General features: G+C 33.1%; 1 protein-coding gene across 1 annotated transcript; it reads left to right on the top strand.

Moving 5' to 3' along the window:
* The first annotated feature begins 26,135 nt into the window (after window positions 1-26,135).
* Window positions 26,136-64,795, top strand: LOC127714497 (ankyrin-1-like). Its single transcript, XM_052220569.1, has 9 exons — window positions 26,136-26,202; window positions 29,576-29,762; window positions 35,917-36,231; window positions 36,545-36,611; window positions 39,201-39,262; window positions 57,055-57,126; window positions 59,547-59,594; window positions 60,633-60,815; window positions 61,625-64,795. The coding sequence occupies exon 9, from the start codon at window positions 61,962-61,964 to the stop codon at window positions 64,314-64,316; it is 2,355 nt and encodes a 784-aa protein (XP_052076529.1). The 5' UTR covers window positions 26,136-26,202; window positions 29,576-29,762; window positions 35,917-36,231; window positions 36,545-36,611; window positions 39,201-39,262; window positions 57,055-57,126; window positions 59,547-59,594; window positions 60,633-60,815; window positions 61,625-61,961; the 3' UTR covers window positions 64,317-64,795.
* The last annotated feature ends 7,294 nt before the right edge of the window (window positions 64,796-72,089 follow it).

Here is a 72,089-nt window from a genome sequence, read left to right as displayed (position 1 = left end):
TATCCTCTTTGTTACATCCTAAACGGAGTTTTAAAACTGTGATTGTCCCCAACCTGTCAACTCAGACAACTGTTCAGGTCAAAAGTTGAAAACCATTCTCATTGAATATTTCTGTTTATTTCTGCAATATTAAACCATTTATTTGAATTACCTATATTATTTCCTCGAGTAGTTATGCGTTCATAGCTCCTTGAAACAAGCGGCTATCGGCGTCTTTAAGTTGCGTCATTGCTCTGAATCTTTCAAGCGTTTTTAAAACCGACTCCGCACGCGAGGTTCCCGGATATCATCACGATGAATACTTTATCCATGTGAAAATAGGGACATGCTGGTTTCCCCATTGAATTCAATAGATCATCTAATGTTTCTTAGCATAATCAGCTTTCCGACTGTACTGACTCAATTCAGTTTTAAAAATGATATTTGCTGCTTATAAAGTCCGGACTAAGTAAGACATGTAAATGAACAAATAACAAGTTCTTTTGTTTATGATAAAATTGAGAATGGAAATGGGGAATGTGTCAAAGAGACAACAACCCGACCATAGAACAGACAACAGCAGAAGGTCACCAACAGCTCTTCAATGCAGCGAGAAATTCCCGCACTCGGAGGCGTCCTTCAGGTGACCCCTAAACAAATATATATACTAGTTCAGTGATAATGAACGCCATACTAAACTCCAAATTGTACACAAGAAACTAAAATTAAAAGTAATACAAGACTAACAAAGGCTAGAGGCTCCTGACTTGGGACAGGCGCAAAAATGCGGCGGGGTTAAACATGTTTATGAGATCTCAACCCTCCCCCTATACCTCTAGCCAATGTAGAAAAAGTAAACGCATAACAATACGCACACTAAAATTCAGTTCAAGAGAATTCCGAGTCTGATGTCAGAGGATGTAACCAAAGAAAATAAACAAAATGACAATAATACATAAATAACAACACACTACTAGCAGTTAACTGACATGCCAGCTCCAGACTTCAATTAAACTGATTGAAAGATTATGTCTTCATCATATGAATATCAGGCACAATCCTTCCCGTTAGGGGTTTAGTATCATACTAATATACAATATTAACGCCAAAATATGCAATCTGTAATGACCTGACAACAGTATCGTAACTATATCCCTTCTTCATAAGTCTATTTAAAGGTTTTGTTAGCTTCAGAGGTGAATACTGACATTTTTGTGCTTTATAAAGAATATTTTCATAAAAAATTGGATGTGAAATACCTGAACGTATAAAAAGTCTGCATGTTGAGCTATATTTACGAATGATGTCCTTATACCGATGATAAAATTTAGTAAATGTTTTGACTAGTTTGTGATATCGAAAACCCTGGTGTAATAATTTTTCAGTAATACATAAATTTCTCTCGTTAAAATCTAAAACATTGTTACATACACGAGCGAATCGTACAAGTTGAGATATATAAACACCGTAAGATGGTGACAAGGGAACGTCACCATCTAAAAATGGAAAATTAACGATAGGAAATGAAAAATCATCTCTTTTATCATATATTTTAGTATTAAGCTTTCCGTTAATGATATAGATATCAAGATCGAGGAAAGGGCAGTGGTCATTGTTAGTATTAGCTTTATTTAAAGTAAGTTCAACAGGATATATTTCTTTAGTATACATACTGAAGTCGTCATTATTGAGAGCCAAAATATCATCCAAATATCTAAAAGTATTATTAAATTTGTGTATCAGATGTTGTTTCGATGGGTCTTTGCTGATTTTTGTCATAAATTGTAACTCATAGCAATACAAAAAAAGGTCCGCAATAAGTGGTGCACAGTTAGTTCCCATTGGAATTCCGATAACCTGACGATATACGGAATCTCCAAAGCAAAAAAAATGTTATCTAGTAAAAATTCAAGAGCATATATAGTATCAAAGCATGTCCAATTGACATAGTTTTTTAGTTTATTGTTACTAAAAAATGACCTAAAAGAGTTTGAACATATATATTCACATTCTGACTTTTTAAATGCCCATTTAATTAGGTGTGTGAATTTTTTCTTAATGAGAATGTGAGGCAATGTGGTATATAGGGTAGAAAAATCAAAACTTTGAACAGATTCAAAATCACCAATATATGCATGTAATTTATCAAGTACTTCCAACGAGTTCTTGACACCCCAAAAGTAATTAATTCCACTATTTTCGAAGGCCTTATTTGAACAATTTATTATCAGGTTTTTGATTGTACCAAGTGTACTGGTAAGAAGAATAGACAATTTAGTAGTGGAACAATGGCTTGAAGACGAAATGAATCTATATTTGTAAGGTGTTTTGTGTAGCTTCGGAAGCCAATACATAGTTGGGACTTTCATTGTATTTGGTTCTGCATGTAAAGCGGTAGCTAAAAGTTTATGTTTGTTACAGATGTCGTTTTCTGAAAATGGAGTCAGTTGGAATGTTGGTGAATTGGTGATTTCTTTTTTCAGAACCTCAATGTAAAATTTACGTCAAACAATAATAATATTATTAGCAGCTATATCGGCTAGTTCTTTTAGTTTATGTTTGATACGAGAAATAGGTTTATTGTTAAGAGTAAAATGTTCTTTAAAATATTGAATACGTATATCAACTATGTTCATTACTGAATTAAAAAAAGAGTCCAAAGATTTTTTGTCAGCTTTTTCCCGTTTTATCCATTTCAAACAGTAAGTATAGAGTGAGTCGTGGATGATATTACGACACTCATTCCAATTAATAATTGACGGGGGACGATATTTAGGTCCTTTACTGAGGAATGATTTTAACTCTCGGTCTTGAACGATGTTAAGATCTCCTGTTATAACATGGGAAATAGGTCCATAAATGTATTCTGAATTACTGCAATTACATGAAGTAGGTGTATTTTCACTGATCCTTTACATAGGAGCACCTCCAAGTGGAGCTTAAAGTTTAACCCTTAAAACTATTTGATATATTTAAATTGTAAATTGATTAATTTCAATGATGTGATTTCATTTAGTTCATCTAGATTGCGCATGCTTGGACAACACAGCTGATCTCTCCGACGGCTCCTAAAAATTATCAGAAATTCATCATCTACGACCATTCTAGAGCATATCTATATATATGCAGGGTGTAAAATACAACATTACACATATAAAACAAATTTCCAGATAAAAAATCATCCAATAATGATTTCATGATTTTGACAACCGGCGGGAACATATTTCTTTGTGACAGTCCAACTTCCGGTTAATCATCTCTATGTAAACAATCAACGATAGAGTGAACACATGAGTAGAAAACTTGAAAAATATATCGTAAAGCAACCTGAATATCCGGATGGGTTCCAGTTTGAAACCCCAATCCTAGTCTCTGACAGTAAAGGTTTTACACTACGAAACGCCTGCATAGAAAAGGAGTTCCCACTTGAAACCTTGTGCAAATCAGGGGCCACAACCGAAATACTAGAAGATCTTATCAGAAGTAGAATTGGAAAAGACATCAAAAGACATCAAAACGTTATAATTTACCTCTGGTCCGGTACATGCGACCTCACCAAAAAAGAAGGGAGATATATCAAACTCAAATCTCACAGCAAAAAGTCAATTCATACTTTAGAAGATCAATACAATGGAGCAATTAATATTGTAAGCAAGTACCAAAATGCAGAAATAAAATTCTTTAATTGCCCATTACTCTCAATATCCAACTGGAACAAGTACAAAGGTCACAAAAATTCAGAGACATATAAAGTTGAAGACTTCCTAGTTACTAAGCAAATACAGGAATTGAATTACAAAATCTATCAAATCAACAGTAAACTCAACAAAACATCAGTAAAAGTCAGTAAGTACTTTTTTAGAGGACGAAAGAAAAGGAAAGGTCAAATACGGAAATCAGTAAACCTTTCAATTAATAAAAAATGACGGTATACATCCGGGACGCTTGCTAAGTCTAGCTATCACCAAAACCATTCTACTAGACACATACATTGAATGTTTCCACATAGACCAGAACTCTTAATTATTACAAATTAGAGTGGAACAAGAAGAACTGAACACACTTTTCTAATCAACACCTTCATCAGCTTTAGAGAACAGAGTTGCCAGTGAACAGACAAGACAAGGAGTAAAATTCTAGGTGAGTTTATCTTATCAGGTTTTACTGCTTACCTTTTGTATTGGATCACTACCAAGCATCAACACTCAAACTCATGTTTTCTCTTTCAGAAGTGGATAATAGCTGATTAATCAGGAATACGAAGATTCAGTCTGGAGCTTCCTTAATCTAGTAAGTACCAGTAGTATAAAATCTCATAACAACAAAATGTTCTACTATACTATCTTTATACTTATACTTATTATCTGGACAAGACAGGCTTTCATGGTACATCAGATAAAACTAAATCCTAGCCATGAATACCAACACACTCATCAGGACTCTATTTACTCACATAACACCATTGAAGGAGTAAATATATACTTAACGGAAAGTCTAAGTAACCCGATTACAGCAACAGCTCAAACTTACTATTGGTTAAAGACCAGTAAAAAACACATTCAATTGACTCAGTCAAAATACTCGATCACCAGAGATAGGAGTTCACAAAGACTCGTTCTACTCTTGCTAAGTGGCATATAAACAAACCCAGGCCGAAGACGACCAAGATTGTTATGCACAATTTGTCAAAAAGCATGCAAATTATAATCTATAGTCTGTGACGACTGTGACAAATGGACACACAGAAATTGCATTGGAATGTCTACAACAGAATTCAGCAATCTAGGCAAGAGCGAAGACACATGGACATGCCCATCATGCTCAAAACCCAACAACTCTTCGACAAAAGTATACTTTATACCAAGTGGAGCTGACAGCAAACATGCCTCCCTTAATATATCTACCAATCCATTATTGCTAGACAGTATATCTGATTCATCCATACCATCAACATCAGGATCAAGTATCAACTCACCATCTTTCAACACAACATTATTCAGTGCAGATATACCGATCATGACATCATCACCTAAACCAGCTAAGTAACGAAGCCAGCCCCTAAGAAACAACTAAGACTGATGAACATCAACTTCCAGTGTCAAAGAAAAAAGGGTATACTTCTTGAGGCAATTATAGAGTCAACTGATCCAGACATAATAATAGGCACTGAAACATGGCTAGATCCAAACATAAAATCAAGGGAAATTTTTCCTGATTACTTAGAATATGACATCGAACGAAGAGACCGTCCCAAAGACCCACATGGGGGAGTAATGATAGCAGCCAAACAATCATTACAATTAGGGAGTATAACAAGAAGCACAGAGATAGAACTATTAACTGGTACAATCACCTTAGAAGGAAAAAAGAAAATGCTTATTGGTGCATTTTATCGCCCTGCAGATAAAACAGATGACATCTACCTAAATAAAGTTAAGGACGAAATAAGTACCATCAAAGCAAAACATTAAAAAAAACATCTCCTTAATTGGAGGCGACTTCAACCTACCAGATATTAATTGGCAAGAACAGACCATCACACATATACAGTACACCACAAGAACAAGTAAGCTTTTTCAGACACTGTAGCTGATAATGGATTAGAACAAATTGTAGACTTCCCAACACGCAAAGAAAACACCTTAGATTTAATACTTACCTCCCATCCATCATTCAAACTAAGATGTAAACCTTTACTATCAATAGGAAACAGCGACCACGAAATCGTCCTACTTGATATGGCATGTAAACCTTTAAAACCAAAACCAGTATGAAGGAAGATTTACTTATGGAAAAACGCAGAAATATATAAGATAAAGGAAGACCTCGAAACCTTCAAGACGTCTTTTAAAAACATCAGCGACAGAACTGTAGAATCTATGTGGCAAAGCCTCAAATCAGAAATTCAAAAAACCATTGAAAAGCGAGTACCAACAAAAATGACTCAAGTTGGATACACTCAACCATGGATGAACACAACAATAAGACGCAAGATCAACAAAAAACAAAAAGCACACAAGAAAGCTAGGAAAACCAAAAAGAAAAGAGACCAAGACAGATACAAGAGACTAAGACAAGAAGTACAATGGGAAGTCAGACAAGCCAATAAGAAATACATGGAAGAAATCAGTTCCAATTACAAGGACAACTCTAAGAAATTCTGGTCCTATATTAAAAGCAAAGGACAAGAATGGACAGGAGTAGCACCAGTTAAGAACAAATGGGATTCATCCAAAGCGATAGCAAGAGCAAAGCTAACATCCTTAACGACCAATACCAGCCCGTATTTACAAAAGAAAACCTTAATAACTTCCCAAAATAAAGGGAAAAGTCTATATACCACCATGGCGGATATACAAATCAATGTAAAAGGAGTTCACAAATTATTAAAGAACCTAAAACAACATAAGGCAACTGGACCAGATGCTATACCATCCTGTATACTGAAGACAGCAGCAGACCAACTTGCTCCAATTCTTACAGAACTGTACCAAGCATCCCTCAACACCGGAGAAGTCCCTCCAGATTGGAAAGATGCAAGTGTTGTCCCACTCTTCAAAAAGGATGAAAGACATTTAGTATCAAACTACAGACCTGTATCACTTACATGCAAAGTCCTGGAACACATTGTACACAGCAGTGTAATGGACCACTTCGACAAATACAATTCTTACAAACGCATAACATGGATTCCGCAAAAGACGATCATGCGAATCCCAACTAATCATTACCATTCATGACACTGCATCGAAATTAAAAAGTAACAGCCAAGTAGATGTCATCCTACTAGATTTTCCAAAAGCGTTTGATAAAGTGCCGCACCATCGCCTACTACATAAACTTGAGTATTACGGTGTAAACCCTAAAACCAACAAGTGGTTAAGATCCTTCCTACAAAACAGAATGCAAAGCGTTATCCTAGAAGGAGCTGTCTCTGAATAAGTACCAGTACTCTCTGGTGTACCTCAAGGCACAGTTCTTGGACCTCTACTGTTCCTGGCCTACATAAACGACATGCCAGAAACAGCAACATCATCAGAGACCAAACTATTAGCAGACGACAGCCTCCTATATAGAACCAAAAGCAATCAAGCAGAAAGTGACCTACTGCAGAAAGATCTAAAATCTTTACAGGACTGGGAAAATAAATGGCAAATGAGCTTCAATGCGAAAAAATGCATTATAATCCGAATACAATCTAAGAACTGCATGGACACACACTAGACACCATTGAAGGTAGCAAAAAACTAGGAGTAACAATCAGCGATAACCTAACCTGGGACAGACATATTGACAATATAGTGGGTAAAGGCAATAAAACACTATGCTTTATAAGACGTAACCCAAAAGATTGCACTAAACCGGTTAAAGCAGCAGCATATTCAACAATAGTAAGACCTTCAGTTGAATATGCATATAGATATAAGAAGATGTGGCATGAGTGCCAATGAGACAACTCTCCATCCAAGTCAAAATTTATAAAAGTAAACCAGTATAGGTCAAAGTACGGTCTTCAACACGGAGCCTTGGCTCACACCGAACAGCAATCCATAAAGGGCCCCAAAAATTACTAGTGTAAAACCATTCACGGTATGGGACCCAACAAAACAGACTAAAATAAATGCAATCGAACAAGTGCAGAAAAGAGCAGCCAGACTTGTAAACAACAACTATACAGACCGCACACCTGGCTGTGTAACTAACATGGTAAAATCTTTAAAATGGGAAAGCCTTGAAGACCGCAGGAAACAAAATAGGTTATGCATGCTGTTTAAAATACATCATGATCTAATAGACATAGATCGGCACCAATATCTGACGCCAAACGATAGCCGGACCAGAGGTAAAAACCGCTTCTACAAAGAAAGGGCTACAACAGACATTAAACTTTTAATTGTTCAAATCAGAAGAAGATTTTATGGGGAAGGGGGATGATTCACCACATCCCCTACCCCCTTTATATATATATATATATATATATATATATATATATATATGAGTCTAAAAGATTGTGTAACAATACCGATAAATAGATGGAAAACAAAACACTAAAAAGTGTTGAATATCATCGCACAAAGATGGAAAACCTGAACAGATGATATAAATTATACAATAATTGCAAATATTTCGGCTCAACAAATGGCCTTCCTCAGTGTTAAAAGTTTTAACAATACTGATATATAATGTATAAGGTGTAAACATAGATCAATAATAATACAGGTAAGTTTTGGTCGATTGATTTTAATCCAAAATCCTGAATATCATAATATAAACATTAGACTGTAAATTTAATTATTTCTTTCTATTGATTCCATCTGGATGGAGGACACCCAGTGTTTTTTATCCAAAACTTCTCCCGATTCTCTCTTTGACTATTTTGCAATGTACAATCCTGTTCGATCACAAGGATCTTCATGTGATCAAAATCTTTCAGATTGTGATCTGGTAACCTGAAGTGTTGGCTGACAGGAATATACGGTTTTTTTGTGAGGTCACTCCTGTGGCCATTAAGGCGTTTGTGAAATGGCTGCATAGATTCACCAACATATTGGAGACCACATATAGGACACTCAAGAACGTAAATCACGTTTGAGCTTTTGCAGTTGACATTGCAGAAGATCTTGTATGTCTTTTCGGTGGTCTTACTGTGAAATGTTGATGAATGCTGCAATTGGTTGCAACATTTGCAGCGCTTATCCCCACAAGGCTGGCAATTACGTACAGTATGGTTAGGTTTGGAAAGATCAGCACGGACATATATATATATAATCCTAAAGGGGGAAGGGGATGTGGTGAATCATCCCCCTTCCCCCATATATATATATATATATAGAGAGAGAGAGAGAGAGAGAGAGAGAGAGAGAGAGAGAGAGACTTTTTACAAGTCTTCTTACTCTTTTTCATGATCCTGGACCCATATCTGACAATTATTGCAACTTTATTTACTTTGCCTTTTTTTCCTGCGATTATTTTCCTACGTTGATTGGATAAAATACCAATTATTATGGTGACAATCAAAATTTTACTTTAACCTATTTCATAGTTAAGAACAATCCTAGATAAACTACTTAAAAAATACTTAATACTAAAATTATAAATTTTTAGATAAAGATATAGCTATTTAGTTTAAATTTTCCCCATTGATTGACAAACCCTGACAACTCATCAACCCAAAAGGAAAAATTGTGAAATCTTGTACATTATAAAAAGCATTATGAAATATTTTAAAGTGTACCAACAAATAAAGTGCTATCCAGTTGATACACATGCAATCCCTGAGAGAAGATATTTTCGCTTTTCTTCCTGTTTTTAGGATGAGGGAGTTGTTAACATTTACGGTAACCACTTTTGTAATGCATGCTAAATCAAACATTTTTCATATTTCTGAAAGCATAGCAGTTTTATACTGCACTTCCAATATACTTTGACAAAATTTGGCTCAGTATAAAATTCTTTTCTGCATACTTATTTATTTTTTTTTTCATATGTCCTAATGTTAAACTTATGTGTGATTCAAAGCTCACAATTTTACTTGACTTTTAAGTTTGAGGAAAAGTTTAATGCACAGCAAAAAAGGGAGATAACTCAGGTTTAGAAGTAAAGAATATTCATTATCCATTTTTTTCTTTGCAATTATGGAAAGTAGTTAAGGATCTATTACGGTAACAGTAATCTATTTCATAAGCTGGAGTTACCTCCCATATTTTATAAGAGTACAAAAATAAAGAAAACATAAAATGTGTGAAAGTAATTAAATTTACTAATTAATAATAAGAGTAAATAATAGAAATATTACTGATAAATCAATACTAGTCCATCAACATAATCTAGGTATCTAGGCATTTGAAATCAAAGATACACACATATATATATACATATATATCAAATGCGTTTTGTTAAAATATACTTTTTCACTCATTTGGTCTTTTGGAAAATGTTGTTTGTGCTGTATTTAGACCCCTCTACCAAGAAATTTGTTTTGCATGCACACGTATAAAAATTGCGGTTTTTATCCAACGCAATCATAGGTGTGAACGTTGTTTTCAATTTAGACTTGTTTATATTTTTTCGTTTGGGCTTGTATTATATTTGCCTTCGGGTTTATATGATCCGTTCATCCTATTTTGACTCTTTCAAAATTCAAGAGTCTATCCTAAATTGAATTAAATTATATGGCCTTCCAAATACCGTTTCGATTCCTAACATCACTGAAGAGACATTAATTGTCGAAATCCGGATATGGTGTACAAATTTTTGCACCTCATGTTTGCTGTATACCATCTTTTCCGCAAGTTTATTGTTTTCTGTTTGGTAATAATTTAGTAATAAGATCTGTTTTGTTACATCTTGTGATCCGTTTATTTGGCAATCGCCAATGGCAGTCAGCAGGGTTTAAGAACATCAGTTGTTCGACCTGCTAGTCAAATGCGTTTTGTTAAAATATACTTTTTCACTCATTTGGTCTTTTGAAAAATGTTAAATTTCTCTTTGTTAAATTCCATGTTTAATTCAGATAAAATTAAATATATAAATTTTTCACATGAACTTTGATTCATGTCATTTTTAGATGGTGACGTTTCCTTGTCGCCATCTTATGGTGTTTATGTATCTCAACTTGTTCGATTCGCTCGTGTATGTAACAACGTATTTGATTTCAACGAAAGAAATCTCTGTATTACTGAAAAATTATTACACCAGGGTTTTCGATATCACAAACTTGCCAAAACATTTCCTAAATTTTATCATCGGTACAAGGACATCATTCGTAAATATAAATCAACATGCAGACATCTTATACGTTCAGGTATTTCACATCCAATATTTTATGGTAATATTCTTTACAAAGCACAAAAATGCCAGCATTCACCTCAAAAGCTAACCAAACCTTTAAACAGACTTATTCGGAAAGGATATAGTTACGATACTGTTGTCAAGTCATTAAGGATTGCATATTTTGGTATTAATATTGATTCACTCATAGGGTCTTTGCATCGGAAATAAACACATTTATTCTAAAACCAGTTGTTGGCATGATACGGGTTATGTTCTTCGCATACATTTTATGATGGTATAATACTAAACCCCTAACGGGAGGGATAGTACTTGATTTTCATATGATGAAGACATAATCTTTCAATCAGTTTAATTGAGGTTTGGAGCTGGTATGTCAGTAACTGCTAGTAGTCCTTTGTTCATTTATGTATCATTGTCATTTTGCTTAGTTTCTTTTGTTACCTATTCTGACATCGGACTCGGACTTCTTTTAAACTGAGTTTTACTGTGCGTATTGCTATGTGTTTCTTTTTTCTACATTGACTAGAGGTATAGGGGGAGGGTTGAGATCTCACAAAACATGTTTAACCGCGCAGCATTTTTTCGCCTGTCCCAAGGCAGGAGCCTCTGGCCTTTGTTAGTCTTGTAATTTTTTAATTTTAGTTCATTTATATGTTTTGGAGTTTAGTGTGACGTCCATTTTCACTGAACTAGCACACAGTTTTATTTAGGGGCCAGCTGAGGACCACCTCCGGGTGTGGGATTTTCTCGCTCCATTGAAGACCCATTGGTGGCCTTCGGCTGTTGTCTGCTCTTTGGTCGGGTTGTTGTCTCTTTGACATATTCCCCATTTCCATTCTCAATTTTATTTTATAATTTAATGTGAAATTGTTAACGTGAATTTAACATGATTTTTTTAATGCGAATTTAACATGAACATTTTCACGTGAATTTAACATGAAATATTCACGTGAATTTTACGTGAAAATAGATTTTTTTTTAAAGTAAATTAAGGTTTTCAATGGAATATATGATACATGTAATATAAGGTATTAGCCGTTAACACAATTTTTAAGTTTTGGTTAATTTTTTTCAAATTGGACACAATTAATATTTTTTTCACGTGAAATAAATTCACGTGAAAAATTTAACGTGAATTTCACGTGAAATTCACGTGAACAAAATTTGCCTGTGAAACATTCGTTTTACTATACATGCGTTTTACTATACGTGTACGTGTAATACGTGTGTCACATGCGTTTTCCAACACATGCGTGACACATGTGTTTTTCTGACACATGCGATTCACATGTGTGTGTTGCGCATGTGAACGCATGTGTACCACGCATGATTCCCATGCGTGGCAAGAAGCATGAGTATTACGCATGTGACACACCTGTGACACATGCGTGGCATTTTTGCCCTAGTACTCAATGTGTTATATTTTTGACACAATTCTCCACCAAAGGCTAATTGACATAGAAGCTAAAAACTATAGGTCATCATAGGACCTTCACCAATGAGCAAAACCCATACCGAATATATATATATATATAGTCAGCTATAAACATGATAAAAGGCTCCGAAATGACAAATTTAAAACACTTCAAATGAGAAAATTAACGGCCTTATTTATGTACAAAACAATGAACGAAAAACAAAATGATAAACAGCAGTAATATGCTTTCGTCGACTTCCGACGCTTAGATATCGCCAAACAAAGTGAACAATACAAATACCAGCTTTTTTTTCTGCTGTTTCAAATATCAAAATATATAAATTAAAAATCAGATACAACATTTTCCGTCTTGTAACCATGTCCGATAAATAGCCGTTATACATTGTGATGAACTCTTGTCCGTACTCTTTCGCGAACTGTTTATCAGCGTAACATGTACCGGTATAATATGTAACCATTGTATGAGGCGCATGGTGTACAGTCTTTTATATTGGTGTATATAAGGCTTTAGTAACATTATAACATCTATGCTGATATGCCGTTTAATTATATTTGACAGTGGTGCTGGTACTGATCTTCGCATGCGCAATAGTGTTTATAGTTTAAATATGATTATGTTACGTGTTTTCATGTGAAATTTTGTGGTTGGTTCACTGGGTGATGTTTGTAATCCACCTACCATTACCTTAAACAATGGAATCATAACCCGGTATAATACTGGTCTTTGCACCTTTATGTTTATTGTGATTTCCTCTACACACCAACTTTAGTTGCTTACAGGGAAGTTGCTACAAATGTAATCTATACTTCACTACAGAAGTAGTTGTACTCCACACAATGAGGAAAAAGAATATAAAGAAGTAGAAGAAAAAGAAGGAGTTAAATACCGATGCTTACGATTGTATTGAATGTACATGACAAATTAAAATCAAAGAAATGTCCAGTAACGATCATGTCGTACTTTATTTGGCTTTTGACACACGTCTGGCGTACAAAATTTTAAGCCTGGTATCTTTATTTCCCATCAAATTCAAATACATTAATTCATGTGATAAATTTCAGCGGCTGTATCAATACATTGACTTGCGGAGCATTTACTTCGAAGTTTGAGTCGTCAAAATCGTAAAATGCTCGTTCGAATTGACATAAAAAAGCAGCCTGGGGAATATTTTTAAACATATGACTGTGTCATGTCGTTTAAAATAAACAATCTATTTTCGGGTCGTTTTTATTCTTCAATAATATTATTAAAAGAGGAAGATTATTCTAGAACAATTGGTATAAAAGTAGTCTACATACTTAACGTAACATTACCCAAATTGCACCCATTTAGAAAAAAATAGCAGCGGAAATCTTACAAGTTTTCTTAGAGACATCACAATTTGTATGTTTATGATTTGACAATATGCACGTCTTTTAACATATATTTAAATATACAAAAACGGTCACACTATGTTCAACAGTTGAAGTATTCAGTGAAAAAAAGTAAAATCCACAAAAAGTCTAAAGTAAAATGAAAAAAAAAAATTAGTAAGCATGGACTTTTGTCAAATTGCTCTTATTATTTGGGAAAGTAAAACAAAACATTAGTTATTCGTTTTTTACGGATGTGAATATAGACATGGATGCAATTTGGGTACTCCTCATTACGGTATCATGGGTCGTTTAGAGGTCGGTTCAAATCCATATTTCTATGATTCAATATATGAATTAAAAATTAAATTGGTGGAAATGTATAGTGAATAAGGATACATCTACAAAATAAACACAGAATGGAAACTTTTGCCTGGATCATAAATAAATGTAGGTGAAAAAAATGTCGAAATATGTGAAATTTGGGTACCCTCACGTTACAGAAGTCACAAAGTTATAAAATTAATTGCCTTGTGGAATTACATTTAAAGTTATAAGGGTCCATGTATATTTGCGTTCATTCGTTTTTTGTTTTGAGAAATAAAAAACGAAGAAAAAAAACGAATCGTTTTTTATTTTTGATTTCTCAAAAACCAAAAAGAAAAACAAGACTTTAGTTAGTGTTTTCGTTTTTAGATTTTGATATCACAAAACAAAAACGAATGACATTTGATTCAACTTCTATGTCATTTTTTTGTTTCATAGTCATTGAAAATAAAATAGGTCCTTTTATTCACAATTGAAATTACTATATCACATTAACAAGGCAGGTTACTATTGAAAAGACAACTAGCCCGGCCGTTAAATGAAAAAAGATTTAAACAGTCTTAACAATTAGGGCGAATGGTGTTGAAAGATTGGTAATTGAAGATGATTAAAATTGATCGCTAAGGTTCATTAGCCAATAGTACACAAACATTCATGACGACAATATGTTATACGTTACTTAGATAAAATAAAAAAATTAAATCACACTTCGAGCTTTAGCAGAGTTATGCGGTTCAAAAGTATGAAGAATAACTTTGAAAATCAATCTAAATCCAGAAAAGCGCTATACAGACGCAACAAATTTATAACTAAGAGAAATTTTCGTGTCTTTTTAAAACCAAATAGGATCTGACCAACTTGGAGGAGTCAGAATCAATATGATAAAAAAAAACTAGCTGTATGTAACGTGGTATTGTCGACAGAAGTTTAGAATTAACGTAGGAATAACCATTAACTGCAGTGGCGTAGCGACCACTGGGAAAAACTGTAAGCAGGGGGTCTAGGGGCTACTCACCCAGAAGCTGAACAATTATAGTAAAATTCTTATTAAAACAAAATTGTGTTATTTAATTATTTGTAAGCACATGCTTAAAATGCTACACTGATGCTACGCCACTGCCTAAAACCAGTATAATCAATATAGAAACAATGTCATTTTTTAACCAGACTCAAGCTAGCAGCCACTTGCTAGCAGCCACTATGCTAGCAGCCAGTATTTGGATATGTCTATGAACCCAAAAGTTGCATGAGATTCAAACGTACTCAAAATGTTTTTTTGATATATTACCACTATAGTATCAGTTTTTAATATCTAATTAAGCAGTCGAATACACATTAATAACTATAATTTTTTTAAAATGCTGTCAACATTGCTTCATGGAATTAAATTTGACATCAGAAATTATTTTGTGATATTGTGTCAAACTGCTTTCCATATTCTCGGCATCCGTCAAATAGTTCCCGAAAAATAAAAATTGTTCTGCATTACAAAAATAGACAGTTGCACTCGTGCTGTAATATCATGGCTTTTCAAATCAAACAAAGCTATTTAACGAAACATTCTATTTCTAACCGAATGGATTTCGCTTACTTTTGATTAGACGAAAGGTTTATGTTTTGTGCACAAGTTATGGTGGGTAAGGAAATTATTTTTACCTATTTAAAAAAAATCCGTATTGTACCCCGATTTGGAATTTTGGTCAAGCAGTCCGTAGATCACAAGCTTTCGTATCAACCATAGTTTCGAAAAAAGTATTGCCGTATGGAATTTTTTATTAACTGATCCGTATGGGTTGGGTAGGGTGTCCGACCCCAACTTTGGACCTGATTTGAAAAAAAAGTAAGCCTAACCACACCCTGGATTTTTTCTCAAATAAACCCCAGCTACAAAGCTTCACTTTGCACCTAGTGGCGAAAAAAGTATTGCCGTATGGAATTTTTTATTAACTGATCCGTATGGGTTGGGTAGGGTGTCCGACCCCAACCCAGGGTGTTGTTCGGCTTATTTTTTTTTTAAACTAGGTCCAAAGTTGGGGTCGGACACCCTACCCCACCCTTACCGAAAAGTTAATAAAAAATGTTCTACGGCAATACTTTTGTCCGCACTAGGTGCAAAGGGAAGCTGGGTAGCTGAGGTCTACTTGAGACAAAATCCAGGGTGTTATTCGGCTTAGTTTGTTTTTAAAGTATTCCAAAGTTGGGGTCGGACACCCTACCCCACCCTTACCGAAAAGTTAATAAAAAATGTTCTACGGCAATGCTTTTGTCCGCACTAGGTGGAAAGGGAAGCTGGGTAGCTGAGGTCTACTTGAGAAAAAATCCAGGTTGTTGTTCGGCTTAGTTTTTTTTTTAAAGTATTCCAAAGTTGGGGTCGGACAACCTACCCCACCCTTACCGAAAAGTTAATATAAAATTTTCTACGGCAATACTTTTGTCCGCTCTAGGTGCAAAGGGAAGCTGGGTAGCTAAGGTCTACTTGAGAAAAAATCCAGGGTGTTGTTCGGCTTAATTTTTTTTTTAAATAGGTCCAAAGTTGGGGTCGGACACCCTACCCCACCCTTACCGAAATGTTAATAAAAAATGTTCTACGGCAATACTTTTGTCCGCACTAGGTGCAAACGGAAGCTATGGACATAGGGCTTGCTTGATCAAAATTCTGAGTTTGGGTATAGCACGGATATTTTTTTTATATAGCTAACAAATAATTTCCTTGCCCACCATACTTTGAGTACAAAAAATAATTCTTTCGTCCAATCAAAAGTAAGCGAAATCTACTGGTTCATAAGTAGAATGTTTCGTCAAAACAGATTTGTCTTTGAAAAAAATGTTAAAGCACGAGCGCAACTTTCTATTCTTGTAATGCAGAACAATTGTTGCTTTTCAGGAACTATTTGACAGGATGTCGAAAATATGAAAAGCTATTTCACACAATATCGCAAATTTGCCAGCATTTAAATTATTTCATAATTATTTACGATTCTATATACACTCAAAAGTGTTGACTATTAAAAATTTAAAACGTGCAGCACGCTGTTTGGTATATTGAAAGCGAATACTATTGTCTTTAAATTAATGAACAGGAAATAAAATTTTAAAATTCATAGAACAGTGTTTTCGACTTATTTATATATCAAAAACAGATAAGTTAGTGGTTATGCATTAATAAAAACATTTTAAGTACGTTTGAATCTTATGCAACTTTTGGGTTTATAGACATATATGAAAACTGGCTGCTAGCGAAGTGGCTGCTAGCGAGTGGCTGCTAGCTTGAGTCTGGTCATTTTTTATGATAATTTTCACATGTTTCAATAGACAGAAACCATTTTTCTTTCCGTCTCGAACATTGCGAAGAAAATTTATTATAAGTAAACAGGCACAACGCCAGTTCTGCCAACTTTTAATAATGCAAATGCGTGAGATTTGGCCAAAATCATAAAGATCAAAGAGAAAAAAAACAATAGATCAAAGGAAAATGCCGCCAAATAAGCATGAACATGCGCGAGTCTCACGCTGCATGAGACTTGACAGCCCTGCAACACAACCCACCCACAAAAGATAAAAACAAACAAATTGAACGATCGGTGTATCTGTACATCTATATACACAATATTGTCAACACACAAACATTTAAAGTGTGTATGCTGTAGGTTGGATCAATAACATCCAGACTACACAGGTAAACGCCACCATATTTGTTATTGCGTAAACAAATTAATCTTTATTATTCTTGTGGATCGACCACTGTTTAATAAATACATTCTCATACAGAAACAGATCGGGAACGTTTTTAATCCAACTACTTTCGCTTTGAATGGATTTTATAAATTATAATGCGTACATGTAAGTTAGATTTTTTGTACAGTTTAACATAAAGTGTAACATTACAAATTATAATCATAACCATGCACCTATTAATCCACATGTTTAAAAAGCCTTACTTTTTTGTGCATTTGTGTTTACTTTTTCATGATAATTAAAAAATAAGAAACGCAAGGCATGTATAAGGCTTTATAAGGGATACGACAAATCTGTCTTTGCAATGATATGTCTGAAACATATCAATGCGTTTATACTGGGACTATAGTTAGTATAATAGTCCCAGGTTTATATAAGTAAAGATTTGTTCTGACTGTCTGTACAGCGAAACTGTACAAAAAATCTAACTTACATGTACGCATTATAATTTATAAAATCCATTCAAAGCGAAAGTAGTTGGATTAAAAACCTTCCCCGATCTGTTTCTGTATGAGAAACGTATTTATTAAACAGTGGTCGATCCACTAGAATAATGATATTTTTTTTACGCAACTATAGATTATTTTTTTTACGCAATGATAAAATGTGATTAAAGTTTTTGCAGTTTCTTTTTATACTTTGTTTCTTCATAGTATTAACAATATTAAGTGGCGAGTTAATCAAATTAGAGCTTAAAAAAGATTGGTTTTCTAAGTATTTAATTTGTTTAACTTATACGAGGTTTGATTGGGTGATATTTTAAACATGGAAACTCTTTGCACTAAATAAGATATATCGTGTCGAGTTGGGATGTTGTTTTGTTTTTCGTTTGAATGGGTGCAATATTTTCGAGTGTGGACCGGTTTTTTGGAGTGAAATAACTTATGATGAAATTGATTTCTCCTTATATCGTAAGAATATCAGTTTTATTCAAAAATTGCCGAACTTATTTTTAATGAGGTTCATGTCTTGAACACTAACTACGTATAGTTGTCTTACTTCATATAAGATCAAGCTTCTTTTGAGTACTTCAGTCATATTGTCCCGTTTTTTTGTCAAATTTGGTCAGGATTTTTTTAAAGAAAAATATGATGATGAAACAAGGCACTCGGAACCTTTGAATCCTTTTTTTTTTTTTCTTTTTCATTATTGTTATCTAATTAAAGAAGGACAATTATACATATCAAATTTAAGGCCCTCAAAATATATATCTATACTGTTCATCAGTTTTATCCTTTTATAAAATTATTTTTCTAATCCCTTTTTTTAATTAAAAGCTAACTTTCTGTAAGTTCATTTAACCCTAACTTTTGGAACCAATACGGTCATACAACCAACGACAAGACACTCATACTTCTTTCATGCTTGCTTTGTTATAAGTTTGTAATTAATAATTATTTATGTTTCTTATAAATTATTTTGTCGCACACTTCAAGTATAATTACATCAAATTGCTACTAGCTTGGTTCTAGCATAACTGAAATAAAAAGACAAAATACACAATACAACAAATAACTTAAAAGCTTTAATGAAATCCATAAAAAAAAAATAAACAATAAGATTTTGTGAGAAAATTAAGACTTTATAAATTGTGAAAAGCAATTAAGACACCAAGGGGACAACACAAAGCATAAGCCTTATAACAAAACAACAACAAGATCAAATCGACAATCTTCAAAAGGACAAACAATAATAACAAAACACACAGAACACTAAATACTTAGCAAAACAAAAACTTAATAAAACTTGGGGTACAACCATGTCCTCCTGGGGAGTCAGCAGTTCCTTCTTCACTTGTAAAACCAGCCATGATGAATTAATTGATGTAACTATAACCGGGGGTTTTCCGGCTATAGTAATTCAAAGACGGAATACCAATACTTTAAACTTTATTAGCAAGGTCCGCACAGTACCAGACCTAAGACCAAAACTGACTTCAAAATATCATACAAAAGCATATATAAAAAACAGTATCTATAGAAAAGGATTAATGTCCAACGGATTAACTTGTCATCGTCAAAGTGATTTCCATTACGACAAATATATATTTAACAATACAATTAATTAAACACAAAGAAATATAAAAGGTTAGATAGACGGATTAACTAATTGTCACTTTAGCACTTAAAATGTATTGTCTGAACTTGATTTATGTCGAAGTCCCAGATGTCCAAATCTTCCTGGTTATATAACTGTCAAAACTGCATAGATGTGTAATTATTATTATAGGTCTTTGATTGTTTCTGTTAAAATAATTCGTACGTTTTTATACCCCACGCAAATTTTTAGCGAAGGGTATAATGTTTTTGACCCGTCCGTCCGTCCGTCCGTCCGTCAGTCCGTCAGTCCTGTTTCTTGTCATCGCAACTCCTCTCAAACCACACAACAGAATTTCATGAAACGTTTTCAGATAATAAGGACATACTATGTAGATGTGCATATCGACAGGAATTTACGAATCAATTTCTTTCCCAGGAGTAACGCCCATTTGAACTTATTTGCCCAATATACTACTGCAACCTTTTGTCATCGCAACTCCTCTGAAACCACACCACAGAATTTCATGAAACTTTGTAGATAATAAGGACATACTATGTAGATGTGCATATCGACAGGAAATTACGATTCAATTTTTTTTCTAGGAGTTACGCTCCTTTGAAATTGTTTGCTTCAATGTACTACTGCAACAGTTTGTCATCGCAACTCCTCTGAAACCACACAACATAATTTCATGAAACCTTTTTAGATAATAAGGACATACTATGTAGATGTGCATATCGACAGGAAATTACGATTCAATTTTTTTTTCTAGGAGTTGCGCCCCTTTGAACTTATTTGCTTTAATGTACTACTGCAACTGTTTGTCATCGCAACTCCTCTGAAACCACACAACATACTTTCATGAAACCTTTTTAGATAATAAGGACATACTATGTAGATGTGCATATCGACAGGAAAATACGATTCAATTTTTATACGAACGCAAAAAAATTTTGCGGTCGTATATTGGTATGTTGTCGTCGTCGTCGTCGTCGTCGTCGTCCGAAGACACATTGGTTTTCGCACTCTAACTTTAGTTTTAGTGAATGGATCTCTATGAAATTTTACCATCAGGTTTAGTACCACAAAAGGGAGGTTGGGATTGTGCATATCGACAGGAAATTACGATTCAATTTTTTTTCTAGGAGTTACGCCCCTTTGAACTTATTTGCTTCAATGTACTTCTGCAACAGTTTGTAATCGCAACTCCTCTGAAACCACACAACAGAATTTCATGAAACTTTGTAGATAATAAGGACATACTATGTAGATGTGCATATTGACAGGAAATTATGATTCAATTTTTTTTTCTTACACTTATTTTATTTCTCCAATGACAATGTGGGGACGTGGGGTATGTGAGCGCGCTCACTAAGGTTTTATAATTTGGACCTGGGACGATTTAGAGCAGAATGTATTATATACACACGTGGATATTGGCGAAGACTGATCGTTGCCTCTAAGATGCATCTATAGATTATTGTTTCGTTGCGTAGGGTTGCTGCCTTATTGACGTTTATCACCTTCTCCTTTCATTCATAGACACATCATAAAACATTTATACTCGTAAAAAAAACGTTACAGTTATTCAATTCTAATATGTTGCCTTCGCATTAACGGTTGGTCGACGCTGGATATGGAAGCATATGGAAATCTAAAACTCCAGTGATATTTTTTGTCATAAACATGCATGACTTTGTTAGATAAATAAATAAATTAGTTCAGTAAGCTGGTGTGTTGTCACTGCAAGACCTAGTATTGCATCGGATTTATCTTCACAATAAAATCGTCTTTACAGTATTTCCTTTTCCATTCCAAGATAGATAAAACATCTTTAAATAATTAACAACTATACAAATTGTGATTGAAAACAATTTGTCTATATATATCATGTGTATACATAAAAGTACACAAATACAGTAGACTAATTTAAAGTAGATTTTTTTCTGATATTGAGCTAATATTGTATATAGTTACTTTTTTTCTCAAATGTGGAAGAAATGCGCTACATGAACTGCAATCATAAGTCCAATCGAACACAGGCAACACAATGGCCAAAAATAAAAATAAAAATAAAAATATTAAAAGATAAACAACAATTACAAAACACTATACAGAACACAAAAGATTGAAAAACTAGATTCATCATTAAAACTACGGCGCCAAATTACATTGATTTATTGATTTTGATGAAATGACCAATGAACATAAATGCACTTCAGTGCATTTTTTTTGTAATGTATTTATTTGCAAAAATACATGTATCAATATTATATATTATAATTACGGTAATTAGTCCATAGTCGAATCCGCAAAATAAAAAAAAACCAAATGCACATAGTTGTTTCTTTGAATCAGTTGACAAACTCATGAACAAACAATAATGGTAAAAAACCCAGACAACTCTCCACCAGAGACCAAATGACATACGACCTTCAACAATGAGCAAAACCCATGCATACCGCATAGTCAGCTATAAAAGTCCCTGAAATAACAAAAATAAAACAATTCAAACGAAAAAACTAACGACCTGATTTATTTACAAAACAATGAACAAAAAACAAATATGATAATCAGCAACAAACGACAACCACTGAATTCAAGGCACCTGACTTGGGACAGACACACTACTGTTTTAGGTTAGGGTGAAGGTTGGCGCCTGTTAAAACGTTTAAACCCGCTGCATTTATATGCACCTGTCCTAAGCCAAGAGCCGTTTGTTCAGTGGTTTTTGTTTGTTGGTGTGGTTCATAGGTGTTTCATTTTGGGGTCCTTTATATCTTGCTGTTCGGTGTGAGCCAAGGCTCCGTGTTGAAGGCCGTACTTTGACCTATAAGTGTTAACTTTTTATACGACCGCAAAAATATTTTTGCGTCGTATAATGCTATGATGTCGTCGTCGTCCAAAGACACATTTGGTTTCCGGACAATAACTTTAGTTTAAGTAAATGGAACTCTATGAATTTTTATACGACCGCAAAAAAATTTTGCGGTCGTATATTGGTATGACGTTGGCGTCGTCGTCATCGTCGTCGTCCGGCGTCGTCGTCGTCGTCCGAAGACACATTGGTTTTTTCACTCTAACTTTAGTTTAAGTGAATGGATCTCTTTGAAATTTTACCATAAGGTTCGATACCACAAAAGGAAGGTTGGGATTGATTTTTGGGGTTATGGTACAAACAGTTAAGGAATTAGGGGCCAAAAAGGGGCCAAAAATAAGCATTTTTGTAACTTCCAGACATAACTTGTGTGTTAGTGTATGGATCTCTCTGACATTGTACCACAAGGTTTCATATCACAAAGGGAATGCTGGGATTGATTTTGGGGGTAATTGCCTCCAAATTTTAGGAATTAGGGGCCAAAAAAGGGGAAAAAACAAGCATTTTTCTAGTTTCATGACAATAACTTGTGTGTAAGTGTATGGATCTTTTTGAAATTGTACTACAAGGTTCCATATCACAAAGGGAAAGCTGGAATTGAGTTTTGGGGTAATTGCCCAAAACGTTTAGGAATAAGGGGCCAAAAAGGGGCCAAAAATAAGCATTTTTCTAGTTTCCAGACAATAACTTGTGTCTCTCTGAAATTGTACTGCAGGGTACCATACCACAAAGGGAATGCTGGGATTGATTTTGGGGGTAATTGCCTCAAAATTGTAGGAATTAGGGGCCAAAAAGGGGCAAAAAAACAAGCATTTTCTAGTTTCAGGACAATAACTTGTGTGTAAGTGTATGGATCTTTATGAAACTGTACTGCAAGGTTCCATATCACAAAGGGAAAGCTGGGTTTGAGGGTAATTGCCCTTAACGTTTAGGAATTTGGGGCCAAAAAGGGCCAAAAACAAGCATTTTTCTAGTTTCCAGACAAAAACTTGTGTTCAAGTGTATGGATCTCTCTGAAATTGTACTGCACGGTACCATATCACAAAGGGAAGGCTGGGATTGAGTTTTTTGGGGTGATGAATCATAAGGGGGTTAAAAAAAAATTTTGGGGGGGGGGATTTTTTTTCCTTTTTTTTTCTTTAAAATTTTCCATTTTTAATTGGTTATTTCTGATTTATATATAAAAGAAAATAATAATGATATGGTTTGAATAGGTAAATTAAATTTTTTTAAGTTCTTAGACCACATTCATTCTGTGTCAGTAACCTATGCTGTGTCAAATATTTAATTACAATCCAAATTCAGTGCTGTATCAAGCTTGAATGTTGTGTCCATACTTGCCACAACTGTTCAGGGTTCGACCTCTGCGGTCGTATCAAGCTGCGCCCAGCGGAACATTTTATTACCAGAAGGTTCAATACCACAGAAGGAAGTTAGCGGCAAAAAAGGGGCCAAAAACAAGCATTTTTCTAGTATCCAGACAATAACTTGTGTTTAAGTGTATGGATCTCTCTAAAATTGTACTATATCCATACCATAAAGCGGAGGCTGGGATTGAGTTTGGTGATAATTACTCCAAAGGGGGGGGGGGGGGGGGGGGTGTTCAAAAAGTTGGGGGATTTTTTTCCATTTTTTTTAGGGGGGGGGTCATTTTTTTTCTTCAAAATTTTTGAAATTTCAAATTTTCGCAATCTTCAATTGCACAGTATTGTGCAATAGCACAGTATTTTTCAATAGCACAGTATTTGGCAAAAGCAAGAAATCTTCAATTGCACAGTATTGCGCGATAGCACAGTATTGCACAATAGCACGGTATTGTGCAATAGCAAGAAATCTTCAATTGCACAGTATTGCGCAATAGCACAGTATTGTGTAATATCACAGTATTGCGCAATAGCAAGAAATCTTCAATTGTACAATATTGCACAAAAGCACAGTATTGCGCAATAGCAAGAAATCTTCAACTGCACAGTATTGCGCAATAGCAAGAAATCTTAAATTGCACAGTATTGCGCAATAGCAAAAAATCTTCAATTGCACAGTATTGTGCAATAGCAAGAAATCTTCAATTGCACAGTATTTGGAAATAGCACAGTATTGCACAATAGCAAGAAATCTTCAATTGCACAGTATTGCGCAATAGCAAGACATCTTCAATTGAAAACAAATACAAATGTTTTAACCAATTTCGATGGGATTAATTTAGTCTTTAATTTTTTGGGGTTCTAACCTTGTATAATTTTTTTAGATATTGGGTCCCATTTTTAAATTGGTCTGCATTGAGGTCAAAATGATCCAAAATTAAACTTTGTTTGATTTCATCAAAAACTGAATTATTGCGTCTGTATGATTTGCTGAATCTTATTGTGCATTTAGATTTTTATTTTGGGCCCTGTTTTCAAATTAGTTCATATTAAGGTTTGAAGGGTCCAAAATTAAACTTTGTTTGATTTCAACTAAAATTAAATATTGGTGTTTTTTTATATTTTGAATCTAACCATGTTGTTAGATTTTGGATATCAGACCATTGTAGGTAAATTTAATGTCCCATTTCAAATTTTTAAGATCTTTGACCACATTTATTTTGTGTCAGAAACCTATATTATGTCAAAAATTTTATCACAATCCAAATTCAGACAGTATCAAGCTTGAATATTGTGTCCAAACTTTACCCCAACTGTTCATGGTTCGACCTCTGCGGTCGTATCAGGCTGCGCTCAGCGAAGCACTTTATTATACATTGTGACTTGGATGGAGAGTTGTCTCATAGGCACTCATACCACATCTTCTTATTTATACATACATATTTAGAATGTGGCGGGGTTATCAAGTGTACTGGTGTTAATTATTCTATTAGTTGGAGCCATGGTTTCCACCAGAAGTACGCTCTTTACAATGCTTTATGTTTATAAAATATGATTTTTTTCAATTAATAATTTTTTCTTTAAGATAATTTTTTAAAGCTACAATATTTACTTGTCCGCTTTGCATTTATGTTTTGTATATATACAATATTTAGTTAACAATATTATGAGGCTTCTAATGTAGTTTTTTCAGTCTTGTCTAATATCCCAAATAAAACTGTTGTTTAATAAGGCGGTAGTTCAATTTGGACTTTTGTATATATCCATCTATTAAGTTCTCCCCATATGTCAACTACTTTTGGATAAGTCGAGAATAAGTGTTCTATGGTTTCTATTAAGCCCATACAGAAAGTGTATCAATTGTTTTGTATGAGTTTAATTTTACAGAGAAATTCGGTGTTCCCCCTTACTCTGTGAGTGATCCTGTATTGGAGCCACTGTAATGTTGAATGTTTATTTATGTAAAGTGGCATTCTATACACTTTATTCCAGATAATATTATGTCTTTTTATTTTACATAATTTGGTTTACTTCAGTGCAGTTTATAAATTACCCCCTGATTATTTGTACAATATCATTTTATCGTTGTTTGTTGTAAAGTTGCAAAAAAATGTAAATAAGATCATGCCTCATTCATTTCATTGTGTCTCCAAAAAAATACACTGTAGTGATGCTAATGCTTACAATGGAGACATGAGATTGTATTTAAGATGGTAATATATTTAGTTCCCTTATCTATCATGATATTTCTTTTATTTTCAGCATTCAGGATGTTTTTCTGTTGTTTTTGCCTGGTATGTTTGTTTTATATTTTTGTAAGACTTAAGTATAAACCGAAAACTATGATATACATTAAAATAAGTTATTTAAATAATTCAACACTGATTTAACGTATGGCGGCATATGTATAATTGATACACCTAATGAACACAAATGTATTCTCATCCAGACCAATTGTTACAACGTACAGTTTATCTACAACGTGATAGAACTGAAAATCGTTTTTACAGTGACAAACAGGCGACCAGGCTATACAAACCATTAGGGGACGACTATTTGATATTCTGGGGGAGGGGGTGGGGGGCAGGAGGATTTGTTTTGGATCGGTTATTTATTTTTGTAAACTAAGAGGACAGATTATTTATTTTCTGCACTGTTGAAGCAAGATTTTTCATTTTCATTAGAACAAGGGACTTATATTTATTTTCATAACTATATTGATAATATTTGAAAACATAAAATTTTTAAATTCATTTTTTATTATAAATAATACATGTACAGTCAAGTCATCAATGTACCATTTAATCAGAATTAATCATCATCCTCTGCGGAAATGAATCTTATGAATTCCAAACTGCATATACATGTATTGCATACATACACGGTATTAGAGTTGGGCTGTGACTAGCCTCTTTTAAAAGTATTGCCAAATATATTTACGACGAGCGGAGCGAGGCAAAAAAAATTTGAAGGGTTTTGAAGCCGCTGAAGGCCCAAAGAAACTATAGAACAAATGATGCAAAATCGTGCTTTCTGAGCGTTCCCAGACCCTTTCTTATTCTGAAAACGCAAGTTCTGTTTTAATAATTTTTTGACAATATTTTGGTCTCAAAGCAAAATGTATAGATTCAGCGTAAGACTTAAGTTTTTATGGACAACATCAAAAGACCAATATGAAGAATTAAGTAAAAATGTAATTCACATAGTTAAGTATGTGGCTGCTGTTTTTTTTTTTTTTTTTTGTTTTTTTTTTGTTTGTTGTCGTTTCGGCATGCAGAATTTAAATCTTTTATACCTGTAAATTATATGGGGTTTTATTCAAATTAAGTTAAGAGGGGGCTGATTATCAGTGATATAACTATGTCAAGTAATTTTTAATAACACATTTCAATTACAACTTGATGTAGCTCTTAACTGGGATACAATTTAAAGTAATTAAGTTGTAAAATTAGCTAAAAAGTCTTAAATAAAATAAAACTCATGATCAAGTTGAAAACAAAATTACTAAATCACAAAAGGAATGTAACACTAAGAGAATACAGAAGGGCAATCAATGAACAAAAGACAAATTTAAAGAAACATTGATCCCGAAAAAACAGGTGCTACGTCCAAGGGAGAACAGAACTTGCTTCTTGCAAACACTCGCTGTGAAAACAATTTGATATGAAGACAAGCTTTTGGTTTTAAAATTTCCTACATAAAGGCATTTGCCTCAATGTAGTTACAGCCCTGTAATTAAAGTGAGGTAAGTGTTCCTGAGCCAATATACCTCAAGTTAAATGAAACCCATTTTCAGACATTTCAAGTATATTTGAATAATATTTATACCTTTATTATTAAAAGATTTGGGAAGTGTTTCCCGAATTTTTTTTTGAAAAAAAGATGAATTTTATGAAGAATTTGGTGCCACTTCAAACCTTCGAATAGCATTTATAAAATGGCTTAAAGACCTGCCGAGTTATTCATTTTCAATACATTGTAAGTCAGGTTATCTATTTTCGAACTACCACAGAACAAACCATTAATTTTTGTGATTATCAAGGCTGAGTTATTTATTTTCAAAATACTCCTGCCCCCCTTCCCCCAGAATATCAAATGGTCGTCCCCTTAGCAAAATGTGGTAATTCAAGCTTAAACTTTATGTCTTATGGTTTTCCCACTGATTATGAGTAACCTCTGTCCAAGTATGTCATAGGAGGTGTTGTTAAATGTGCACATCACCCAATCTTTTGACATGTCTAATAAAGGCAAAATAATGTGTTCGACAGTGTGCTATGTTGTTGTTTTTGTTGTTTTGATTTGTTTTATTTATCGTTTACTTTTTGTTTGTTTTTCTGTTGTTAATTTTTAGATGGGGTTTCTATTTACGAAAAATGGTGTTAAGGTAGATCGGCTGTTTTCTTCCATCATTGATTGTAAAAAATTGCAAGAAACAGTTGGTCTAGATCTTTAATGAAATGTGCAAATGTCGAGAGAAGAAAGTAATTCATTGTAAAATGTTTCAAGGGCATGGAAAATTGTGTGGTTCCTCATATTTCGACGAATGTCTCTGTTTTTTTTTTATACAAAAATAGAATATTTTTTGTTTGAATCAATTTCTTCAACTTTGCCATATGCATATATATTGGAGATAACTAAGATAATGTTACTTTTATAAAGGAATCTGTCATGAGTTTACCTATTCTGTTTTGTAGCAAAAAAAACGAGTCGCGTGACCCAATTTTTTCTTTTTCTCTTTTCTGAAATAAAATTGAGAATGGAAATGGGGAATGTGTCAAAGAGACAACAACCCGACCATATAGCAGACAACAACCGAAGGCCACCAATGGGTCTTCAATGCAGCGAGAAACTCCCGCAACCGGAGGCGTTCTTCAGCTGGCCCCTAAACAAATATGTATACTTGTTCAGTGATAATGGACGTCATACTAAACTCCAAATTATACACAAGAAACTAAAATTAAAAATGATACAAGACTAACAAAGGCCAGAGGCTCCTGACTTGGGACAGGCGCAAAAATGCGGCGGGGTTAAACATGTTTTTTTAGATCTCAACCCTCCCCCTATACCTCTAGCCAATGTAGAAAAAACAAACGTACAACAGTACGCACAGTAAAACTCAGTTTAAGAGAAGTCCGAGTCCGATGTCAGAATAGGAAACAATAGAAAATAAACAAAATGACAATAATACATAAATAACAACAGACTACTAGCAGTTACTGACATGCCAGCTCCAGACCTCAATTAAACTGATTGAAAGATTATGTCTTCATCATATGAATATCAGGCACAATCCCTCCTTTTAGGGGTTTAGTATTATACCATCATAAAATATATGAGAAGAACATAACCCGTGTCATGCCAACAACTGGTTTTAGAATAAATATGTTTAATTCCGATGCAAAGACCCTATAAGTGAATCAATATTAAAGCCAAAATATGCAATCTTTAATGACCTGACAACAGTATCGTACATCATACGAGCTATCTTCTCATATTTTATCTTTTAAGATTTTATTGTTTAGTTTTCTTTTTATCACAAAAAAATGGATTTTCCATGCATGATCTATACAATTTCGTTTGGTGTCTTACTGACCAAAACCTATTTTTAATTATAACATACACAAACTTATGTCAACTAAGTAAATGCTTTCTTAACTTTTGTTTCAGTTAATGTCATTATGGAAGATATCTGAGGCCGTTTTTAACTTTCAGTGTCCTGTTCAATCCCACTGGAAACATAGAGCAGAAGCGCGCTGTGGTCCTGTCGATAGCTATTTTTGCTTGTTTGATCAATATCGGAAGGATCAGAACTTTACTGAATTTTGTAGGAGAAAATTTGATTTTGAAGCACCAGGTAATACGCTTTCTTACGTAATACTTAGTTCATATGTAAACGTATCTGTATCGTGTATTTAAAAATAAAAGGATCAAGTATTCAAAAGTGCCTTAATCACTTAGGTATTGAGTTGGAGAAAAAAAATCTGTATTTCAAAGGAATATACTCGTTTTATCAGATCATGGTTCTAATCCTACATATAAATTTTGAACCCAAAAAATACGCGAAATCGTAGCTTATTTGTTTTGGCTGAGATATATCGTGAGTGTGAAAATCCCTTTAATTGTTAATGTTAAGAATTTTTATGTAGAACATGCGAAGACAAAAGTCGCGGAAGCAAGATATTGTGATGATATATTCAGTAGTTGTAGCAGTCGTCAGTGTCGTAAAAATGTAGGTTTAGTTTGTGATTCAAGACTTTTTTCAAAAACCCTAATGGCATTTTATGAAACTGTATTAACAATGGTATCCAGAGTAACATTTTGATTTCGACTAAAAGGGTCAGGTGAGCGTTTCTTGTCATCGTCCGTTATCATCATTGGGGTATCTGGTTCTAAATAAATGTGTTGCCAACTAACATGGCTAAAAATGGAACATACATTGTGTAGGAATAAAAAGCAATTTTTGTTTATTTATCGTGAAAACCGTCATAGATGGAGAAAATCTATCACGACAGACATGTTCAAAATGTTGAGATTTACCTATACTGTACGGTTACATCAAAACTGTAAGACTGCTTCTTATAGGAGATATTGCCCTTAAATGGCGAATTTTTATATTTTTTTATTTTTTTACCATTATCTTGAAAACTGTAATAATCCAAAGATAGAATCTTTAAAATGATCTTCAAGACAAGATCTGCAAATTGTCAGTTGCCTTCTTATAGGCTTCAAATATGAGCAGTCAAAGCAAAATTATCTGGTTATTTAGTGTATAAAATGTTGAGTTACTTAAAATAATATGTAATTTTATATACAAACATCTTCCTTAGTGAAGATTAGTTAAAGGAAATCTATGTGTGTATATACATTTGATTGGACATAGAAAATTATATTCATCTGAATATCACAAACATACTAGCCGATTAAGAAAAAAAAAATAATTGTTAAGATATATTATTTATTCAAATGTTCTCTTATATCCTTGAGGCATCGTCCCCTGGTATCAACTGCATTCAAGTTACCTATGATGCTTCCTTGTTTGCTTTTGATATAGTCTTAGATTAGATGTCAACATCAATAGCTTTGTCAAACCTTTATAGATTTTTATACTTTTGTTTTCAGAAACTTCTTTATCATGTTTATGATCTGAAGCAACATTTCAAATCTGTTTTTGTTTTTCATTTTTATACGACCGCAAAAAATTTTGCGGTCGTATATTGGTATGACGTTGGCGTCGTCGTCGTTGTCCGGCGTCGTCCGAAGACACATTGGTTTTCGCACTCTAACTTTAGTTTAAGTGAATGGATCTCTATGAAATTTTACCATAAGGTTCAATACCACAAAAGGAAGGTTGGGATTGATTTTGGGGGTAATTGCCTCAACAGTTAAGGAATTAGGGGCCAAAAAGGGGCCAAAAATAAGCATTTTTGTAACTTCCAGACATAACTTGTGTGTTAGTGTATGGATCTCTCTGACATTGTACCACAAGGTTCCATATCACACAGGGAATTCTGGATTAATTTTGGGGGTAATTGCCTCAAAATATTAGGATATAGGGGCCAAAAAAGGGACAAAAAACAAGCATTTTTCTAGTTTCATGACAATAACTTGTGTGTAAGTGTATGGATCTTTCTGAAATTATACTACAAGGTTCCATATGACAAAGGGAAAGCTGGAATTGAGTTTTGGGGTAATTGCCCAAAACGTTTAGGAATAAGGGGCCAAAAAGGGGCAAAAAATAAGCATTTTTCTAGTTTCCAGACAATAACTTGTGTTCAAGTGTATGGATCTCTCTGAAATTGTACCACAAGGTTCCATATCACACAGGGAATGCTGGGATTGATATTGGGAGTAATTGCCTCAAAATATTAGGAATTAGGGGTCAAAAAAAGGGGGCAAAAAAACAAGCATTTTTCTAGTTTCATGATAATAACTTGTGTGTAAGTGTATGGATCTTTCTGAAATTGTACTACAAGGTTCCATATCACAAAGGGAAAGCAGGAATTGAGTTTGGGGGTAATTGCCCAAAACGTTTAGGAATAAGGGGCCAAAAAGGGGCCAAAAATAAGCATTTTTCTAGTTTCCAGACAATAACTTGTGTTCAAGTGGATGGATCTCTCTGAAATTGTACTGCAAGGTACCATACCACAAAGGGAAGGCTGGGATTGATTTTGGGGGTGATGAATCATAAGGGGGTTCAAAAAATTTGGGGGGGGGGATTTTTTTTTTTTCATTTTTTTTCTTTTTTTTCCCCTTTTTTTTTTCTTTTAAAATTTTCCATTTTAAGTTGGTTATTTCTGTTTTATATTTAAAAGCAAATAATAATGATATGGTAGGAGATACACATCAAACAGGATGTGTAAATTATTATATAATAAGTATTGTGCAATAGCAAGAAATTTTCAATTGCACAGTATTGCACAATAGCAAGAAATCTTCAATTGCACAGTATTGCGCAATAGCAAGAAATCTTCAATTGCACAGTATTGTGCAATAGCAAGAAATATCCAATAGCACAATATTGCGCAATAGCAAGAAATTGTCAATTGTACAGTATTGCGCAATAGCAAGAAATATTCAATTGCACAGTATAAATTGCTTATTTCTTGACCAATTTCAATGGGGTTTTATTCTTGAATTCTTGGGGTTCTTTAATATGCTGATTCTAACCGTGTATTAAGTTTTTGGATTTTGGGACCCGTTTTTAAATTGGTCCACATTGAGGTCCAAAGGGTCCAAAATTAAACTTAGTTTGATTTTGACAAAAATTGAATTCTTAGGGTTCTTTGATATGCTGAATCTAAACATGTATTTAGATTTTTGATTATGGGCCCAGTTTTCAAGTTGGTCCAAATCGGGGTCCAAAATTAAAATTTGTTTGATTTCAACAAAAATTGAATATATGGGGTTCTTTGATATGCTGAATCTAACCATGTATTTAGATTTTTGAGTTTTGGGCCCCATTATCAACTTTGTCCACATTGAGGTCAAAAGGGTCCAAAATTAAACTTTGTTTGATTTCATCAAAAATTGAATTCTTGGGGTTCTTTGATATGCTGAATCTAACCATGTATTTAGATTTTGGATATTGGACCATAATAGGTGAATGTCCAATTTAAAAGTTTTAAGTTCTTAGACCACATTCATTCTGTGTCAGAAACCTATGCTGTGTCAAATATTTAATCACAATCCAGATTCAGAGCTGTATCATGCTTGAATGTTGTGTCCATACTTGCCCGAACTGTTCAGGGTTCGACCTCTGCGGTCGTATCAAGCTGCGCCCTGCATTTTATTCACTTTTGTATTTACAAATGGATTTAGAGTTTTTTCATTTATCATTTAAGAAAGTTTTGCAGTTAACAAAGGAGATGATTTAAGCCACGGTTTCAATTGGTGAAGTCAACGTCATCCTTTCGAAAATTTAACAGACTCCATCAAGAGTTTTTGACCGTTTTAAAATATCAGTTTCACAAAAAACGACGGATATGTTCCGTTGTCTTTGTCCACGTATGAGACGTCACCTAGTTAGATTTATCACCTAGTTTGTACAAGTTTACATGAGCACATATTGGTGGTACATGTGGAACAGGATCTCTTTACCATTTACGTTTTTTGATGGGGCTCGTGTAGCTCAGTCTCTTTGTAGTGTTGTGTTTTGTAAACATATTCGTTTTTGTATTTTTATGCCCCCGCCGTAGCGGTGGGGGCATTACATTTTACCCTTGTCCGTCTGTACGTACGAACGTACGTACGTACGTCCCAAAATTGGTTTCCGTTCTCTAACTTGAGTTTGCCTCAACCAAATGTTATGAAACTTATACAAAATCCTTATTACCACAAAACACAGATCAAGTTTGAATTTTGGTGGCGTCACTTTAACCGTTCTAGAGTTATGCCCCTTTATAAATGGAAAATTCCAAAATTTTAGTTTCCGTTCTCTAACTTAAGTTTGCCTCAACCAAATGTTATGAAACTTATACACAATGCTTATTACCACAAAACACAGATTAAGTTTGAATTTTGGAGGCGTCACTTTAACCGTTCTAGAGTTATGCCCCTTTATAAATGGAAAATTCCAAAATTTTTAGTTTCCGTTCTCTAACTTAAGTTTGCCTCAACCAAATATTATGAAACTTATACACAATGCTTATTACCACAAAACACAGATTTAGTTTGAATTTTGGAGGCTTCACTTTAACCGTTCTAGAGTTATGCCCCTTTATAAATGGAAAAATTGCAAAATTTTTAGTTTCCGTTCTCTAACTTAAGTTTGCCTCAACCAAATGTTATGAATCTTATACACAACGCTTATTACCACAAAACACAGATCAAGTTTGAATTTTGATGGCGTCACTTTAAACTTTCTAGAGATATGCCCCTTTATAAATAGAAAAATTGCAAAATTTTTATTTTCTTCTAAATATCAAGTTATTTTTACACACCTATACACAATATTCATTACCACAAAACTAAGATCAAGTACAAATTTTTTGTTTCCGTTTTCTAACTTTAATTTGCCTCAACCAAATGTTATGAAACTTATACACAATGCTTATTACTACAAAATACAGATTAAGTACAAAAAAAATAAATTTGGTAGCGACACTTTTACCATTCTTGAGTTATGTCCCTTTATAAACATAAAAATTGCTGAATTTTTCGTTTCCGTTCTCTAACTTTAGTTTGTCTCAACGAAATGTTATAAAACTTATACACAACCGTTCTACAGTTATGCGTGTATACAAATAGAAAATTGCTGATTTTTTAGTTTCTGTTCTCTACTTAAGTTAGCCTCAACCAAATGTTATGAGACTTACACACAATGCTTATTACCACAAAACTCAGATCAAGTTCAAATTTGAGTAGTGTCACTTTTACCGTTCTTCAGTTATGTCCCTTTATAACTATATGATATGCAAGAGGGGGCATCATCTGTGTCCACATGTGGACACTATCCACATTTATTTTACATTTAACTAGCACATGTTTTGGTAGTCAACATACAAATTTTACATTGACAGCAGCATTCATAGGAAGGACAGAGTGTTCCTCGTTCTCAATTTCAAGTTATTTACCTTCACAAATTACTTGTAATCTCTTTGAAAAACTTATAAAAGACAGGATTTCATTCGTATATAACACAACTCTCAAATTACTGACCATGATTATAGTCGTTGAAGTGTTAGTGAGAAAACATATTTCTTTTAACTGTATGTTTTTTTTCAAATTGTCTGACAATAAAAGAAAACTAATTGTTTCATTAATCTTTTTTACGTACTGTCCTTGAAATTAAACGAATTTCTAGGTCAAATCCTGGAAAATATTCTGGAATTACATGTTATTATTATTCTGCTTTTGCCATGGCGTTTTCAGTTGGTCATCGACTTATGAGTTTGAATATCCATTTAGTATCTACCGCTCCTCTTTCATAATGGTAACTAGAATTCGCGATTTTTTTTATCTGCAAGAATGCGAAGTTTTGCCTTCATCAATCTGAAGTGATATTCGTTTGAAATACGCTTCTTCTGCATTTTTTAGAACTGTAAAAGACATCTTGCAAATAATTTGATATGTTTGTAACTTGGACAGTTAACCGAGCTTTATAGGTTAATTGTTATTATAATATTGTAATAAACCAGATTTTTTTGGTGTGCAAGCATTTATTCCTGCAAGGATATTAAATGTTGTTAGTTGATAACAGCGTGTCAAAAGGATAGTTATAGTATCATTAAGTGTTGATCGATTGCAGCAAGCCACTAGATTATTTATAAACTATAAATCTGGTTCAAATGTCCAAACAACTACCAACCGTCGTTGTTCTCTGGTGAATGCTGTGTGTTCTATATATATATATACTGGGATGAACCTCCGTTTTGTCTGTTCGTTCAATCACCAGAGATGTTTTTTTTCAATTACTTGTTCAAAATTATTGTCATTAATGGTCATTATTTGACAAATATATTAATAAAATTATCTTATTTGTAAAATTACATATTTTCTTATACTTTTAGGGCATAAACTTATAGTTGCTGGGTCATTTAACGGGACACTGCAAGGAGCTCATTGTGAAAATGATTTCTATCAACCTTTTAAATTCCTGTCTTCTGGGAACAGTCGCTGCGTTTATAAAAAATCTTACTGCAATGAGGAAGGACAAGTGGTTTATAGCAATGGAACTGAGAAAAATGACAAACTGTGCCGCTGTGATTATACGAAAGGTTATGATTTTATAATCAGACCAAAAAATCGATGCTATTGTGAACCATCTGAAGAAGATTGTTCCTGTTATCCCAAGATTTGTTCAGCTAATCACATTTTATCACCAGGTACAATGTATGTCAGAAAGACTGTGTAATGGCAAATCAAATAAGTAGACTGTTCGGCAAGAATCTTAAGGGATTAAGTATTTTTTAAAGAGGTTATATATGAGGTACAGTAAATCGGCTATGTTACAGATTTTTGTTAAATTTTGCATACATTCCATATATAACACCCATTTATATTTCAATATACAGAAATATTAGATAAACTCAGGCTTATTTCAAATCGGGTTGAAACATTACAACACGTATTCTAAGAATAATCAGTTTGATATTAAAATACTCCTTATATGTACTAACATATAATTTATTCTTGCAGATCATGAATGTCTTAATGAGAATGAGTGGAAAACTAGTTTTAACTGCCAACCAATTGAGACTGTCATGTAAGTGTAACCTTTGCATAAAAGTGTATTATGTGGCACCTTTTTCAACTTTATAGCGTACTACACAATAACTCAAAGTCCTATAGTGACACTCTGCAGAAGCTGATAAAAAACTTTCTTGTAAATAGAGGTTGAAATAAATTACTTTTACATCTGATAATGTTAAATGCATAACTGTTTTAGGTTTCTATTGTCAAACATGGTTGCGGTTTAAAATGTAGTGTTGCAAACTATCACTGTCCTCCATCACATCTAAGAAACCAACAAAACGTGTACAGAGTTTTGTAAAAAGTGAATTCTATGAATGGTACAACCAATATAACGAGGGATGTGATGTTAATTTTATCGCGCTGCCGACGAATATCACAAAATGTGAAACAGGCGGATGCTAGTCTGATGGCGTCGACAGTAATACTTAAAGTAAAATGCGTCATTTATCGATAAGATGATGTAGGAGCAATATAAGCATTATCCTGTATACAGACGCCTTTTGGTCTGATAATTTTAGTGTGACATAAGTTAGTTGCCCTCGACCTCAAACAGGTATTCGACCTAACCATATTTCATACTTAAGGTTTTAACGTTACATTTCCTTCATTAGGTAGGATTACTATAAGTAATAATGCTTTTGTACTGGCAAGATTTCAGACATAACCTTAAGTTTCTTTAAACTGTCAATTCATAAATTGAGAAAATACTAAGAAAAACTAAGGTTCGAACTCCTTCAGTGCGAATCGACCTTAGATGGGTTTGACTATTCTTTTGATGTTCCCTTTGGTGACATAGCTTATCACATTTGAAAGTACTAGTATACTGTTCACGTACATTTCAAATGCTTAGCAATAATCGATAGTCATGATTAGGGTCAATCTAGAAAGAGCTTTTAAAGCACTAAATTTATAAAGTGGTATTTTCATTTTCTATATTTAGGACTAACATGTAGAATTTGTAGGTTGATTTATTTTCATGAAGTTTAAATTGCATGATTTCTAGTGGCAAAACTATATTTGCGAAGTTTTAGTTTCGATATTTTCCTGTCTCAGATTATAATATTTTAATTCAATTCAGAAATAAATACGGCAAAAAATGAAAAGATATGGAAAAAAAGAAATTGTTTTTCTTTATTCTGTCAATAAAATCATTTCGTGTTGGGAGAATTTAGCGATTGTATATGTATTGCGTGTACAGTGAGAATATTTATTAACCTTTCCTCGAAAATTCCCGGATTACATTAATTGTAAGGTTACAGAACCGCATGCTTGGCTCATAAGTTTTACTCGTTTCTCGTTTTTTTTATAGATTAGAAGGTTGGTTTTCCTGTTTGAATTGTTTTACACTAGTCATTTCGTGCCCTTTATAGCTTGCTGTTCGATGTAACTCAAGGCTCTGTGTTGAAGGCCGTACTTTGACCTGTAATTGTTTACTTTTTACACATTGTGACTTGGGTGGAGAGTTGTCTCATTGGCACTCAACCACATCTTCTTATTTCTCTTTACACTACTATTACTAGATGTGGTATGATTTCGAAATAAATAAATATCACCCAGAGACTAAACGACGGACGTGGATGTAGGCCACAACTATGGGTCACCATACGGACTTAAACAATAAGCAAACTAATATCGTATAGTAAAGTATACGAGGTCACAACTTGACAAAATGTAGAAGAGTTCTAGAGAGAAAACCAACGACATAATTTATTGAAGAACAAAAAAACGGTTAACAAATTTGACACAAGCCAACCAACGATAACCACCGAATCACATACTCTTGACTTGGGACAGGCTCATACAGAATGTAATGGGGATACACAATTTTTCTTTAAACCCCCCAAAAAAATGTGAAGGTGGTGTAACAGCACAACAAGAGTCGTACAGGGTTGAACTAACCGTGACCTTATTTCTTATGATTGATTGATCAATACTTCATTTTCTTTATTCGATCACTTATAATGTTTAATGTTTCTCATATTGTTTCGTCTTCATGGCCTATCTGACAGGGTTCGCCTGTCATTATCCTAATTTTCACCAATGATCAACCCCTGTAAAGGTTTAATATCAATGTAGTCGCTTAACCTTAATTTCAATGACTCCTAACCAAAAATTGATTATAATCAGTAAAACATTCAGGATATTTTAGCGTATCCACTGTTTTATTTATGGAGGAGTCTGCGTTCTGCGGATAAAACTAAGATGGATGATACATTTAAACTGATACGAGCTGATCAAAGACGGACGAGCTTGATCTTTCAACTTAAACCTTGTTAAACTAACTACAACTGAAATATTGAAATACAAAACAAACAACAGTAGTTATTATATTTGAAATGTACATACCAAATCAGTCAAAAAGAGAAACCTTTACAAATCAAATGTCAAATCCATTGTTAGAGTCAAACACTAACATGTTCACGAGGCTTATACTTTGCGGACTCTTCTTTTGACATCCATTAACAGTTTTCTAGTTTGTGTACAATCACCAGAACATTCTATTTTGCAAGCAACATATTTAAACAGTATAAAGAACCTTTTACAGTAACTGTACATTCAGCCTTTTACCTGTGCTATATGTTATCCTTATTTCTATTAGATTGCCTGAAAATTGCAAGATTTCATCAACAGTTAGACCATTGTTTGGAACTTATACAATAGGTATGTTAATTAAATTAGAAATTTGAGCTTCCAGGTAATGCGTTTAGATTAAAGTTATGAATTTAATTCCTTAACAATGTAGTTTATGCGAAGTGGTTGTCGGAAAATACCCAAAGGTTAAGTTAAAACCATAATTATGTAGCAATACAAAATACAAGACAATAAAAATCTTGATATATGAATATAAGTAAGAACTTTTACCCAGTCATGCCAGTAAGACAGGAAAAAATGAACTAAAGTATAATTGATTAAGTATATGTTTGAAACATTTTTTTGAGATCTAGAAGTGGAAGAGTGCAAATTTTAAGTAATATTTTGTTTGTCTTTTGACTACTTTTAAACTTAGTAATGCTATAAAATTTAAAGTATTATATATTTCGAATGGTGGTATAAGTTCTGTTCTCTCTTCAGAAATGTCGGAATAATATGTTATAGAACTGTACTCAATTCTTTTACTTACCCTTCCGGGACACCTGATATCACCCACGGTTTTTCTGCGGGGTTCGTGTACTTATTCTTTAGTTTTCTATGTTGTGTTCTGTAGAGTAATGTTTGTCTTTTATTTGTTTCTAGTTTATTTTTTGCCATGACATTGTTAGATCGTTTCGACTGTCGATTTTGACTTTCCCTTTAGTCTCTCCCGCCTTTCTTCTACACAAAAACAGTGATTTTTATACGACCGCAAAAATTAAAAATTTTTTCGTCGTATATTGGTATGACGTTGGCGTCGTCGTCGTCGTCGTCCGGCGTCGTCCGAAGACACATTGGTTTTCGCACTCTAACTTTAGTTTAAGTGAAAGGATCTCCATGAAATTTTACCATAAGGTTCAATAGCACAAAAGGAAGGTTGGGATTGATTTTGGGGGTTATGGTACCAACAGTTAAGGAATTAGGGGCCAAAAAGGGGCCAAAATAAGCATTTTTGTAACTTCCAGACAATAACTTGTGTGTAAGTGTATGAATCTCTCTGACATTGTACTACAAGGTTCCATATCACAAAAGGAAGGCTGTAATTGATTTTGGGGGTAATTGCCTCAAAATTTTAGGAATTAGGGGCCAAAAAAGGGGCAAAAAACAAACATTTTTCTAGTTTCATGACAATAACTTGTGTGTAAGTGTTTGGATATTTCTGAAATTGTACTACAAGGTTCCATATCACAAAGGGAAAGCTGGAATTGAGTTTGGGGGTAATTGCCGAAACGTTTAGGAATTGGGGGCCAAAAAGGGGCCAAAAATAAGCATTTTTTCTAGTTTCCAGACAATAACTTGTGTTCAAGTGTATGGATCTCTCTGAAATTGTACTGCAAGGTACCATACCACAAAGGGAAGGCTGGGATTGAGTTTGGGGGTGATGAATCATAAGGGGTTCAAAAAATTTGGGGGGGGGGGGGATTTTTTTTTTTTCTTTTTTTCCTTTTTTTTTTCTTTTAAAATTTTCCATTTTAAGTTGGTTATTTCTGATTTCTATTTAAAAGCAAATAATAATGATATAGTAGGAGATACACACCAAACAGGATGTGTAAATTATTATATAATAAGTATTGTGCAATAGCAAGAAATTTTCAATTGCACAGTATTGCACAATAGCAAGAAATCTTCAATTGCACAGTATTGCGCAATAGCAAGAAATCTTCAATTGCACAGTATTGCGCAATAGCAAGACATATCCAATAGCACAATATTGCGCAATAGCAAGAAATTGTCAATTGTACAGTATTGTGCAATAGCAAGAAATATTCAATTGCACAGTATTGTGCAAAAGAAGATACTACGTATAAATTGCTTATTTCTTGATCAATTTCAATGGGGTTTTATTCTTGAATTCTTGGGGTTCTTTAATATGCTGAATCTAACCGTGTATTAAGTTTTTGGATTTTGGGCCCCGTTTTTAAATTGGTCCACATTGAGGTCCAAAGGGTCCAAACTTTAACTTGGTTTGATTTCATCAAAAATTGAATTATTAGGGTTCTTTGATATGCCGAATCTAACCGTGTATTTAGATTCTTAATTTTTCGTTCCGTTTTCAAATTGGTCTACATTAAGGTCCAAAGGGTCCAAAATTAAACTTAGTTTGATTTTAACAAAAATTGAATTTTTAGGGTTCTTTGATATGCTGAATCTAAACATGTATTTAGATTTTTGATTATGGGCCCAGTTTTCAAGTAGGTCCAAATCGGGGTCCAAAATTAAACTTTGTTTGATTTCAACAAAAATTGAATATATGGGGTTCTTTGATATGCTGAATCTAACCATGTATTTAGATTTTTGATTTTTGGGCCCCGTTATCAACTTTGTCCACATTGAGGTCAAAAGGGTCCAAAATTAAACTTTGTTTGATTTCATCAAAAATTGAATTCTTGGGGTTCTTTGATATGCTGAATCTAACCATGTATTTAGATTTTGGATATTGGACCATAATAGGTGAATGTCCAATTTAAAATTTTTAAGTTCTTAGACCACATTCATTCTGTGTCAGAAACCTATGCTGTGTCAAATATTTAATCACAATCAAAATTCAGAGCTGTATCAAGCTTGAATGTTGTGTCCATACTTGCCCCAACTGTTCAGGGTTCGACCTCTGCGGTCGTATCAAGCTGCGCCCTGCGGAGTATTTTATTAAATCTGCTTAGGGTAGAACTGTCCAGCACTGTTTAGGTAGAATGTAAGAATCAGCATGGTATAACAGTAAGTTTCCTGTCCAATATTTGACGCCACGGTCTGTTCTAGGGTAGAACTGTCTAAATGTGCTCTTGGTTAGAATTGTCCGAATCTATTCTAGGGTAGAACATTTCTTAATCACGACATTTAAAACAGGTTTAGTAATTGGAAAAGACAGGGCAATAAGCCGGATTTTTTCCTGTAAGGAATATTTGACTAAGAAGGGTCAAATACTTAGTCTTGGATGCAGGTTACTTGAATGTATAAATTCTTAATGGTTATAATTACATTTTATTCAAAACAATAATTCTTATATTTTTGTAATTATTTTTTAAAAACATTTTTTTTTCTAGAAATGCAATTATGCAATTAGAAGACCACGTTAATGTGTTTAGTTCGGGTAAATTATTTGGATTACACCGTGACCATATGATATTTTTGTCCTGAAGTGTTTTATTCCCGTGTTAAAGACCAAATGCCTATTCAGTTCTACCAGTGATTTTTCCTTAAAATTTTGTGTGAAGGTATTTCATGATTTGAGGAACAAAATATGATAAAAAAAATTGGGAGTCACCGACTTAGTTTTGTCACTATAGCAACCTCAGTTTCGTGTTTTCCCGAATATTAACGTGATATTTGTTTGTTATTTAAACTCTCAAAAAATCCCATTATATCAAACCTACAAGCATAATTCTTGTTTCATGTTAAACAGTAGATTTGTGTCTATCAAATACAGGTTTAAGAGTTTAAGACTCTTATTGTTTTGATCTTTAAAAATATGATTTATTTCATTCCAGCCAAAAATAAAACGCAAGAATGAAAAACGTAAGAATGAAAAACGTTTCAAGTATTAAAAAATATCTACCAGTGATTTTTTCATAAAAAATTCAAGAAGGAAAGTGCCATGAGTACTCTTCAAAATAAAGCAAAAAAATGTATATGTCACCGACCTTTCAAAAAAGTTATGATTAATTTTCATGTTTTTTTCTCGTTCGTTTTGAAGAAAAGAGTTGTCTTTCTCCAGAACATTGAATCTGACGTCATAGTACAAGTTTTCCTTGCTGGCGCACTGTTTGAAAAACATTGCAAATTGGACGTTTGAAACCCACATTTAAATTTTCAAGAATCAAGAATAACAACTACATTCACCTACTTTAATTTATTATCCGGTAATACAAGAGATCACATGTATGTATCAGTATCAGATCTCATGATGTTGTTGCCGCACAAAATTAACCTTCAGAAACACCATCCGTCGGAATGAAAAATTGTTCGAAATAACCTTTTACGACGCTTTAGAAAGGAAAGTCTGTTTTTGTCCTCTCCCTCTCATTAGCAAAATCATTGAAAATAAAAAGAGAAATGAAAGATGACACTGGCTTTCTTACAGACTATTTGACTATATTAGACTAGATGAGTGGGTTTTTTTGTCGCGTCAATTTCAGAACTTCGCCCTAGCGCACTCTTTCGCTACTGTTGACAGACGGGCAGACATTAGCACGGACGGACTTCTTTATACCATTATGTGTCCCGACTAAGACGAGCGTATACAAATTATTCCATTTAGTTTGTGGATTCATTATTTCTGAATATTTAAAATATAAGAAAATTAAAATTATAGGTATAATATATGAATTAAAGTTTTTGATTCTAAAACGTTTTACATTCATTTAACCTATCATAAAATACGATCCCCGTTATTACTACCTCACGTGTTTTGAATAAACGAGACAGTAAATATGAAATACAAATAAGTTTTTAATTCAAAAATTGATTTAGAATCTAAGAAATAATTTTCCGTTGAAAACTATAAAGTATTTCTCAAAACAGGATGAAATATTATGAATCTAAATAGCTCATTTTGGAAATTAAAACAAATAAAAGACAAGGTTGTATGTATAGATTCCCGGCATTGAAAATTGAAATTTGTTTTCAATCTTTCCGGTCATTGTAGCTTTTTGAAAGTGAGAAATTTTATGTTGGATCTTATTCTTGAAGCAATTGTTTTTATCATAAGTTTTTACAACAAGTTTAGTTTTAAAAACCGTAAATTTTTATTTTAATTCACATTCACTGAGTATATTAATTTCTTGTATTTTTTTCCTCAAGCTTCTGTGAGATCAGGCGAAATCTTTATCATTTCTCCTTGAGACAATTTGAAATGAAACAAATGACAAAAGACAATGAACCTTTATCATTTTTATTTTTACTACAAGATTTTGTCAATTAAGCAGTATAGATAAAATTTAACTTCATTGCAAGATCACCAGTATTGTACGAGAATCTTGAAAAATAAGTTAATCTCAACATGCATACGTTGCCAGTATATCGAAACTTCTAGAAAGTATTATTTATCGGCCTAACCTTCTGAAAACTCAGTTTTAAAATCACATATTAAGTTAAAATTATAAGCGTTAGTCATATAAATTTACCAGTGTAAAGTTACACGGGCGTACGAGATTTGCGCCGATTTAAAAAAAAAAATCGATCTTTAATTTGCGCCGATTTGATTCTTTCATTAGCGCCTATTTTATTTTTTTTATCACTAGCCCCGATACTTTATTTGCTATACGAGTAAATACATGTACATGTAGTAAACCTAGAATGTATATTGCATGGTAATGTATGGATATAAATAGTGTTCCCTTATGTTTAAGATAATTTTGGTCATATTGTTCGAGAACTTCGTTTTGACACGAGAAAGAAAAGATGGACTTCGTTATTGGCAAGTACAACAAGTATAGAAAAGATAAAATGACAAGAAAGGAATATATCAGATGTGTGGCATATAAATTCTCGGCAAGATAATAATTCATTGTACTAGTATTACATTTTTATGGATTTTATTGTGGTGCTTTGAAATGCTGTAAATATAATTTTACTCCGTGATTTTATTGGATGTATAAACAGAGTGCACAAATATCTTTTAAATTGACTTATCCTGCTCGAAATTCTACTCCCACCTCCTCTTTGTGAGCAGGGGACAACAGTTATATACATGTTATAATTGACAATTCATAACATATGTACAACTGGCAAACGGAAGAGGTTTACATGATAAGTAAAAAAATAACTTTCACCTATAATTTACCTGTACACAATCGACGCAAATGAAAGACAAATTCGGCGGAAGTGAAAGAAAAAAAGTGAAATGCAGATCTGCGCAAATGCAAAAAGCCGAGTTCAAAATTTATATTTTTATTATTATTTTTATTAGAACGGAGGTTACAGATAGTGTAGTATCTTTTGTGTCCATTTGTGTTTAATTTCCACTAGGTATCAGTGCGACGCTTAATTCCACTTTTCTTGGAAGACGTAGTTTTACACCATGTTGGAATCCGTGAAAAACGCGAAATTTGACGTTTTTTTTTCATGGCTAGAAACAACGTCATAGAGCTTTTATGTCACTACCAAGTTGCGTTAGTTGATGCGCATCAACAATAGGCTGTTTGGTCTTTAAAAAGATGTACAAATCACAAACAGTAACAACGTCATTATGGAACAATTTGTTTTATTATATACTTAGTAGTAAATACATGTAAATTGTATGTGTAATACGATCAATGGCAATCATGCTGTATCAGCCATCCATGATGATATCGATGTCAGTCATGGTTGCAAAGGCTTTATCGCACCCTGAAACCGGTATGACGTCGTATCATTGACATCAGTCACCGTTGCAAAGGCTTTATCAAACCCATAATCTGTATGACGTCACGTCACACTAAAAAAACATCTACTTGAGATATATAATAAAGTGAATATGATATGGCTTTTTCAATATCACACACCATATCAACCCTCAACCAATATAATCCCTCGAGCAGAGCTCTTGGGATTATATTGATGTCTCGGGTTGATACGGATGTGATATTGAAAAAGCCATATAATATTCTCTATTTATATATATATATAAAAAAAAAGAAATAAGAGTTTAGAGAAAATATAAGAAATGACAACGATGAAATATACATGAAATAAGATAAATTGATACTAAGAATACGTTTTGTTTTTCATAAGACCCGTTGATGCCGCTCTTACATCATTAAGAAAGTTGAAAATATTAAAGGACATTGAATTATGAAAATTCCAAAAGTTGTGCCTACTCCGGGAAAGACTTGGGATAGAAAACCATAGTTTGTAGAGAGATTTAATGCTCTTGAACTGATACCTCACTGCTTATATTTCGTGTGAGCACATTATGTTTTTATTCACCTTCTGCCGGAGAGCTCAAACATAAAAAAAAAGAAAAAAAGAAACAAAACCAATAATGTTTCACAAATTGAATACCTGAGCAATAGTAAGAAAAGTACATGCGTCAACGGAAATGAACACATCTAATAAGGTGCTCTGTTTTAATAAATAACCTTTACGCTTCCTATCAAAATCATGTTATTAGAGTTGCAGTATTTATAACAATGGACTCTAATATGACGTGCTTCTTTCGCTTTGTAAACAACATCGTGATAAAATTCTCGATATATCTATACTTAGCGCAGACTCAGAGATGTACATAATAATGGCTATTAAAATATACCTCCCACGTAAATCCACGTGTATCGTAAACTATGTGCAAACGCCATGCCGATTTCGCTGTGTTAAAAATTGCAATTTAAAAAACCCTACAGAACCTTTATTCTTATTCTGAGGTATAACAAAAAGAATTAATGTATTAGAGCTCGGAAAAATGTACAAAATAAAAATAAAATAAAATTCCGCGAAATTTAATTAATGTTTTTGGCGCATTAACGTCATTTTAAAACATGACGTCATACAAATAAAAACGCCAAAGCTGAAGATTTTCCGTTGCGCTAACCCTCCAAATTCGGATAATATTGCATTAAAATGAAGTTTTGAGGTATTATGTGTTGGGTTTTTTTTCTTTTCTATTGCATTATTCTCAAATTTAATGATTTTAACAAGTCAACATGGCGGCTCCTTAGTTACAAAATGTCAACAGTGAATTTGACGGTAGCTTACGAGAAAAAATGTAAATTTAAAACGGCAAATATTTGGTTTGAGAGTTAGAAGAGTTAAACACATTTTTTTCTATCGGTTATTTAAGAAATAATTCATGCAAGCTACAGATTTATTAGATTTGTTTTACATTTATCTAACAGGGGGTAAATTAGAACTGCTCCACACACGGCACACCCACCCTCGCTTCAGTTTTTTAATGATCGTTTTTGTCCTATTAGAATCGAAATAATTCATGGAAGCCATAGATTTGTTGGAAATTTACACATGGCCTGGGCCATGTGTAAATTTCCAACAAATCTATGGCTTCCATGAATTATTTCTCAATTATAAAACTTCTTATATTACCATGAATTAGTCTTAAATAAGCATTTCATAAGGATTAAGTGCTACAGTAGATGTTGTGTTCAAAATAGACATATACACAAAAATATCAACATTTTAATCAAATAAATGTTGTTTTTCCTTTTAATTAGTTTAAGCTCATTACAGATGTAAAAAAATAATTCTAAAATGTTCAAACGTCCTTTTCTATGAAACTACAAAGCACATTCTTGTATCATAAATAAGTATCAAAGTATCTTCTACGGTAGCATGGCATTAAGCAGGAATGCTGTATGGACAGTCCTTTACACACAAAAAACACGAATGTTTGACAGAAGGACAAAACGGCCGCCATATGCAACACTTCATTCTGATTTGCTGTGTAAAAAAATATGAATCTTCCCCTCTCCTCTGAAATAAAAACACCAGACAATCTAAATTTTATGTGTATAGAATGGCCTACATCGTTGCAAACATAACAGAGTTTTTGTTAAACCCCAATGCAAAATCGTAGTTTCTGAGGTTTTTTTTCGAACAATATCTGGCTACTACTAAGCAAGAGTGGCAGTTATTATTAAATTTGCTATATGGTATTTTGACATATTTTACCTCCAGGTCAATTTTTATGATAATTACACCTTATATAAGAATGCTGGATTTTGATTGGTTCGTAGCCAGTGTTTTTTTCGCATACTCAACCTTTTTTCTTCATTTCAAACGAATTTGCATGTTTTTCACCACTGCCGGTGAATATGCCTCAAATTCCCCTCTATGCCGTGGTATTTGCCATTTTGGATATTCCTTTTTAGCTCACCGGGTCCCGAAGGGCCCCATGTGAGCTTATGCCATCACTTGGCGTCCGTCGTCGTCTGTCGTCGTCGTCTGTTGTCGTCTGTCGTCGTAAACTATTTCAAAAATCTTCTCCTCTGAAACTATTGGGCCAAATACCTTCAAACTTTAACTAAATGTTCCTTAGGGTATCTAGTTTATAAATTGTATCCGAAGTTTTGATCCATCGACAAACATGGCCGCCATGGATTAAAATAGAACATAGGGGTCAAATGCAGTTTTTATACGACCGCAAAAAATTTTTGGTCGTATATTGGTATGACGTTGGCGTCGTCGTCGTCGTCGTCCGAAGACACATTGGTTTTCGCACTCTAACTTTAGTTTAAGTGAATGGATCTCTATGAAATTTTACCAAAAGGTTCAATACCACAAAAGGAAAGTTGGGATTGATTTTGGAGGTTATGGTACCAACAGTTAAGGAATAAGGGGCCAAAAAGGGGCCAAAAATAAGCATTTTTGTAACTTCCAGACATAACTTGTGTGTATGGATCTCTCTGACATTGTACCACAAGGTTCCATATCTCACAGGGAATGCTGGGATTGATTTTGGGGGTAATTGCTTCAAAATATTAGGAATTAGGGGCCAAAAAAAGGGCAAAAAACAAGCATTTTGCTAGTTTCATGACAATAACTTGTGTTCAAGTCTATGAATCTTTCTGAAATTGTACTACAAGGTTCTATATTACAAAGGGAAAGCTGGAATTGAGTTTGGGGGTAATTGCCCAAAATGTTTAGAAATAAGGGGCCAAAAAGGGGTCAAAAATAAGCATTTTTCTAGTTTCCAGACAATAACTTGTGTTCAAGTGTATGGATCTCTTTGAAATTGTACTGCAAGGTACCATGCATACCACAAAGGGAAGGCTGGGTTTGATTTTGGGGGTAATTGCTTCAAAATTTTAGGAATTAGGGGCCAAAAAATGTGCAAAAAACAAATTTTTCTAGTTTCAGGACAATAACTTGTGTGTAAGTGTATGGATCTTTATGAAATTGTACTACAAGGTTCCATATCACAAAGGGAAAGCTGGGTTTGAGTTTGGGGGTAATTGCCCTAAACGTTTAGTAATTTGGGGGCCAAAAAGGGGCAAAAAAACAAACATTTTTCTAGTTTCCAGACAATAACTTGTGTTCAAGTGTATGAATCTCTCTGAAATTGTACTGCAGGTACCATACCACAAAGGGAAGGCTTGGATTGAGTTTGGGGGTGATGAACAGGCTTTTAATAGCAGTATTGTTCTTGTACTGTTATGAATCACATGAACCAACGGCAACCATTAGACTGCAGGCTCATGACACGGGACTGTAAGGCACATAAAGAATGTGGCGGGATTACACATGTTTGAAGGCGCCAAACTTCCCCAATCTGGGACAGTGGTGAAACAGTACACAACAACAAACTATAAAAACTAGCTGAAAAGGGCTTTTAGTAGTAGACTTGTTTTTGTACTGTACTGTTAAAGGACAAAAAATACAGATCTAAGAGTTCTCGCAGTGACTAACTGCTAGTTCAGAGCAAATAACAACTTATAAGAACATCATGTATCTGAGACTAAAAGATCATTTAGTACACATCCAACATCCAATGGATTTGGTATAAAGACGTCATTAACATTCAGAGAAAAAAACACGATCTTGTGAAATGATAAAATGTAGACATCGACAGACTACAGCATGTTGAATGCGCATATATGTACAACAACAATATTTAGATATAAGAAGATGTGGTATGAGTGCCAATGAGACAACTCTCCATCCAAGTCACAATTTGTAAAAGTAAACCATTATAGGTCAAAGTACGGCCTTCAACACGGAGCCTTGGCTCACACCGAACAGCAAGCTATAAAGGACCCCAAAATAACTAGTGTAAAACCATTCAAACAGGAAAACCAACGGTCTAATCTATATAAAAAACGAGAAACGAGAAACACTTATGAATCACATCAACAAACGACAACCACTGAACATCAGGTTCCTGACTTAGGACAGGTGCAAACAAATGCAGCGGGTTTGAACGTTTTATCTGGCACCAACCTTCACCCTAACCTTAGACAGTGGTGTAACATTACGACATAAAAGGACACACTATAAAACATTAATTCAAAAAAGGCTCAACTCATCAAAGTATGAATACTAACAGATTTACACAAAAGTTAGACCATGAAAACCAAGTTACCAAATAGTTAAATTATAAACCACAGAAAAATATATCAAAGCCAAAACAAGTATGAAATAATTTTGCTAAACAACCGGTCACTTATGGACCACTCACACTGAGCTTGTTGAGAAGGATTTTTAACGTGCAAAGAGCATGGTACTCCCTAAACAGGGACCTCGGATTTAACGTCCCCATCCGACGGACATTTAGTATGGTTTCAATGTATTGTCTTCTTTTTAAAGCTATTTGTGTGTATATAAATAACACATAGCTGAGAGGGTGATAGAGCAGATTGTTACCCCGCGAAAACATTGTCAACTGAGGCGAAGCCAAGGTTGACAATGTCTTTTCGAGGGGTAACAATCTCCTCTATCACCCTCTCAGATATGTGTTATTTAATTTATTATACTGAATGTTCTGTTATTACTGTCGATTAAATTTCAAATTCAAAGTAATAAACTATGACGTCTTATACATAACAACCATCCGTAATTAATAAAGCGCACACTTGATCAAGCGTCTCCGTGAAGGGTAATAGAGTATTTGCCATAGGATAGAGTCGTATTTAATAAAGCGCACGCTTGATCAAGCGTCTCCGTGAAGGGTAATAGAGTATTTGCCATAGGATAGAGTCGTATTTAATAAAGCGCACGCTTGATCAAGCGTCTCCGTGAAGGGTAATAGAGTATTTGCCATAGGATAGAGTCGTATTTAATAAAGTGCACACTTGATCAAGCGTCTCCATGTCTGAAGGGTAATAGAGTAAATTAACACCCTCGTATTAGCCAATCAAAATATGGCACTTTAACGTGAAGTATAACAATAATAAATATATAAATATAGTAAAGTTCTTCTAAATCAATGTAAACGTTTAAGATCCGTTTTGAAAACATAATAGAAACGTAGAAGAAAGTAGACTTTTAAGGAATTCAATTATTGAAAGGTTTACGACACACAATCCATATTTACCATTGAGTGATGGTAAACATTACTTAATTTAAGTAATTGAATTTGTCAAAATAAATGATCATGAGTAGTAATTAGATATAAGAAGATGTGGTATGAGTGCCAATGAGACAACTCTCCATTCAAGTCACAATTTGTAAAAGTAAATGTCTGGTAATGTCTTGTTTTGTATCCCTAGGAAAGAAATGTCTGGTTTTGTATCCCTAGGAAATCCCAAAAAGGTTTTTTTATTGATTTGTGTGACCAAAAGATTTTTTTGTCTCTACTATTACTTGTCTTCCCTTTTACTGCCATTGTTCTGTTACCCCAAAAATGTGTAAAATAATTTTGACAATGAACATAACTGATCTTTTGGATAAGTTTCCAGTCAATATCATTGAAAAGGGACATACTAGTAGTTTTTTTCTGGCACTGTCTCCACAAATTTTTTTAGAGCTTTTGATAAATAAGAAATGTGATGACTTTTCTGAACGTACAGACTATCTGTTTAGCTCACCTGGCCCGAAGGGCCAAGTGAGCTTTTCTCATTACTTGGCGTCCGTGGTCCGTCGTCGTCGTCGTCCGTCGTCGTTAGCTTTTTACAAAAATCTTCTCCTCTGAAACCACTGGGCCAAATTTAACCAAACTTGGCCACAATCATCATTAGGGTATCTAGTTTAATAAATGTGTCCGATGACCCCGCCAACCAATCAAGATGGTCGCCATGGCTAAAAATAGAACATAGGGGTAAAATGTAGATTTTGGCTTATATCTCTGAACCCAAAGCATTTAGGGTAAATCTGACATAGGATAAAACTGATTATCAGGTCAAGATCTATCTGCCCTGAAATTTTCAGACAAATCTAACAACCTGTTGTTGGGTTGCTGCCCCTGAATTGGTAATTTTAAGGAAATTTTGCAGTTTTTGGTTATAATCTTGAATATTATTATAGATAGAGATAAACTGTAAACAGCAATAATGTTCAGCAAAGTAAGATCTACAAATAAGTCAACTTGACCAAAATTGTCAGTCGACCCCTTTAGGAGTTATTGCCCTGAATAGTCAATTTTTAACAAATTTTTGTAATCTTTTACAAAAATCTTCTTCTCTGAAACTACTGAGACAAATTTTATCATACTTGGCCATAATCATTATTAGGATATCTAGTTTAAAAAATTTGTCCGATGACCCCGCCTTCCAACCATCATGGCCGACTTGGTTAAAAGTAGAACATAGGGATAAAATGCAGTTTTTATACGACCGCAAAAAATTTTTTGTGGTCGTATATTGGTATGACGTTGGCGTCGTCGTCGTCGTCGTCGTCCGGCGTCGTCGTCGTCTGGCGTCGTCGCCCGAAGACGCATTAGTTTTCGCACTCTAACTTTAGTTTAAGTGAATGGATCTCTATGAAATTTTACCATAAGGTTCAATACCACAAAAGGAAGGTGGGAATTGATTTTGGGGGTTATGGTACCAATAGTTAAGGAATTAGGGGCCAAAAAGGGGCCAAAAATAAGCATTTTCTAGTTTCCAGACAATAACTGTGGAACGGTGTATGGATCTCTCTGAAATTATACTACAAGTTTCCATACCACAAAGGGGGGGTTATTGCTCAAACCGTTTAAGAATTAGGGGCAAAAAAGGGGGAAAAACAAGGTTGTCCTCATTAATGGACAAATACTTTAGTACAAAACATAATTTAAAGCAGTGTAAGGGAGATAAACCAAATACATCATTGAAATTATCTCCCTTACACTGCTTTTAAATTATGTATAAAGTAATGGTTAATGAACAATTAAGATAATTTAAAACAGTGTAAGGGAGGTAATCCAAATACAACGTTTTGGTTACTTCCCTTACACTGCTTTTAAATTATGTTTAAAGAAATGCATATTTATAAAGGAAGACCAGTATGGCGCATTAGATTTGTAAAATCTTTGACCACATTTATTTATTTGTTATGCCGAATCTAACCGTGTATTTAGATTTTTAATTTTGGGTCCAGTCTTCAAATTGGTCTACATTAAGGTCCAAAGGGTCCAAAATTAAACTTTGTTTGATTTTAACAAAAATTGAATATATGGGGTTCTTTGATATGCTGAATCTAAACATGTATTTAGATTTATGATTTTTGGCCCAGTTTTCAAGTTGGTCCAAATTGGGGTCCAAAATTAAACTTTGTTTGATTTCAACAAAAATTGAATATATGGGGTTCTTTGATATGCTGAATCTAACCATGTATTTAGATTTTTTATTTGTGGACCCCACTATCAAATTGGTTCATATTGAGGTCAAAAGGGTCCAAAATTAAACTTTGTTTGATTTCATCAAAAATTGAATTATTGGGGTTCTTTGATATGCCAAATCTAACCGTGTTTTTAGATTTTTAATTTTGGGTCCCGTTTTTTAAATTGGTCTACATTAAGGTCCAAAGGGTCCAAAATTAAACTTAGTTTGATTTTAACAAAAATGAATTCTTGGGGTACTTTGATCTGCTGAATCTAAACATGTGTTTAGATTTTTGATTATGGGACCAGTTTTCAAGTTTGTCCAAGTTGGGATCCAAAATTAAACTTTGTTTGATTTCAACAAAAATTGAATATATGGGGTTCTTTGATATGCTGAATCTAACCATGTATTTTCATTTTGGACATTGGACCATAATAGGTAAATTAAAAAAATTGAAGTTCTTAGACCACTTTCTCTCTGTGTCAGAAACCTATGCTGTGTCAAATATTTAATCACAATCCAAATTCAGAGCTGTATCAAGCTTGAGTGTTGTGTCCATACTTGCCCCAACTGTTCAGGGTTCGACCTCTGCGGTCGTATCAAGCTGCGCCCAGCGAAGCATTTTATTGGTTTATTTCTCTGAAACTAAAGCATTTAAAGCAAATCTGACAGGTGATAAAAATGTTCATCAGATTTAGATATATCTGCCCTGATATTTTCAGACGAATCCGACAACCCGTTGTTGGGTTGCTGCCCCTGAGTTAGTAATTTTACAAAAATGTTGCAGTTTTTTGTTGTTATCTTAGATATCATTATAATATCTAATATCTAATACTGTTAATTATGATTTTAACCTTATTTTACATGATTTCCAAAGCATCAGTAAATACAGGTGAGCGACACAGGCTCTTGAGAGCCTCTAGTTTTGGTAATCTGAATAAATGATAAATGTTGATGTGATTTCAAATGTACACTGTTATATCCATACTTTTGATTAGATATTTTCTTTTTTCTTATCACTTTTTCTGGCATTTGAAAAAAGTAACAGGATGGACAAAATCGAACACCAGCTAGCACAACATTTCATATAAAATCATTCTCATGTGTCGATAAGATTGCATATCATGGGAAAATGTTCAAAAAGCCATGTGTTATTAGTTTTTTGAAATAATTTGGATTTAAATCAACTTCATTTTTATAAAGTTCAGATTTGGAATCGAACTTTATTTTTAAATGACTGATATATCCATTTATCTTTTAATCCATTTCTATTCACTTTTGCTTTTATGTTGCAACAGTTTTTATTTATTTAGATTAGTACACAAACAGTAGCGAGATATATGAAACCTACCAACCATGAGTTCCTGCCATTTTTCATTTTTCAAAAAATAGCTGATCAAAGTCAAATGTACATGTATAAAACTGCAATTTATGATATAATTTGGAACATTAGATGGTCAATAAGTATAAATTTTTGTAGGGCCTAGTTTATGATATAAACAATGCATTACAATGACAAATGATAGCTTTTAGATATCTTAAAATTATATAATTGCAAGTAATTTTAAGTTTCTATTTTTAGTAATTTTAAGTAAAATCAAGTAATCCAAAGCAAATATGCAAGTTTTTCAAGGTATCGATCATCCTAAGAAATTTGCTAGTTATCTAAAGCATGTGTCATTCCCTGACAACTACATGTAACTAAGACAGTAAGTCATTGTTTTATTGTGTATTGCCTACATCTACTTATTTTTATTACATGCATCTGATATTTAAAATCACTGATCACTAACTTTGGAAATAACAAGAAAGAAGTATAAAATTAAAAATTAATATCATCTCAGAGGTCTTGTGTGCTCATCAATGATCTCCCCACAACTTTCAAATATCATCCTGGTTAAAGGGGATTTATTAAATTCCATCTTTTTTCTAGAAATTACAGCATCATATCAATAACACAATCTAAAAAGAAAATCATTTGAAATAGTATTACATCCTATAGCAATATATCATCACTATACCAAGATGCGAAAAGCTTAAGGTCATAGGCGGAAGTCTGTTCATCGCTCAAGTGCATGAGGTCAGGAGCTTGGTTCCCAGCAGTTTAAACCAAAGACTTGAAACTTATATCTTTTTTGTCTGTGCTAAGCTGAAGAGAAGATTAGGCAACTGAGAGTCAGAATAATATATGCGGGTAGGGTGACTTATCTTCCTGTTGTATGAAACCTTTTGTCACTTGTGTAATGGGCTTTTTTATATTTTGTATTTGACAATTAGAGACAGACGCCCAGCAAAATTTAAAACATGCAAATGTTGATTATTCATGAATATAAAAGAGAGGCGTAGATAACAAATAAGTCACAAACAAACTGAAAATTCCATCGCAACAAAAGTAATAAGACGAAAATAACCAACAGTGCAACATTGTAAAGACTGAGCAACGCGAACCCCACCAAAAACCGGGGTGTTCTTTGATGCTCCAAACTGAGTCTCATATTTACCAAAATCATGTATATACATGTTCTTCAGGAGTAAGACAAATCTGAAAATGCATGTCAGCTAGCTAGGAACAAAACAATAAATTAATTCCGTTACAACAATCCACAGTAAAATGTAATTTACAAGGAAGACGCAATATTTATTTTAGAAGTTTTAAAATTATTGAGTTAAAGTTGATAGGAATCATTAGAAATAATCTTATTATCAAAATTTATAAAAGGTTTGCAATAAATTGAGGAAAGAATATTTAAGAAAACAATATGAATAAATAGAACACAAACTTATTTCTATACTCATATGACATATATGTTCTTCCCGCAGTAGGCCAGTAGATGATCATGATGATATATTTGTCTCTCCCGCAGAAACACGGTTAGCATTTGAGAATGCTTCATTGTTGTCCTAAACTTTGACATCCATGGCTCAGTGACTGCTTACAAAAAAATAAAACGTTTAGTTTTTTGTCATGACTTTTGTGAATTTCTCGGCAGTTATGAGTAATAAGATTACTATGTTGGTATATGGGTTCCCCAAAAAGTCTTCATGACAGTCAGTCAAGGTTCACCTGACCTTGACATTATTTTATAATAAAAAAATTAAGGTTATCGCTACGTGATTGGTTCCGTTTCTAAAATACGCAGTAGGTTAACTATATTTGGTGTATGGAATGATTGCAAGAGGTACATGTTAATCTGGCTGGTGTCATCTGATCTTGACCTCATTTTCACGGTTTATCGGTCAATGTTTTTTGTGTGTGTTTTGTTCTGTTTTCTTATACTATAAGCAATATGTCAACTATTATATTTGGTGTATGAAATGTTTGTTATGTGTACATGTCTGTCTGTCATGCTTCATCTGACCTTGACCTTATTTTCATGGTTCTATTGTTAATGATACGTTTTCTTCGTGAAGACTGTTTCTTAAATACAAAAAGGAAAGGTCAACTTATTTGGTGTATGGAATGATTGTAAGGTGAACATGTCTGTTTGACTTGGTTAATCTGACCTTGAACTCATTTTCATAGATCATTGATGATGTGAAATTTATGTAATACTTGTAGTAAACTTGACTTTAGGACTATCAACATAAAATCAGTCACAGTAAGGAAAGTAGGCGAGAAATTTCAGCGTGGTCACTCTTTTTTTTAATTTATTTCAGTGAACTATGAGATTGAAAAGTATAGAAAGGGAGCGTGTGTTGCAGTTTTGTCGCTGACCTTGTCTATAATAAGTAAGTTAATTTATCCTTAAACACTAGATAGATTGGCACCAATTTACATTTTGATTGCTTAAATTTGACATAAATATTTTGAATCTATACTGGTTGATACACATCTATTTAAAAAACAACACTTTAACGTTATACTACATGGACTGTTGGCGTTTCCTTTCAAGGATTGTGTCTCTGAATTGCACTAAATAATAAGGAATAAAGTTTAAAAAAAAACTTATAATATTCAGTATGCATGGTATTAGTAGAAGAGTATGCTGAACATTTTTCTTTTATAAATTTCAAACCTTAGCTTTTAACCTCAAATTTGGTAGCAATAATTCACACTTCATAACATTGGTTACGAAGTATATCTTCTGATATCTTGCGGAAATGAAGCATTGGAGAAAAAAATCTTGATATCAATTTCACTGCTTGAAGGAAAAATAATGACTCGGTCATTACAGTTAATGTGTTTCATCTAGCTTGTTGTTTGTTCCGTTTTAGCCCGCCTTGCACAAAGGGCAAAGTAAGCTTTTCTCATCACATGGAGTCCATCGTCTGTCGTCGTTGTCTTCGGCGTCCGTCGTCGTCGTCTTCGGCGTCCGTATACGTTCGTTAACATTTACAAAAAATCTTCTCCTCTGAAACTGATGGGCCAAATTCAACAAAACTTGGCTTCAATCATAATTGGGGTATGTAGTTTGAAAACTGTTTCCGATTATACCGCCTTCCAATCGGCATGGCTGATATGGCTAAACATAGAACATAGGGGTAAAATGCAAATTTTGTCATTTATCTTAAAAAATGGAAGACTGTTCAAAATGTTGAGATCTACATTTTGTCTATCCTCAACAAAACTGTCAGACGACTTCTTATAGGAGTTTTTGCCCTTAAATGACGAATTTTACATTTTTTTAAAATTTTTACTAAGTATCTTGAAAACTTTAATAGCTTTAAGAGCAATGTAGAGAGAAACTGTGATTAACAAAAATCACCAGCAAGACAAAATCTACAAATAAATCAAATGGCGCAATTATCCGACGAATCCTTAAGTGAGTTATTGCCCTTTAATAACGATTTTTCCTTTTTTAAGCGTGTTTGCCTTATATCTTAAAAATTACACGACACGATTGATATACGTCAAATGCCTCAAATCTTCCGATCACTCCTTATTAGAGTTATTGCTCTTAAGTGACAATTTTGAACAATTTTTAGTGCTTTTATCTATTATCTTTAAAACTATAGTAGATAGATAGACACTTAAAAAAAAACAAAAAATGAAACAAGACAAGACCTAAAAATAAGTGAACATTGCCGAAATCATTCGATGACACTTTAATAGATTTATTACCTCTTAGTGACGGTTTTTACAAATTTTTCGCATCTTTGTCTAATATCTTAAAAACTACAATTATAGAGATATTAAAAAGTTAAATAAGCAAAAATGATCAGCATGATTTAATGGCAGAAATTGTCTGTTGGTTCCTTATTGGGAATAGTGCACTTTAAAGACGATTTTTATGCATTCCTAGTGGTTTTGCCTATTATCTTGAATACTGTTTTATATAGATAAAATGTGATAGACACTTTAAAAAGCAAAAATGATCGACAAATTAAGATCTACAAATTATTCAACATGGCTAAATTGTCAATCGACTCCTTGCTGTAGTTGTTGCTCTTGCAAATAAGTCAAATTTTGCCAAAATCAATAGTTGACTCTTATAGGAGTATATGTCCTTAAATAATTAAAACAAATGTTTTTTTAATGTTTTGGGGCAAAAACGAAAGAAGATAGAGAGAAGCTGTAAACAGATTTTTTTTTTTTTATCAATAATACAAGAGCAACAAAAAAGATTTTTTTTGTCATGAATTCTATTCTAGTCCACAATGTTGGAGAGTGTTGATGAAAATGCACATAGACCTAGGTGAGTGACACAGGACATGGCTTTAGAGCCTTTAGTTTGTTTCTATAGTATATATAGCTAGTTTTATTTATTTTTCGTCTCAAAATTAAATGAAAGAACTTATAAGCTTTGTGCAAAAGTATGGGTTATACATACCGAAATAATTTCTTTTTATTACTATATAAACTAGGTGGAGTAGCTGCTGATGGTGTGTAAAACCCCAAGAATATCATTCGTAGTCAGCATTCAACGCTAGCGGAAATAAAATGATACATTATGCCAATACACTTTTTGTTTATAGCTCCCGTTTATACTTATGTTTTAGGGATGTAGTCCTGTTAAGGACATTTCAAATTATCAGGTAATACATTAGAAAAATTATTATATCAAAACGACTGTCTTTGTAGATGAAAATAAATATTTGGAATCATTAAACTTTACTTTATGGATCTATGAGTATTGTTTATTATCCCAGATTTGATTGTATGTTCTAACTCGCATAAATTATCTTCTTTTATTTATTATTTTTTTCAGTCACTATATTGGGATATTGTTTTCTTGCATCGGAGTATTTTTCATCAGGTTTGTACAATCACACAGTTGAACATAGATATGCATAACCGAAATACACTCTTTTTTAAATACTGATCGAAATATTTACACACTCAACTGAAAGTTTCTTTTTGTAATCTTTGTCCCTTTTGCTAATATAAAAGACCAAACTATATATACATATATAAAAGTCGTAAAATTGTACACCAATACTGATAAAAGATAAAAATATACGAACAATATGAAATGAAATCGTATTGTTCTATGGAACAAACAAAAGCAAAATGGGCGGAAGGAAGGAGAATGAGGGAAATCGCACTATTGAAACTTTGTTTGGGTCATACGTTCTAAGGCAAAGAAGTTATCTGGTTCATTCCAAAAGAGTACAAAAATGAGCCGCCTGAATAGGTCAAATTGAATAATCTTTTCATATAATTATCATCTATTTTTCAATAGAAATGCAGTACAAGATTATGCATCGTTTAATGACATTGTGTGATCACATTTTAAAAAGGGACTGACACTGATGAAGGCCATTTATTGACCCGATATATATGTCAAAGCAACTTCATCTTGTTTGTATATTTTATCTTTTATCAGTATACATGTAGTTGCACCAATCGTATGACTTATCATGTAGTTGGTTTGAGCTGAATCGTTACATATATGTATTAATTTGCTGGTTGGTTGCTTTCAATAGACTTAAATAGATATAATATATATATGTTAAAGCATGCATGTTGCGTTTATGTAAAATAAGTGTCCATTCTATCGTCCAAATCAAACATGTCAAAAACAGGAAACTACACTCTACATATAAGTACCATATATGTTATTCTGGTCGTCCTGAATATTCATGAAATATGTATCACCAGAGAACAATAAATCAATACAATATGCATTGTCCTATATATATATATATTTTAAAACCCATGTACATTTTAAGGTTTTGAAATGTGCATTTTGATTACAACAGAGGAATTTCAACCATCCATACAGCTAGTGAACAACGAAAAACAAAAATGAAAAATTAGGTAGCTTCATGTCAATAGTTGTATTTCTTTTCAGAATTAGTTCAAATTCAAATTAAAGATAGAGGTGAACTTGACGATAAAATTGCTACTTATATGGCTAAAGAAAAAAATGGCTTTGAAAGAAAAATTGATGCTATGGAATGTGACAAACAGATTTTGAAAGACAAATTCAGCAAGCTGGAAAATGATTTATTAAAAGTTCCGTCGCACGTAAAAGGTATCAGTATGAAATCCCCAAATAAAAACCTTAAACACGGCTCAGAAAAAGATCATGTTCATGTCTTTTATACACATGTAATTTGTAGATGAATAAAAGAATTAATACTTACATCATGTCAAACAATGAAACAGATAGTATTGCAATTGCAGAATAGCCCCTTATAATCGTTTAAAAAGCAGGTATTTGAAATCGTAGTTTGATACTATTTTCAAATTCAACAATGTGGGATGCTTCTTTGGAAAATTTATATCCAAAAAATACATATTGCATCAGCAAAAAAGTAAAAGTGTGATCGGCATGAAAACAAAATAATGTGTCTAGGTTTGTTTACGTGTCTTTCTGACAATGATTAACTGGCAAGTTTTTGAAAACCGGCTCAGCGTAAATATCTATTAAATAGCAGCGTTCATATTTATATCATATTAACATAGTTTCGGCCTGAATATATATCAAATTTGCCATAGGAAAACACAAACTTTTATAATAACCTTCTTCCTTTGTAACAGTCGTAACAGTCGTTTGTTGGTTCCAATGGATTGAACTAAGCAAGACTGTATTACCATCTCGACCAACTGAGTTCAATCCCTGAGTTTTATTTAGGTTCAGTTGTATGCCTGTTGCTAGTCATTTTTGTCATACAATTTATTGTTCCTCTTCATTTTATTGGTTTTGATTGCTAAATCGGTTACTTATGTTTCTCTTAAAATATGTTTATATTAAGATTAATGTAATTGTTGATATGCTTATTTTAATTATTCCTTTTATATTTATGTAATCCTTTGTACATTTTCACATTTTCTTTATAGAATTTCAAAATGAAATCCTTCAAGACTGGGCAGGGAAACTTAAAAAGATTATTAAAACAAGAGCCACAGAGTTCATATACATAAATACCTGACGCAAAAAGTAATTGTTATAGCAGGACCCACTGGTGCAGGTAAATCGGCAATTGCTTATTATGCAGCATTCAGATTAAAGGAAGACAGCGGTTATACAATCATTCCTGCCAGACAATCAGTAGATATAACAAATTATCATATACCAGGCACAAAACAAATTTTCATTATCGATGATTTTATCGGAAAGTATGCTGTTGATGAAACAGATGTAGTTTTATGGGAAAAAAATGGGCCATTGCTCAATATGATTTTTAGCAATAACGAGAACACAAAACTTATTCTTACAAGCAGAACATATATATGGCAACCAGAATGTTATACATGCTTAAGTTTGAGTGCGTATACGTGTGATTTATTATCTGATGAGATAAGTCTATTACTAACTGAGAGGTGGGGTATATGTCACTCTTATTTAAACCCAGTTGATATAAAAACTTTAAAAGAAGAAACCATTTTGATGTATAGTTTTTTTCCATCTTTATGCTCCTCATATACATCATTACAAAATATTCCAGTTGAAGATTTCTTTACAGCTCCTTATCCGATAATTGAGAAAGAAATAGATAATTTCAAGACCAAATCACAAGTAAGCTTCATTGCATTGGCTATTCTTGCAATCAAGCAGACGATATCAAAGAACTCATTTTCTATAGACAACCATGAATATGATGATTTGTTTCAGGATGTGTTTCATGAATCGGCTTTTCTTCAATATCCATCAAAAAATTCTCTGAAGTCTACATTAGTTGCCCTCACTGGAACATACGTAAGAGAAACTAAGGATAAATTCATGCTTACCCATGAAACTTTGCAAAAAATCGTCCTTCGTTGCATTGCAAAAACATTAATGAAATCAGTAATAAAGTATTGTGAAACTGAAGTGATATTAAATCAGTTTCGGTTAGATTGTATATATGAAAAACGAGATGCATTTATTATTGAGGTTACGGCAGAAAATGAAGATGCATATTTCAGACGGCTTGTTTATGAATTAGGTAAAGGGTGGAATAAATCTATTTTCGAACATGAGCAAAACAAATTTTGCGAATTCAGGCTTAAGTTTCTCAAATACATGAAAAAATATTTAACACGTGATACTTGGGACATAATGCAAGATGGGTTGACGCATCTTCACATTGTGTCTGATCTAGGATACGAGAATTACGTTTCATTTTTCCTAAAAGATAATGCAATGATTAATCAAAAGGACAGTGATGGCAACATACCTTTACATTTAGCATGCAGGAAAGGACATAACAAAATTGTTAAATATCTTGTCGTGAAAAAATCTATCATTGACATGGCAAACAAAGAGGGATCGAAGCCATTTGTTTATGCATGTGAAAATAATGCTATGCAAGTCGCCAAGTACTTGTTACATCATTCGGCTAAATCGATAAACGTAAATGAAAAATATCAAACAAAGAATAATGGAACCGTTCTTCACATAGTTAGTGCAAAAGGTTTTACAAATCTTGTGCTTTTATTGCTTGAAAAGAAAGCAGATGTAGATGCACTAGACCGAAGCGGGTGTACACCGTTACATTACGCGAGCAACAGTGCTGTAGCTAAATCGTTACTTGATATGAATGCAAACATCAATGCAATAGATTCACTTGGTAGAAGTCCTGTGTATTTAGCTTGTGGTACAAAAAACGAAAGGGTTCTTCAACTCCTGATTGAGAAAAATGCCGAGATCAATCAGAAAACAATAAATGGATTGAGACCGATACATGCTGCTTGTCAATCTGGAAGTATTGGCATAGTGAAAATACTTTTAGAGAAAGGTACTACAGTTAACAGTTCGAAACCAAGCATAGTACCATTACATGAGGCATGCAAAATTGGCAATGAGAGTATAACGAACATCTTAATTGCAGCCAAAGCGTCAGTTAACCACAAAACAAAGGATGGTTTAACACCCCTTCATCAAGCATGCATGAACGAGCGTGTTATCGTTGCTAAAATACTGTTGGATAACAAAGCCAATGTTAATGATGCAAATAAATATGGCTGGACGGCACTTTTATTTAGTTGTGCCAGGGGTTTTCATACAGTAGTTGATTTGTTACTGCAACATGGAGCAAATGTGAATATATGTGATGAAGATAAAATTAGCCCATTGATGGTTGCCTGTAAAGAGAATAAAACGGGTGTGGTCGATATATTGTTGCGTTCAAAGGCAAATGTTAATCACTGTGATAAAGACAATTGTTCATCTCTTGCATTTGCTTGTAAAACCGGAAATGTAGATTTGGTCGAATTATTGTTAACATACGGAGCTGACATAAATTTAGCAGATAAGAATATGATAACTCCTCTTCATACAGCATGCATGTTTCATCATTCAAATGTAGTATTGATATTGATAGAACATAAGGCGAATGTAAACGCGCAAGACAATCTCAGACAGACTCCGCTATTTAAATCAAGTATTAATGGATATATTGACATTTTAGATATTCTACTCGAACACGGAGCATCTGTCGATATCTGTGATAATTTGGGAAAATCTCCTCTCGCTATTGCTGAAATAAAAGGACATAAAGCCATAGTTGATGAAATAAAACAATACAGACCATTCAATCAAATAGTTTGAGAGTAACTTACAATATACTGAAATTTCTAATTTAGCATAATTTGTAAACAAGACTGGGAAGAATGTCAGTTATATAACAGTTAAAACAACTAGTGTATGCTTTGATTGCATTTTGTTTTCAAAAATAGACTTCGACGAAGAAGAAACAACATTTCCATCAAAACTGTTGTGTTCATTATTTTAATTTTTTAACAGGGAAAAGTAGATTTTTTCGCGGAAACAAATCCGTGGGTACTTTAAAAACAACATGAATATATAAAATATAGTGTAAGAAATTATTGCGATGCAAAAGCTCTACAGTATCAAGTTTGCAAAAACAAAATTAATAAAATAATTAGATCTCCCTTTACATTATTAATCAGTGATTTGCAGTATTAAATGCAAGCACCAATATTTAAATTTACTGTTATATAAATAACACATAGCTGAGAGGGTGATAGAGCAGATTGTTACCCCGAGAAAACATTGTCAACTGAGGCGAGGCCACGGTTGATAATGTCTTTTCGAGGGGTAACAATTTGCTCTATCGCCCTCTCAGATATGTGTTATTCAATTTATTATACTGAATGTTCTGTTATTACTGTCTATTAAATTTCAAATTCAAAGTAATAGACTATGTCGTCTTGTACATAACAATCATCCGTATTTATTGAAGCGCACACTTGAGGAAGCGTCTCCGTGAAGGGTAATAGAGTATTTGCCATGGGATAGAGTAAATTGTCTCCCTCGTATTAACCAATCAAAATCTGGCATTTTGACATGCAGTATAATAAATAATATTACATAATCCTTGAATTCACCAAATACATCAATATGATATTGTCATTCAGTTGAACGGCAAACGATTTAATGGCGTCTAAGTTCAAGACATTGGTCACGTGGTAAAAGGTCAGAGTTTACCGTTTTCTTGTGAACGTGTACACCTCTTGGTTTTTTACCTCGTATCGTCTAATTGTAACTTGTACATAAATAAAACTTGTAGGGTCCAAATCTTGAGTGAATAAGCTTCATTATTATGTATACTTATTTATGAAAGGTGTTATAAAAGTATTCTAAAACAACGATGGAAGTTGAAATTTTTTTTGGAAAATTTGCGTAGGTCTACGGAAAATCCCAAATCATTTCTTAAATGTGTTTGGTAACGTATGGAGGGGTATAAAATATGAAGTAAAACCATTTTCTGGATCTTATATATTAATTATAGATCATAAATTCCCCGGATACGCAATTGTGTCAGCTTATTCGTGGCGAAGCGGGGATCAAAGGGAGATAACTAGGTCCACGCAACGAAGGAAGTGCAAGTTATTCAGTAAAACTGAACAGTAATCTGAGTAATGCATGATTACAGTTTAAAATATTTCGTTGTTTCCTTAAATTGTTAGTCAATAATTAATATCCATTTAAATTTTGATCACACAAAAATAGATATGAAATGATTGAATATTGCATTTGTTCATGTACTTCCAGGGTTATAAAAACTTCCAAATTTATAAATCTTATAAGAGAGAAATTGCTTTGTGAGGAACTTCCCTAAACTCCAGACAATTAAATTTTCAAACATGCAAAGGCTAGCAAATAATATATTCATTAAATTTAATTGTCAAAAGGGGAGAATTAACAAATATGCTAGAGATTCTGTGGTTGAATGCTGCTCATAAATTTTTTTCTAGACAGTATGTAAATAGCAAACTATCAGGGTTTTTTAAATGACCTGCGAAGAAAAGGTTACATTTTATGACATGATAGCCTTTTTTCTAAGGTAAAAATTTAAATAAAAAAATTCAGATGAAACTAGAACCTTAAAATTAATAATTGTTGAATTTTGGCCAACAATGAATAAATGATTTCAAACCAAAAAATTGATATACAAAAAACTAATCAGGGTCAGAGTATGAATTTCACTTAAAATAAAATAAAAAAAGATAGAAATAAACACGCCCACCGGTTTTATTGGTGGATACACTGCAGTACCCATGCAGCGCCCTCTAGCGATCCAACAATAGAAAGGATTTATATCCAATTCGGTTGTTGATTCATCAGCAGAACTCGTGTTACATTTAGAAAAGAACTTTTTTTTACAATTTTATCCAATCTATGTACAAATTGAAAATGTAGACAATATTTCCTTGACAATTGTGAATATTGATATCTAAGCAATAAAACATTATTTGTACTACACTACATATAAAAATAAGGAGATGTGGCATCATGGTGTGATATCCAATGAGACGACTATCAAACCAAAGTGCATATGAAATGGGTGTACATGTAAGCAGTTACAGGTAACCATACAGCCTCCAACAATGAGAAAAACCCATATTGTGTAACGAATTTAAAAAAAGCTTGTGACTTAAAGTTTTGTTTTTGGGTTGAATCATTTTCTTCTATTATATATGACATTGTCTTCAAATAGGGAGATGTGGTTAAAATGCCAATGAGACAACTATATGACAATGACCAAACAACAAGATGTATTTTTTTTCTTATTAAATAACTCTTTTTTTTATTCATAAATTTATTTCAAGCATAACATGGTCTATAAAACATTTTTGCAAGTAATGCTGGCTTAAAATACTCATTCAACAACTTATTAAGTTTGCTAATCATTTCTGAAATAAATTTGTCATCTCTGCAAACTTGGATATACTTTATGTCATTGACTTTTAATTTCTCAGCATGACAGACAACAAGTGTGCATTCCTAAGCCCCTGTACACAAAAGCTGATCTTGAATTTGGTAATAATAGTCATTATTGCAGTCTAGGTAATATTTCTGGTGTTCACTGGTGTTCATCAACATAAAGAAATGGTAGTTTTTTTTTATTTACAGGTTTTGTTCTGTTAACATAAGGACATTTTACTTCAACTATCGAGTCTTTTGTGACTACGCCATCCGGTTTTGATGCAATGTGTGGAATTTCTAAAGACACCATTAACCCACAGGGCTTTACAGCATTACCAGTGTCTTCCATATAGCAATTTATAGTAACAGATTCATGTTTTCTACCATGTTCTAATGGTGCAGTTTTTATGTCTGTCACTATAAGTAACGATTTTGCCAACTTGAACATATCAGTTCGTTCTGTAGCTTTGCAGTTCCTACCAAATTTTAAAGAAGGAAGTCGCTTTGTTCTTTCTTCTTTCCAAGTTATATTATTTGCTTGACCCCTTGTTCTCTCTTCAATTGCACTATTTTTTTTATTCCGTTATATTTTGAACTGAATTTTTTTGTAAGAAATTATCTTCTGGCGTTAATGTAAGATAATCATGGTCATGCGCAACAGCAAATGTATTAGCAGGCTCAAATGTTTAAAAAATAGGCATTTCAGAAATTCCTGAAAAAATCTTGGTACGCATGCAGGCACATTCCTAAAGTTTTCAGGTCTGGGATCAAAGTCCATATTTGTAAATTCATCAGCACCTGGCATGTATAAATTTTGAGATTTTAATGGACTACCTCAAAACCTTTGGCATTTATGGAAACTCGGAAGTTTTTGTGTGCAAGTTTCTTCCACTTTGACTGATTTATACTCCATGAACATGATGGCGCCATACATAACAGTGCAAACATGTTTACAATGGGCATTATGTCCTTCACCGGCAGAACATTCACACTGAGCTTCAATGATGATACCTGCCTTGTCCAAAAGAATGTCAATTTCATAGGATATTGTTTTCTTATATTGTGCATGGCAACTGGATGCAATATATGTATTGTCACAGTCAAATGATAGTCGAAAGTAACGAATAGTCCTTTCATTATAAAAAATTAAGTCTTTTTTCCCCCAACGGCATTACTACCATCTTTTTCACGTCGGCATAATTTTTAACTTCCAAAATTATGAGAGACAAGAACGAAAACGATGTCAATCACATCATTTTTTGACAGTAATTTTTTTTAACTCCTTAATAATATATTGTTAAAATAATAGACATTTTAAACGAAACAAGTCCGCTATTATGATGAAAATTATCGTTAAAAAAATTTTATTTACAATTTCTGACTTCATTGTTTACGACCGGCGTCCGAAGTAAGATACGCATATATTGTACTTTTATTACAAAATTAGATCGAATACATTACACACCGTTCAATTAATTCTTTCTTTCGTCCTGATATCTTGCATTTCTTTTTTTAATTCTTTTTTTAAAGCAGGAATTGTAAATCTTGCGTATTTTTCGTAGGTGGATTCCATAGCGTTAACACGTGCATCAATTTGTAAACAAACAGATGCTGGACCGGGAACAGCGGTGTTATCTGGTAATTATTAGGAAGAGATAATTCACTATTGTTTGCCATTATATTCCGTAAATGATGATTTTTACACGCCCGTTTCCGGACATATTATGATATACCGTTGTCCGTCTGTCCGTCTGTCCGTAGAGCCAATATTCACTAAATGAAATATCCAGAGTCATGTCGCGCCAAATTTTCAATAGCATATATCTAAAAAAAAAATATGGATCTTGCTTTTCTTCTTCCGTTATAGAAATACTTTCAATTTATAACATTGTCTTTTTAAAAGTTTGTTAATTTAGAACAGAGAAGCGAACATCATTAATAACGGGCAATACAATTTCACTTGATCGATATTTATATCTAGAACTCATGTGAAGGAAATCGCATACTATTTCTAACGCTGACCTTGTCTCCATAAATTTTCCCGTTTGGGTCACTGATAGCAATATTAATATTTTAACCGTTTTTGTCTCGATTGAATGGGCGGTACCTAAACGGATAACACATTGCAACGGCAGACAGTGAGAATTCATTATACTCATCAATTACTTAAACGCGTGTATAAATAAGAACTTATTGGCGAGTTTTAAATGTTTATAATGAAATTCTGGTCTATAGAAGTACTTCTTCCATAGGTGATTTTTGTTATGCTGTTGAAGAATTGTCATGGTATCAGCTGTTTCAGATAAGTTTTAAAAATTTATCGGAACACGAGTGTTACAATTATTTCGTAAATATTTTATGTTTCGTTAAAAATTGTTTAATCTATAGATACAGTACAGTGTGTCCATGGTGGTATTATCTCTATGAAAGCTGTATATCTGTATCATTTCAGCTTTAATTAAAATTATAATTCATAATATGTGAAAACATTTACGCTGCAGAATGTCATAAGTCAAATAGTCCTTTTCAAAAAACCTGCTACAGGACTCTCAAAATGCATTGTTTTACATATAGCTAAAATTCATTAATAATGTAAGAACTATTTTTTGACGAAATTACATAATTAACAATACTTAAATTCGTCGTGATGTCACTACCGGTTTGTTACCGATTCCGCCATATTTGAGGGGTGAAGCCATACCATAGATACCAGTAGAAGTAATGGGGCATCATACGTAAGATATCTATATAAACAAGGTTAATTAACAAATCCGAGATTAGTCTTGATAGTAATCAGATGTTACAATTATCAAGACAGTTTAAAAGGTGAAGCATTAAGTCGTTATCAGTGCAAATTGAATATAATAAGTTGTAAAGAGTGTCCTTACAAGTTACCCGCTTGCGTTTGGCAGAATAACCCTTGTAAATGGCCAGATAATCAATGTGGTGATGAGTATTCATACCTTATTGACAGCCCAGGTATTTATATTTAATATAATGATTTTGCTTTTCTTTTACCTTTTTTTTTATTCCTATATCATTATTATATAGTCTCTTATAATAGTTTATATTTGATCTTATCCACCAAAACATTAATAATCAAATTTTCTATTTAAGCTAAATCAGGAAATACCAAATTGAGATTAGATTCTTAAATAAATGAAAATATATTGTCAAAATAAAATATTTTATTATTTTTGTTTCGATGAATTTCGTTTATATTAAACAAAATCCATGTACTCAAGCAAATCCTTTTGCATAATTATTATTTAATTCACAGTTTTACGTACAATTATTGATATACAACTTTCCTGAACTTTTAAAAATATTTCTTCTTAATGTAATGCTTTAATAGACAGAATTATGTATGATACTTGTTAAGCGTGAATAGCTGCCAAGTTAAAAAAAATATGATTTGTTTGTAGGACAATAAAATATTATCTTACTTGTGTCTGTCACATTGAGAGTGAAAAAAACAACCCTAAATCTAAATTATACTTCAAATTATTTTTTCCTTTTTCGAAAAATTTAAAATTTGATGATTAGTATAATTTTTTTCTTATTTATAACAAAAGTCTCATTTTCAATATTGTTTTGTTGTATAAATCATTTTGCAAAGAAATGTTGTTGTAAAAATGTTATAATGATGAAGAAATGTGAAATACAAAATATTTTGTGAGAGTGATTTGTTAAATAGACAGAAAAAATTAAATTTCAATACAGACTTTCAATATTTATGGACCTTCAAATGAATGTTTGATTTGCAATTTTATGTTTCAATGGTTTAGTCACGATTATCCAACATTTGAAAAATCCAACTCACATTTATCCAACAAGTTTCAAACAATAGATGGGCTTGGTGTTTATATAACAATTAAAATTGTTGTTTTTCGGAAGGTATAGTGAGGCCTGTTTATGATTTAAAATATAAATTTCGTATATAATTTTTTTTAATAATTAATGTCAAATAAAAAGCAAATTCAGAAAAATAAAACTATAAATGGTATTAAGTAAAAAAAAATATCTTCCGTATTGGTGTTTTTTTTTTTTGTTTTTTTTTCCGATTTTATCTTTTATTAAAATATTTATCAGCTTGAAAAACATTTATATAAAATAGTAAAACGATGATATTTTGTTTAACAATTTGTTGAAGAAAACAATTCTGTTAATACAAAATATTTATGAATTAAGATTAATGTATAATAATTAAACGTGACACTTAATTAATACTAAATCAATACATTAATTATAAAATAATTATTTCAATCTCGTATCATAATTGATACTGCTTGCAAACAACACCAACTCCAACAAGCACCACAGATATTCTTCACTGACACAGAGATAGTTAAACGTAATTCCACCCAACGACAGTCGCCAACATCACACTGAGAAGCTGCCTTTTCCACTTTATTCAATGCATATGGAGGAAGATACAGAAACCGGGACTCGCAGGCGATACCCAGCGACCAACATCTTTGAAATACAGAAATATCAACAACAGACTATCAACACTGAAAGAACGCTTTCTTCGAGGTGAGCTTACCGTCTAGGACTACGCTGACCAAACAACCTTCCTCCTCCACATGGAAATTCAACAGTATTATGAAGTATATTGTATTGACAATTTGTTAATAGGCTCAATATATGTGTAAAGTACATGTATAATAAAAATCATGTCGTTTTATGAATTGTTCACCGATTCCAATTTCAAAATTTGATGTAATACTTCTAAAGTTAAGGCTAAACTAATGCATTTTCTTGTGCAAATTTATGTTTTAATTACATGACTTGTTGTATTTAAAAATATATTCTTTTTGTGTCTGATTTAAATTTTATTGGTTGAATTATACTATCAATTTTTACCTCAATTTAAAGTATTGCAAGATTTTCTAGAGTATTTATCTATTAGTGCTTAGTTATATTGTTTATCAAAAAAACTGATTATGTTTGTATGATATTAGTGCTCTTTGATGCAATTAAAATATATACTTTTCTAATTTAGACTTTTTTGTTTGGTATTATTATCATATTTTTCAAAAGTTCATTTGAGCGGGATTTAGTGTAACTCAAATTACAGGTAACATCCATTAATCCCCAATGTAAAAAAACCACGTTTCTCTAACAAGAAATGCTTTACATGTATACAAA

This window comes from Mytilus californianus, unplaced genomic scaffold, assembly GCF_021869535.1.
Source record: "Mytilus californianus isolate M0D057914Y unplaced genomic scaffold, xbMytCali1.0.p SCAF_9, whole genome shotgun sequence".
In the NCBI taxonomy this organism is placed as follows: Eukaryota; Metazoa; Mollusca; class Bivalvia; order Mytilida; family Mytilidae; genus Mytilus; species Mytilus californianus.
The sequence above is the reverse complement of the archived record's forward strand: the minus strand, read 5'-3'. Positions and strand labels throughout refer to the sequence as shown.

What these genes read in the sequence shown, in the direction of transcription:
- LOC127714497 (XM_052220569.1), top strand. Translation starts at nt 61,962, where the DNA reads ATGATTTTTAGCAATAACGAGAACACAAAACTTATTCTTACAAGCAGA.